This window comes from Solanum verrucosum, unplaced genomic scaffold, assembly GCF_900185275.1.
Source record: "Solanum verrucosum unplaced genomic scaffold, falcon-dt-bn FXZP01000103.1, whole genome shotgun sequence".
In the NCBI taxonomy this organism is placed as follows: domain Eukaryota; kingdom Viridiplantae; phylum Streptophyta; class Magnoliopsida; order Solanales; family Solanaceae; genus Solanum; species Solanum verrucosum.
The window spans coordinates 1,283,581-1,335,644 of record NW_026020048.1 but is presented as its reverse complement, the minus strand read 5'-3'; the positions used below and the strand labels follow the sequence as shown (position 1 = coordinate 1,335,644).

Genomic DNA, 52,064 nt, shown 5'->3' with positions numbered 1-52,064 from the left:
TGAATGTACTTCTCCTGTGACAATCACAATTTCTTGGCATAGCTATCACGGACAATCTACCTGCCAAGAATCTGCCTTGTTGGTCCTAAGTCTTTCATAGCAAAAGACTTATTCAATTCTTGCTTCAACTTTTTAATCCTGCAAGTATTATGACCAACAACAAGCATCATGCCATCAACATAAAGCAAAACAATAATAAAGTCATCATCAGAGAATTTTTGCACAAAAACACAATGGTCTGAAGAAGTCTTCTTGAAGTCCTGCTGACTCATAAAAGAACCAAGCTTACTGTACCATTGCCTCAGAGCTTGTTTTAGACCATACACGCTCTTTTTCAATCTGCAAACATAATTCTCTTTTCCCTTGACTTCAAAGCCTTCGGGTTGCTTCATATAAATTTCTTCATCCAAGTCACCATGGAGAAAAACAGTTTTAACATCCATCTGTTCAACCTCTAATCCAGACTTGCAGCCAAGCCTAGAACCACACGGATGGATGACATCTTCACAACTAGAGAGAATATCTCATCAAAATCAATTTTCCTTTTCTGGCTAAAACCCTTCATAACTAATTTAGGCTTGTACCGTGGAACTGGGTTACCATCTTCATGTTTTACCCTAAAAACCCATCTGTTTTTTAAAGCTTTTCGATCTTTAGGAAACATAACCAAATCAAAGGTATGATTATTATGTAGAGACTTCATTTCATCTTCCATAACATCAAACCATCTTTTTGTTTCTTCACTTTCCATGGCCTCATTAAGACTCTCTGGTTCACCCCTGTCAATCAAGAGTACATACTCATTGGGAGAATAACGAGATGAAGGTATTTTCTCTCTAGTAGATCTTCTAAGAGAACTCTGCATTAATAATAGTTGGTTGCTTACCAACTACATCGTCTTGTACTGGAGCATCAACGACATACTGGTCATTCTGAATATGATCACCATCTTCAATATCAACTTGAAGATTTTCACCTGGTGGAATAGTCAAAGACACTGGATCAACATCAACTAGGCTCTCACTGTTCTGAGAATCAACTTTCTTAACTTTGTCAAGATCTTCAATTGTTTGGTCTCTCAAAGAACACAACATCACGGCTTCTAACAAGTTTCTTCTCAACTGGATCAAAGAAACGATAGTTGAATTCATCTTGACCATAACCAACTAAGATACATTGACTAGTTTAACATCCAACTTTGATCTCTCATCTTTAGGAACATGCACAAATGTTTTATACCTAAAAACTTTAAGATGATCATAAGAAATATTCTTACCAGACCAAACTCTGTCAGGAACATCACCATTCAAAGCAACAGTGGGAGATAAATTGATAACATATGCAGCAGTATTAAGTGTTTCTGCCTAAAAGGAATCTGATAACTTAGCATCTGAAAGCATACATCTAACTCTCTCAACAAGAGTTCTATTCATCATTTCCACCAAACCATTTAGCTGACGAGTCTTTGGAGGAGTTTTGTTATGCTGAATATCCTGCTTTCTGCAATATCTATCAAAAGGGTCAACATACTCACCACCATTATCAGAACAAATGCATTTCAATTTCTTCCCTGTCTTTCTCTCAACCAAGGCCTGAAAACTCTTGAACACATCATGTACTTGATCCTTGAACTTCAAAGAGAATACCCAGAGTTTGCGAGAATAATCATCAATAAAAGTCATAAAAGAAAGTGCACCACCATGAGACCTTACCTAAAAGGACCACACAAATCAGAATGTACCAATTCCAGCAAATCAAGTTTTCTTGAAGGTGGATGACTCTGAAAAGAAACTCTTTTCTGTTTACCAGCTAAGCAATGAACACACTTGTTCAACTTTTCTTGTTTCACTCCAAAAATCAAATTCTTCTTAGCCAAATTATCCATCCCATTCTCGCTCATATGACTCAATCTTCTATGCCATAATAATGATGAAGTATCATTCTCCACCACATTTACTGAGCCTCTAAGAATGGAGCCCTGAAAAACGTACAAGTTAGACAACTTGTCACCACGGGCTACCACCATTGAACCTTTGGTAAGCTTCTACTGACCAACACCAAGGGTATTAACATAACCCTCATCATCAAGGTATCCAACATAAATTAAATTCAAGCGAACATCTGGAGTATGCTTGACATTATTGAGAACTAGTTTGGAACCATTATCACTTTCCAAATAAACAATCCCAATACCAAGAACCGCAACCTCATGATTATTGCCCATTTTCAACATCCCGAAATTACCTGGAGTATAAGAAGAAAATAATTCCTTCCTGGAGTGACATGAGAAGTAGCACCAAAATCCACAAACCAACTAGACTCATTGCAAACAAGATTGACGACATTTTCATCACAAGAAACAAGAATGTCATCGTTAGCAACAACAACAACACGATTTTCATTATCGCCTTCTTTTTTTTGTTGTTTCATATCTCTCTTGTACTTGAAACAATATTTCTTGATATGCCCATTCTTGTGGCAATAGTCACATGTAACATTCTTGAATCTAGACTTTGACTTTCCTCTACTTTTATCTCTGTCATTCTGACCTCTAAACTTGATTCTCCCCATGTCTTCAGTAACCACAACATCGGAGTGTGAAGTAGAATAAGATGAGCCTTGAATTCTTCTTCCTATCTCTTCATTCAAAACACCGCTCTTAGCATATTCCATGGTCACAACACCACTGGGAGCATAATTAGTCAAAGAACTCGAAGAGTTTCAAAAGAGTCTGACAGAGCATTAAGAAGCCATAGTCCTTGTATTTTTTCATCAAATTTTACACCCATTCCGGACAGCTAGTCACGAACACCCTGAAAATCATTAATATGATCAGAAATAAGCGTGCCCTTTTTATACCTGATGTTTATTAATTGTTTCAAAAGGAACAATTTATTGTTGCCAGTCTTCGAAGCATATAGTGTTTCGAGCTTGTCCCATAAACTTCTGCCATGTGTCTCATTCATAATGTGATTTCTAACATTATCTTCAACCCATTGTCTAATATAGCCACAAACCTGTAAATGCTCAAATTTCCAATCCTCATCATTCATAGATTCAGGTTTATTAGAAGCAAACACAGGTAGATGCATCTTCTTGACAAATAGAAGATCTTTCATCTTGCCTTTCCAAGTATGATAATTACTACCATTCAAACAAACCATCTTGCTCGTATTTGACTCCATCATTCAAATAGATAATCAACAACAAATCAATGCTCTGATACCACTTTGTTGGAAAAGACAAGACACTAATAAGAATGCCCGACAGGATAACAACGAAATAAACCCAAGTCTAACTTTCCCTTTCAATTTGAACCAAGAGAAGACAAACCAAATCAAGCAATATGAAGAATGAACAACAATTATATCAACCAAACAAAAACAACAAGATAAGAATAAGTCATTCACACAAGACACAACGATTTACGTGGAAAACCTCTTCGGTGTGAAGAGTAAAAACCACAAGACCAAAGCTCCACTATAATCAACAAAAGTTACAAAACTGTTCTCCAAAATGGCCACCAACAAAGTGCCAAACAATGAGCAACACAGCTACAAGATAACATATTTTCACCTAAATTAATTAACGTACATTATTTTTATTCAATTTAACATAGTTTATAAATATTTTTTTGATTATATTCTCATAAAAATAACTTTGCAAGTTTTGATGTGAAGTTAGATAAAACAACCTTTTATCATAGAAGTACTTTTTGTTTGTTAATTTAATCGTAACCTGCCTTACCACAAGCTCCCCACTCAGCCCAATTGAACCCAAAAAAGCATTTTAGAAAGAACAGAAAAACATATCAGCGAAGCGGAATTTTGGCTTTTTAACACTTAACAGTAGTAGTAATAGTACAATGAAAAGCAGAAAAAATTGGCACTAGCTGGAATCTCTTCACTTCACAGTTCACATTGCCCCCAATTCCTCCTCCCCACTCAAACCCTAACCCCACACAGTCACCATAGTGATTCCTGTCGCCTTCAACTGGCAAGACTTTTTCGGCCAACCACTTCTCTCTCTATCCCCCTCTGCCTTTCTCTCACTATATACGTATACACAAAATATATATAATTATTATATATTAGGGTTTTTGGACCTTTTTGGTTTTTTATTCAAATGAACAATCAACAACCACCTGTTGCTAAAGACACTGAAGTGGAGAAGGAGGAAGAGTCTTCTTCTGTTATTACCAATTCTCTAGAACCTTCTACTAAGGTTCACGAAAAAGCGGATATCATTATTGAAGACGACGACGATCATCCTGCTGCAATTGTGGCTATGGTGACCGAGAAGGAGGTCTCTTCTGTTGACGATGATCCCATGGATGAGGATACTGTCAATCCTGCTGTCGTCTTTTGTATCAGGCTCAAACAACCTAGGTCCAATTTGCTTCATAAAATGAGTGTTCCTGAACTTTGCCGCAATTTCAGGTGATTTTTTTCTTTTTTTTTATGATCATAGTAATAGAGCTACATCTCAATTCTGGCTACATGAACTAGAAAAGGATATCAATATTTTTTTTCTTATTTAGCGTATACCTAAGTAATGAAGCAAGGAAATGATCAAATTTGAGAAAAGCAGAAAAAAGTGAGATTAGTCTGTTATTGAGGATTATTTAGTTATGCTGAAAGTGGACTACTTGTTGGAACTTCGCAGTTTTAACTGTTGAAGTGGTGGAAGTCACTGAATTGAGTTCTAAAGTTGCAGTGGGTTGAACTCACTGCCTCAGGTGATAGCTAGGTGCTGATCGAAGTGTTGACTTATTAGTCCGGCCATTTGCCTCCCACCTAGACCAATACTATTACGGCATTATGCTCCCAATATAATCATCACTAAAGTTTAACTTCTAGATATATTATAAGATTTGGGCCCTATAATTTGTTCATACATGCAGTAATTCACCTATGGAAAATGAATTAGTCAAAAATATGTTATATTTTTAATGAAGTTTCAATGGAATATGTGAGAGAAGAAAAACAGAAACTGCAGTCTCATTATGGTCTTACAGAAATCAGAATGACAAAGGGAAAATTCAATTTTTCTTTTTAGTTTCAGTATTTTTGTTTCTAGAGTTATTTCATTTTCTGGACAGAGAGAGAATCATCCTGGTAAATGTAGTTGCATGCTAGTCTGGGAAATTTCAAATTTGCTATGCCATTGCGTCTTATGCCCTCAATGGGGTAAGCATCTTTTTTTTCTAAGCAGTTACGTAAGATGATAGGTTAAGTGCTTTTAACAAGAGACCTGAGGAGTTCTGTATGTCAGAGACTGAAGTACTTCCTTATTTGTTCCTAAATCCTAATAGAGGAGTTAGTTTTTATCCATCCAGTGAAGGGAACTTTTAGAGAATAAGAAAGAAGGTTCTCTCTTTATCTTGCTACATTGTAGAAAGTGGTGAAGATTCCTAGTATTACATTCCTGTGCACATCCACTGTATAAATGTTTAAAACATACTTTTTGTCAAGACAACCTTCCAGACATATCTGATTTTTCTTTTTGATAAAGATTCCAACCTGTCTAAAATTGTGTAGCAACCTATCAATTTCAAGAAAGAACTCTCATCTCCTGCATGTTCATTATGGAATGAGTGTTTTGGCTGCCCATAGAAGTTCTTTTTTGAAAGCACCCAAGGGTATGACCTAGTGGTCAATGAGGTGGTTCTTCCCATCTATCCTAGTCTTGGTGGACAGAGTTACGCGGTACTTGTTGTTGGTGGGAGGTGACAGGTATCCTATGGAATTAGTTGGGGTGCGCGAAAACTGGCCCGAACACCACGGTTATAAAAAAAAAAGTTGTTCTCTTTTGAAAATTTCCAACTCCTATGCTGTGACTATGCTTTGCTATGATGGTGTAGACTGTTCTTGACTCAGAGAACATGGAAAGAAAATCTTCTTTCTCTTGTATCAGTGCCTTAGTTTGTTATAAAAAAACAACAGGAAACCAAGACATAAAGGGTGACTGTGGCTAATCTTAGAGGTTCTTGTAAAAGAACATGAAAGTGTAAGACAATAATTCCTGGACGATTGGGGAAGTCAAGTGGTGAAAAAGCTGTTGCTGTCTCTATGCATAGCAAAAGAAGAGTTTACTGATCCTAAACTTACTAAAATTCTTGTATCTTCTTCAATCAGGGAGTTGTTTAGTAGACAGAGAATCAATTAAGTCAGTGTCTTAGGGTGCAACCAGGGAACATAGTGAAAGTTTATGTAGTAAGTGAACTAACTAGGGTTGCTTGATCAATCATAAACAATAACTCTTCTGCTCACTCATCATTTTTTTCTTTTTTGGTATTGGGTAGGCGGTGGGGTGGGATTGTTTGGTCTTCATTTGATTGACAATTCGATATGAGGATTATTAAAGAACTATTGGTTTTGCAATGCAAATTGACTTCAACCAGTCATTGGTAGCAGAAGAAAATGCATACAGCTGCTTAAGATTATCATCAAATCAATTAGGCAACAAAAAAAATTCGAAGAGAGGGGTTGTCTCCCCATGTGTGGAGTGTTGCACACTTGCACTTCAAATTCTTCTGTTGTTTCCAATTTGGGACTCCCCCTCAAACTCCTCAGATACAGTTGCTAAACCAATTAAATATGAAATTGAATTCTGCAAAATAGTCATTTTTCAATCATTCGTTAATCCAAAACTGAATTTTACATTTTGCATTTGAAGTTATCTTTCCATGACCTTGTTGAAACTAACTTTTTAATACTAGAAGCCGTGTTAACATTGTCACTAACATTGGATAAATGCTGAAATTAGTAAGTTCAATCAATTTGATATTCTAATTATATTTAATACTAGAAGTTGTGTTAGTATTGTTTCTATCACACATAGATGTTGAGATTAGTAAGTGCAATTCATATTGATCTTACAGGTGTTGAAGCCAGGTAATATATGTTTTTCTATAAACTAAGTGAAGTTTCACTTCGAAGAAGCATACACTTCACTTCTCACTTTTCACTTGTAGCTCCATAGATCTTTTTGCTCTTTTGCACTTTTCATCTCTAAAAACACTGATTTTGGAAGTATTTTGGGGCTTTGGATGAAGAATGCACAAGAGATTTCTAGACTCATAGGATAAGTATAGTCCTTCTAAAAGAAAAAATAAATTCCTTCTCAAAATAGGATGAGAATAAAGAATTTGATAATGGACGTACATCATTTGGCGCATCAGATCCAGTCTTCTCCCAAATGCCACATGATATCAAGGGTGACATATTAACGTAACTGTAAACGTGCTCAAGATTTACCTACAATGTAGCATCTAAGGTTTGTTTGTCCCACAGAAGTGCTTTTTTTGCAAGATAAAATCCCCCTAAACACTGTTCCCAATATAAGAGAAAGAAGCTTGACTATTATCTTGTGGAAGTTCCAGCAATCTGATGTCTGATATGTTTAATATCACTTGCCCCATCACTCTTATGAATGTTAGGAATAAAGCAATAAAGTAGGCATATATCTTATCTAACAGGAAAAATCAGATCTGGTCATAAGCCCATTACTATACTGTGCCAATATTGTAAAACACCATGTTCTTTTTTTTTCTCTTTTTTGTTAAATGCCATGTTCAAATCATCAGATCTGGGAGCTTCGTCTCAATGCTAGTAGTTATTCAATTTTTTTTTTTGAGAGGGTAACAATTTGTATTATAAACCAGTACTTATGTAGTCCTGTAAACCCCTTTACAAAAAAGTATGAAAATCTAGGAACAGAAACAGCAAGCCTTGCATGATTGTAATACTTCTAGGATTGCTTCTGCATCTGTAGGGGAACTCTTTGTACACCAAAAACATAATAACAGAATACAATCTGTTTTGATCATTTGTAGGGGTAGTTATTCAATTTTTGACATAACAGATGTTGCTTGTACTCATTATAATACACTTGCCCTCATAGTTATGAGAATATCTTTCCTTAGAATGCTGCTAGGATGGATGTGAGCCTGAAATTTTTCTTCAAAGTGTAACTCATGAAGTCTAGTTTGCTATTGAACTACTGATGCTTGATGTTTTCATGATCTATCACACATTTATTAGTATGTATATATCTTTGAAATCACTATCAAGCATGTATAAATCCTTGGTTTTGCAATCAAGAGCATGTTTTTGATGTTATTTCTCTCTCTCTCTCTCCTTGTTCCTCTGGCAGTTGCTTTCATTTCAAAGGGATAGATATATTGTCTTTTGTTTCTGAGTTGCTTTTTTGAATTGTTTTATAGTGCTGTTGCTTGGTGTGGAAAGCTAAATGCAATAGCTTGTGCGTCTGAAACATGTGCAAGGATTCCAAGGTTAGAGCTTCGATTTCCATCATTGTAAATTACTTCAGCACACTGTAATTTACTGCACATGGATATTATAACTGTCCAGTGTTTCCGCTAAAAGATGCGGAGTATGTGCAAATTTTCAATGTCAAATTCGATGTGGTCAAATTCTCTAGACATCACTTTATATCTTTGCATGTACTGTTTTATTCTTATTACTTCTACCTTTTTGTAGTTCAAATGCAAATCCACCTTTCTGGATCCCTATACATATCGTCATCCCAGAGCGACCAACTGAGTGCACTGTGTTCAATGTTATAGCAGGTATTGTAGAATGACTTGACGGTGGCCAGGGATTTATCTTCCTTTTGCAAACATGTTTAGAACCTAACAAATGAGGCCCTCTCCTTTAGGTCCATAAGTCGTTTATGCACGAGATTTTTTTTTCCTCCTTTGATTTTCTTGCAAATAGAAGGAAAATCAGAGATATTTGAGAAATGGTGAACAAATGAAAACTGAACAGATGGTGCAATGCAAAGCAGTGGATAAACAACTCTTCATGGAGGAGCAATTAATTAAGTTTTCAACTTTTTGAGTAATACGTGAAGGACCTTCAGAGTATTAAAGAATTCGTAATGTTTGTTATGAAATTTTATTTTCCGACCATCATCTATGGGAAAGTGTGCTAGATTGCTAATCAGTGTTCGTACTAAAATATCTTGGAGTTTCCATATTGAAGTGACAATTTGAATTGTCTAATTATAATAAATATTTGGTAAGATTGCATCTGGACAAAATGATCCTTTTAGTTTCCACGCAAAGCCCGAATCAAGCTTCGATCTTCTAGCATATTATAAAGAACTATTCATTGAAAATGAAGTTGATTAACTTTTACAAGATTGCAGTGGATTAGAAAATAGTTCGAGTAGCTTAAAAACACCCTTGAAGCCCACCTTTGGCTTTATAAACAGCCGAACATCTTTTCAAGAGGACTTAGGTTGTTTTAATTCCAAATGGGTAAGAGTGCTTTTTTACCTTTTTAGATAACTAAATGGGCCCTAAAAGCTCTGGTCCATTGTGTAGTTGCACTGAACTGAATTTTGTCCGAAGTGATGCTCACTTTAAACTCTTGTGCATGATTGATTACCGCCAGGTGGTTTATTTTGATATTTCATCTTTTACATTTTACGATCTACAGACTCCCCTCGTGATTCCGTCCAATTCATTGAATGGTCTCCTACTTCGTGTCCGCGTGCACTACTCATAGCTAACTTTCATGGGAGAATAACAATCTGGACTCAGCCTTCACAAGTATGCTGTTTTTTCTGGAGTTTATACTATAGTGCATTTTGTTGTCCTTTTCACGTTTTGTTTCGTGTATTTTTGGTTACATGCACGTTCTTGGTGAGGGGTTTCTAACCTTTTCCATGTCACATATGCTAGCCAATATCTTGATTGAGTGTTGGTTTTTCCCATATGCTACAAATTCAAGATTAGTTCTGCATTGTTGCTTCAAAAACTATTCTTACTTACTGCACTTAAGGGTGTGGTCTAGTGGTCAATGAAGTGGGTTGGTCTCAGATTCAAATTCCAACAAAGAACACTAGGTTATTTCTTCCCATCTGTCCAAGCCTTGGTGGATAGCTGGTGAGAGATAGGAGGTACCCCGTGGATAGAGTTATCCGGTATCTGGTCTTGACACCATGGTTTAAAAAAAGAAACTATTCTTACTTAACATGTATGCTTGGTTACACAGGGTTCAGCTAATCTGGTACGAGATGCTAGTTGTTGGCAGCGAGATTACGAATGGCGTCAAGATATTGCAGTTGTTACAAAGTGGTTGTCAGGAGTTTCTCCGGTATGCAATTGTTATGGTGTTGTGAAACTTGCATAATTCGATCCGTTCATTTCTTGATTCTTTTATACCTAAGTTTAGTATAGGTGGCTTTCAACAAGAACGGGCGGTTCCGCTAAGTCAACATTTGAGGAGAAATTCCTTTCTCAGCAACCACAATCTCCAGGCAGGTTCCTTGTTTTTCACTCTTTATTTTGAATATATGTTCCATCAAATGAGTAGTTACTTGGTATGTATGTTAAGTGATTCAAAATATATTTCTGGTGCATATCAAAGCAATATTGTCATAGGCGAAAAATGAAAAAGCGTCGAGATTTGTTGGGCTTAAGCACATAAAGAAAGTAAAGCACAGTCTTCAATGAAAAAAATGCGTAACTGAAGAAGAATAAAAGAAAATATATATGTAATCCAAGAATTATAACTATAATCACCAACAACATTCACGTGGATAAAGAATTAGTAAAATTATAATCATATGAAATAGTTATTTTCTAGTACTGCTCTCTTTAGTAGTCCATAGATGGTTGGACACATCCTTAGCATCTTAGTGCCTAAACATGTATTGTAGGCTTAAGATTCATTGATTGTATCAAAACTTAAAAGTGAGCCTGTTATAAACTTATACATGGCCTGTTATGATGTGGAGAGGAAGCGAAAAGGGATGTGGAAGATGGATTAGGAGAAAGATGATGTGAACCTGTTACTCCAGCATGAAAATTGGTTGATGGACTTGATTTTCAAGATGGTATGATCCTAATCATAAGAACTTGTTAATTCAAAAGGCTTGACTTAACTAGACTTGGTATTATCTGGGGACAAATTGACCCTAAAATGGAGAGCTCGAGCATGCTCAACTAGGTATGCCAAATTTCGTAAGAACAGATGCAGTGAAATAGTAATCCATCTTCTTTTAAAAAATAAATCAAAATAGAAACCTGGGTTTTTAACTAAATAAACACTTGAAGGAATAGGAAGCTTCAAAATAGACAACTAGTGAAATGCTGGTCTTAAATCTGGAAAAGAAGAAATGATGAGAACAAATGCTGCATAAGTTTAATGTAGACTGGTGTAGTTAATCCTTCTGATGAGACATACCATATTGATGAGCCGTCATCTTCTTTCGGTCGTAGATTTACCAAGTCCAAACACAACAAATTTCTTACCTATCCAAGTATAATTGCCAACCTCAACAAGGGGACTGACCTTAAAGAAGCGGAAAAATACTGGGATTTATGACCAAATATGCAGCAATCAAAACTGCACAACAAAGGTTTGCAGAAAAGATGAATAACTAAGTGAGCGATGGGGCCACCTGGAGAAAGGAATGGTAGTGAAGGTCAGCCAAGGGGTCAGAAGGTTGGTGACGGGAGGGGTCAGGGCTTCCTTAGTTTCCAATGTCACAGCATTAGGGGAATGCAGTGTTGAGAACAGAGGAGAAGTGAGCATTTTAAAGTTACAAGGTAGCGACCAACTAATGGAACATGTTTTTTTGCATCCTTGGTGTGTGCTGGGTAACTCCACAGACTACTATAGGGCTTCTAGACAGCTGGAAGGAGATAGGAAGGAGACACTCTACTGAAGACTGGTGGGAGCTAATTCCAGCTTGCATCTGGTGGACCTTATGGAAAGAAAGAAATGCTAGATGTTTTGAGGATAAGAGCAACAACATGGAGAAGATTAGAATGAATAGCCTTAGCCTTAGCCTTTTGTTTTTTTTGGTGTAAAAAGGATATGAGGGGGAAATAGAACTTTTTGTTGATTTCATAGGCAATTTGTAATCTCTCTAGGGGTAGGCTTTTGATGTGCTCTGATGAGATTGTAAGTGACCTATGCTCATCATTTTCTGATGATGATACTTTTATGAATACACAGTTACCCTTATCTCAAAAAAAAAAACCTTGGAATTTGTAGGGTAACATAAGAATTATGAAAAGCATTATTTAGGTTTGTTCTAGCCTCCATGTGCAATGTATAGGTACAAAAAACCTTGAACTTAGTTTGCTTTGCTGCACGAGGCATGAGCTTGCTTGAGTTCAAACTTAGGTGAGCCTTGCCAAGCCAAAAACAAAGTGAACTTGAATAGCTTGTGAACTGTCCCAGTTTACTTCTGCCGTTCCGCCCAAGTTTGTATCAAATTGCAGGTTGATGCTTTCTAAATCCGTCAAAAATGATAATTTTTTCGTTTCACCAACAATTGCATTAACTGCTGTTTTGCTGCTGATCCTGCTACTTTTGCCATCATGTGTCCACAGTGTTCTTTTCTCCTCTTCAAAACAATTGAAAAATTCCTTAATTAATTCTACTGTAATTTTGACTGCAGCTGGATGGCCAAATTTTCTGTGTGTATGCTCTGTCTTCTCATCAGGGTCTGTTCAGCTCCACTGGTCTCAATGGCCACCTAATCAGAATGGTTCACCATCAAAGTGGTTTTGCACAAGTAAAGGGCTATTGGGAGCGGGGCCTAGTGGCATCATGGCTGCTGATGCTATCATAACAGACTCTGGAGCAATGCATGTTGCTGGAGTTCCCATTGTCAATCCATCAACTGTTGTCGTCTGGGAGGTAGCACCTGGCCCTGGTAATGGATTTCAAGCAACTCCGAAGACAAGTGTAAGCAATGGGGTTCCAGCATCACTTAATCCACCTTCTTGGGATGGATATTCCCCTTTGGCTGCATATTTGCTTAGCTCGCAGGAGTATTTATTACAAGAGGCTAAGCAAGGCAAAAAGCTAACGGAACAACATTACAGTGACATGGTCACACTTCATTGCTCGCCCGTTTCCAACTTTTCTGCATATGTTAGTCCTGAAGCTGCTGCTCAATCCACAGCTACCACGACATGGGGTTCTGGTGTTACTGCAGTTGCTTTTGATCCAACTCGTGGTGGTTCTGTGATATCTGTTGTGATTGTTGAGGGTAGGGATATGGACCTAATGTCCCTTTTTGCCCTTCAAATTTGTCTAGTGAAGATGGGTTTCCCCTTCTCTGGTTTTCTTTCTGGCACCAACTTTTTACAAATTTATATTTGTTTTTGTAGGACAATACATGTCGCCTTATGATCCTGATGAAGGCCCTTCAATCACAGGTTGGAGGGTTCAACGCTGGGAATCATCTGTGGAGGATGTTGTCCTCCACCAGATATTTGGAAATCCCATGTCCAGCTTTGGTGGCCAGGCACCAAAACAGACAGTATGGGTGAGTAAAGTAATTAAATGTATCCCAGCAGGAAATGATTTTAAGAGACCCCAAACTGTGGGAGCCGGACCAGTTCCTTTTGGAAAAAACATGGCTGACTCTGGTGTTGAGATGGGAAAGAGGGTTAGTTTTGATCCCTTTGATCTCCCAAGTGATGTTAGAACCCTTGCTCGCATTGTGTATTCTGCTCATGGTGGTGAGATAGCTGTCGCTTTTCTACGAGGTGGAGTCCATGTATTCTCAGGTCCAAGCTTCACCCCTGTTGATAACTACCATATTGATGTTGGATCTGCCATTGCTTCTCCGGCCTTCTCTTCGACGAGTTGCTGCTCAGCTTCTGTTTGGCATGATACCACCAGAGATTGTACAATATTGAAGATTATTCGAGTTCTTCCTCCTGCTGTTCCTAGTAATCAGGTGAAAGCCAATTCTGCGAATTGGGAACGTGCAATTGCTGAGAGGTACATGAATATTTAAAGCAGTTTAGCATGCCCAGTAATGCATTTCAATATGACTGTTATTACATCTAGTTAGAATAGTATTGATTTATGATATTAAACCGTCTTCCCAGAGCTGACATGTTTTTCTTTTTATTGGAAGATTTTGGTGGAGTCTTTTGGTTGGAGTTGATTGGTGGGATGCTGTGGGATGCACACAAAGTGCTGCAGAGGATGGTATTGGTAAGAGCTTAATCTGTTGGCAGCTTTAGAATCGAACTGCTGGAATGGATTTGGAAAGTACTTCAAGCTTGATGTATGATCAAGAGTTAAAATAGATTTAGAGACCTCAATATCTAACCCGGAGTTGGTGGAGAGGATGAATAGGTTAACTATGGATATGATGCCGGAAACAGACGAATTTTATATCACCCTTCAATTTGAATTGGCAAAAGCGATGTCTCCTTCCATACTATGGATACCAAAAATTCATTATCTGGATGTGAATGAGTCTATGACAGGATTCATGATTGTTTGCTATTTGATGTGTTACTATGGAATCCTAAGTAAAGAGTTTTGAAATAAAAAATTTCATTCCTGTTCTACTTGTGAGGTAATAGGTAATCAGTCTCTGTACTGATCACCAGGTTCAAGTAGTGTGACCCCCACCTTTTGCAATATAGGGATTCTAAAAAATTGAAATGTCATATCTTCAATTTAGAGTTGCATACATGTTCCTATCATAGCACTAATTTTTTGTGTGTAACCCTTGGTCATTCTGCTGCAAGATCTTTTCTTGGGTTTCATGGACTGCAAAATAGAAATTACATAGCAGATTTACATAGCAGATTTAGTTTGGAGAGTATTACCGGTCCTTGGATGCTTGCTTTCCTTGTTTTTCGTCTCTTCTGCTTTGATTCTGAATAATTGAAGACAGCTATTCCTCTTCCATGACATCCTCAGCTGCTCCTTTTTTTTTTTTTTTTGTTTGCTCTTCCGAAAGTCCTCCATCTTCTCAAAGTTTATCAAATTGAGTGGCTTTATGGATGCTCATTAATTGGCTTCCAGCACAAATTTTGTGCTGATGATGCTTATGAATATAGTGGATATATTACCTTCTCAAAATAAGAGAGGAGGGGATGCTCATTGGTGTTTGAAGAGATTGTGCTTCAGTCTAATATAATGTCTCTCCTGTTCTGCTCAAGGCCTTTGTGTTCAAGTTTGAGCTTTCTTTTGGCTTGCTTTTTTTCTTGATTGAGAATTTGATATTAAAAATCAGTTGATCTCTGGCCTTTTTCTGTTTGAGTAATTTTGACTTCATGATGCTGGGTGGATCAGATCCGTGCATGAAGAATCTGGCAATCACTAATGATGTGTGTTTTTATTGCAGTTGCTTTGAACAGTGTCATTGCTGTACTGGATGCAGATTTCCATTCCCTCCCTTCAACTCAGCATAGACAGCAGTATGGACCGGTGTGTTTCTTTTATTTAATTCCAACTTCAAGCCTATCATTTGCATGTGAGGAAATTATCTTCCTGGTGTATCAAATTGGATGGAGACTGGTGACAATATAGCAATTACGTGAAGATATCGAATGTTGCATTTCACATTCTGCTTCATGCTTCTATATGCTTTGTTTTTCTCTGTATGAGCTTTGCTCTTGCATGATATCAGTCTGACTTCACTTGCTCAGGATGGAGAATTCATCTCTGTTGGGGTGGGGGTGGGGTGTGTATTAGTCTTTGGAGAAGATAATGGAGCAGTGTATGGATTACACTTCTAATTATTTTCTATCTTGAGAGCATGAGCATCATATTTGCTTAATTTAACATATGAATTATACAACACTTCGATTACAATATTATACTTATTAGGTTGGATTATACTCGTCTCTGAGGTAGAGGTAAGGTCTACGACTCTGCATACACTCTACCCTCCCTAGACCCCACTCTGTGGACACTGGGTATATTGTTGTTGTTGTAGGCTGGGATATACTAAAGACGTGATTCTTACTTATTGAATGAACAGTGTGATCAAGTTACTTATCCTTTTCTCGCTGCAGAAGCTTGTCATGACTAAGATGGAGACAATTTTTTGTAATGAAACCCATCGTTTAAAGTTACTAAATCAATCTGTGGAAGTCTTATTAATCAATAAAGATTAGGTTCGAAAGAGGGGGGTAGGGTTCTCTTCCTGAGCCCTCCCCTCCATAAAAGAAAACCTATAGATGGTAACTGAACTATAAACTTGGATAACAAAATCCAGAAATTTGAAGTAAGATCAAGATTATGATTGCTCAATTGAGAAGAGATGTTATTCTGAGTAGTCAAAACAACATAGAAATGAGAATGTGAAGTAAGGAAAAATGATTGCTTTTGCAACAAGGACACTGCCTGATGATGTCTAATTGTGAGAAAATAACTTATTCTTTCTGCGCTTTTGATCACCTAAATGAAAAATGAACATTTAATGTATAATGTTACATTTGAATAGGACGAATTGCATATTGCATCAAAGTTTATACAGTTCTTGTGGAAGGACATAGAAGCATTCAATTGTTACAAAATTTATGTGATAAAATGATCCATCAAGACTGGTCTTTCTTTTCTTCTTCCAATTTCTAGCCACAATTATTAATGTTTATCTTTTAGAGATGACACAATGAACGCCTGAACCTGATGCAATTGTAGTGAAGTCCTTCGGATAGATGTGCAATGTAACTATTTTTTGTTTCTCTCGATCATATACTAGTCTAATAGTCTGTTGTGTGGAAGATTGTGTTTGTGTGTGTGTGTGTGTCATTTTCTGTCAGATATTGGATCATGTTTTTCTATCATTCAATCTGTGCGCACATACATACAAGTAGTTCTTGAATTTTAAAACTGTTTGTTTATTTCATGATTTCATCAAAGTTCATTCTCAGGAATGTATGATGAGTTTTCCTGTTCTTGGATATCGTTGAGTGTTGATATATCTCATCCATATAATGCAGAGTCTAGACAGGATAAAATGCAGGCTTCTAGAAGGTACAAATGCTCAAGAAGTCCGGGCAATGGTGCTTGACATGCAAGCAAGATTGTTGCTAGATATGCTTGGCAAGGGAATCGAATCAGCTTTAACAAACCCGTCAGCATTGGTTCCAGAGCCATGGCAAGCTTCTAGTGAGACACTGTTTGGTATTGATCCTGAGGCGATGGCTGTTGAACCATCACTTGTGCCAAGTATCCAGGTATTTTCTTACACTTGTCCGATGTACCTTCTCCACCCACTGGTTTCCCGCAAATGGATAGATGTCTTGGTGATCATCACCTTTCTGTATGTGTAACCAAAGACGTCTATTTCTGCGTTCAGTGTTTGAGTTTCTCAAGTATTGGGATGATTTAATTCAGGCATATGTAGATGCAATACTGGATCTGGCCTCTCATTTCATCACGCGCTTGCGGCGCTATGCAAGTTTCTGCCGTACATTGGCTAGTCATGCTGTTACTGCAGGTACAGGTGGGAGTAGGAGTATGGTGACTAGTCCTACTCAAAGTGCTTCATCTCCTGCCACTTCCCAGGGTTAGTTTGTTTGCTTCTCTCTGTTATGTGCTGTTAAGGGATATCCCTTCCTGGATCCAAGAATCCACTTTCCCTCTCTGAGCTAAACCAGGGGCCTCTTCTTTTCAGGTGCTCAGGGTGGTACTGCAAGTTCCGCTGGGAGCACTCAGATGCAAGCTTGGGTACAAGGAGCTATAGCAAAAATTAGCAGTACAGCCGACAGTGTTCCTAGTTCAGCCCCAAACCCCATCACTGGTCCTTCTACATTTATGCCCATAAGTATCAACACAGGCACTTTCCCTGGAACTCCTGCTGTTAGACTTATAGGGGACTGCCATTTTCTTCATCGGCTATGTCAACTTCTGCATTTCTGTTTTTTCTTCCGTGGAACACAGTTACCGCGTTTTATGGGGGCTGCTCAAAGGAATGCTGATTCTTCAATGCAAAAACCTCAGCCCAGTATTCCAGGAAAAGCAGAAGATTCCAACTCTGGTGCAAAACCAATGCTAGGTGGTCAGGTTGGGACAGGAGCAAAGGGGTCTGAAGAAGGTCCATCTAAACGGTCTAGGATTGGTTCTGGAAATGCTGGTCAAGGATACACATATGAGGAGGTAAACTTTGTAATCTATTACTTAACCAGTTGCTCTTGTTTTTCCTGGAACTGTTCTTTGTTTTGGATTGCTATACTTTTATCACTCCATTTTAGAATAATTCTCAATTTCCATGTAGCACCAAATTGGTGGTTTCGGAATAGCAGGAGACTCCTAGTGGTATCCGAGTCTCAGAATTTGGTGCATTATGAGGGGCAGCAGACTAATGAAACTAAGATATATTCCTCACTGTTGAAAACAAAAGAATTGTTAAGATATATTCCTCACTGTTAAGATACATTTCTCAAAAAAAGTATGGCAAAAACACCCTTCTCGCCCAGCTGCCTGGATACTTCCAGGAGCTATTTTTTTTTCTTTGGCTGCGTGGGTGAGGCCAACTACATGGGTGAGCTATGCGGCCTACTCAGATTTTTCCCTTTGCTCTTTTAGCCAATTTTTCTTCAACTTTTGGTCTTCATGTCCAATTTTCTCAAGTATTCAAAGCTATTCTAATCCTTATTCTCTTCAAAGGCTCCCAAAAACATGGAATTATGTCATCCAAACCATTATTAGTCCATTAATCTTGCAAATGGGAATGAATTTATCATTAAAAAGTAGCATAAGTTGGCAAAATGGCCAACTTATCACTGTCCAATTAATTGCACCAAGGAGTAGAAGAAATTTCAATCAATGAATAGCAGATTCAAACATTAAACGCCATGATATGCTGTGTAATGAGATTGCAAAGTTCACTTTCAAATCAGATTAGGAACATGCAGGGGAAATAAATTCTTGAAGTCATGGAAAGGTGTAACATGACAATTTCAAGAGACATAGTTGGTTGGTTACTTGTTATGAGACAGCCAGGCTGTCCAGATGGGGAAGTCTCTGTCAAACAGGATTTTTTATATTCTCTAGATGGATTGTTCCACTGTTCTGTCAAGCTGGTTGGAAACTTATTCTTGTTATGATACTGCCAAGCAGGCTGGTTATTCAGGTGAGGAGGTCCATGTTACCTCTAAATGTATCATTCAATTGTCCTGTCTGAGAGATAAATGGACAGGAATAAAGAACCACTATGGTTCAGCAGCAGATACGAATTATCAGAATGAGAATATTTGAGAAACTTTTAGTGATTATATCAGTTCATGAAGAGGAAAAAGCTAGTTCTGGATATTGAGGTAAGAAGCCAAAAGGAACTGGCTAAGAATCTGAACAAGAAATCTTGAGCTATCTAAGTCATGAAAGCAACAACTATGGGCAAGCTAGAAAATGATGAGAGCTCAAGAATGAATTTAATTTTTTTGTCCCTTTACTTTATCTCTTCCTCTGATTTTTGAATGGTTATGGTAGTGAAGGAGAAACTTTTTATCAGTTTGGTTGATCACTCTGACAACTCAATTTTTTAATTGCTAATGTAAGCATCTCTTTGAGAGTTTTGAATCAACAAAAAATTGAGCTCCTCCTTGTAGTCTTGTACTGCTATCTAATAATTGATATTTAGGCATTTTTTTCTAGATTGTTGGTTGTTGTCGAGGAATTATGAAATGGCTCATCAGTATGCATACTTATCTTCGAAGTTGTTGATTAGTTAAGGCCATACGTTTTGTGGATGTAAAGTTTCATATTGATGAAAGGAAGCCCTTGTAAGAAAGTTTTAAAAAAAAATTGTTGCAGAAGGTAATGAAGTAGTGAAACATGGATTTGGATGGCTATTGATATCTGGGAAGATGGGTTATTATGTTTTTAGTGTACAAAGAGTTCCCCTGTAGATGCAGAAGCAATCCTAGAAATATTAGAATCATGCTAGGCTTGCTGTTTTGTTCCTAGATTTTCATATGTTTTTTGTAAAGGGGCTTTCAGTACTACATAAGTACTGGTTTATAATACAATTCGTTACCTTCTCAAAAAAAAAAAAAAAAGGTGGATAGAATATTGATTAATTTGATATTATATTGCAGGTGAAGGTCCTTTTTCTTATTCTGATGGATCTTTGTCGCCGGACTGCTGGTTTGGTACATCCGCTGCCAGTTTCTCAGGTTGGGAGCAACAACATTCAGGTCCGCCTTCATTATATTGATGGGAACTATACTGTATTGCCGGAAGTAGTTGAAGCTTCCCTCGGACCTCACATGCAGGTAGTTCTACTGTTGTTAGTTCTATCTGTAGAGTTATGTGTGCAATGCATGTAAGAGTGAATATTTCTTGAGATCTTTTCATCTAACTTAAAAGTTTATAGCTGTAATGCTAAATATATCATTTGGAGCTCCTTCCTAACATTCATAAACCCCATATCGGTCATCCTTTTTTAATTATGTGCACTACAAGAAAATAAGACATGAAAGAAAAATGTTTGTTGGGTGGGCTGAGTTCAGCTGTTTATATTTGTTGAGCTCATTGGGCCACTTTTGGTACTTCAAACCTCCTTAACAGGAAAAAGAATAGCAAACAAATTGAAAAAGACAACTCATGTAGGGATGGGTAGAAATCCCCATAATTCTTAGACACTTATCTCATTCCCCTTTCTTGCAGAATATGCCTAGGCCTAGAGGTGCAGATGCTGCAGGGCTGCTATTGCGTGAGTTAGAACTCCATCCACCTGCTGAGGAATGGCACAGGAGAAATATGTTTGGTGGACCTTGGTCTGATTCAGAAGATATGGATGACAATTCTAAGCTTAGCCCATCAAGGGATTTGACACAGCACAGCTCATTAGAAAATTGTGATGTATATTATGGAGCTCATGGTTTGTGGCCTAGGAAACGCAGGATGTCTGAAAGAGATGCTGCTTTTGGGCTGAACACTTCAGTGGGGCTGGGTGCATATCTTGGTATAATGGGATCTCGACGAGATGTTGTGACAGCTGTTTGGAAGACTGGTCTTGAAGGGGTTTGGTACAAGGTTTGCCTAACTTTTGAATCTCTATTTATTCTCCTAGATTCATTTTTTTGCTTTTATTCATTTTCTATGGCATCTCTTTGCATGAAGGCATAATGTTATAATTAAGCAAGTTGGATTGTATTGGAGAGAGATAGCTAGGTTAGTGTCCCTAACCCGTGAACAACAGAAGTCAATCCTAATGTTATTATGCACAAATTAACTTGGATAAAGTCGACATACTTTTCTTGTTGTAATTATAAGAAGATATTATTTGAAATTGCTTTAATTCCTTCCTCTGAAAGCCTCATTGATTAATGTTTTGGTGTTGTGGTATTTTAGTTTCCCATATGTCTACGTATCACATGACTTTCATTTCATTTCCAGAAAATGTCTAGGGAAATTTGCTCTCTTCATTGTGCATTTGAGTTGGGAGGTATTTTTATGTCCTAAATGTTTTATTTGCTACCAGTGTTGCATAAAAGTTTATTTGTGATTTCCAAATGTTAAATCTTTTTATGGTGAGTGATTTTAAAAAGTTAGGTTTATTAAGATCAAAAGGTTTTATTGTTCATTAACAAATGATAATTGTTATATTTCAGTTTTTTACCCTCCATGTACGACACTCACATGTATACAATCTAGTATTAGATTTTCATAGGTGCATATATTTAATGCTGCAGAGATCAACTTGTATGTTGGTGTTGAATCTACTTAATGTTGATCAGTTAATGGAAGTTAGTCTGTAGGCCACATTACGTGTTATTTTGCTGATCGGTCCTTGGCTTTTCCGATGAAATAGTCATTAGTCAATCACTGTGTTGTAACATCCACCCAATGATATATTTTGGGTAAAGCAAAACAAAGAAAGCTTCACTCGAACCCTATTCTTTGTCCAGATTTAGTTTTAATTGCACTTGGCATTACTTTCAATATATTTAGTTTTTTTCTATTTAAGAGCAGATGGTTTGTAAACATAGTCTTATTCCTATAATTTTCATTGCTGCAATGTCAAGACCTCATTGATATGGAGTAGCTCAACAGGAAATTTTGATCATAGTCTCGGTTTAGTTCTCAACTTACAGTGTTGACTTTTCTTGCAGTGCATAAGATGTTTGAGACAGACTTCAGCTTTTGCTTCACCAGGTGGCAACCCTTCTGCCAATCAACATGAGAAGGAAGTATGGTGGATCAGCCGGTGGGCATGTGGCTGTCCCATGTGTGGTGGGACTTGGGTTAGAGTTGTATAGAGCATTGGGAGTAGTTCACTAACAGTGGTTCTTCCAACTTTTGTGAACAGCAATGGTTCAGCACATGGAGACAAACACCTTGGACTCTGCCAGCTTATTGTGGATTTGTCACTCTGGTCATGTACTATATCTTAAAGATCCAGTGTGACTAGTGAGGCTGGTCCTGAAGTTGGGTAATTGGTATGTGGTTTGATCTTACTATCTCTGTTATACCGAGAAAAGTTTCGGAAAGAAGTCAAGATGATCGAAACCCAGTTTCTGGAAATGGGCATACTCCATAGCTACTATATACATCAAATTTAGGAAACTAAGAAAGAATCCTCACTTGGATATATTAGGTTCTCTTCCCAAACCAGAGCTTTTCTGGGGTTGTAGTTGTGTATAATATTGGCACATTTGTTGTTTATATGAGGGCAATCCGTTTGCTCCAAGTAGTCGTCAAGTAATCAGATTTGCTCAACTGAAATGCCTATCTCTCTCTCTCTCCCCCCCCCCCCCCCCGTTATTTCTGGTGACTATGGTTGCTGCGGTAGTTGTTATTACATGGGCTTAATAAATGAGTGGGAAGGTTTGGGGGGTTGCCTTGGCTTGCTTTGCGTTCAAAGTCCTATACAAGTGTTTCACTGTCCTGCTGGTTATACTTGTGCCATATTGTATTGAGTCTCTACTAGCTCAGATATTGCAATAGTTTCTGGTTGAGTTTCTTAGACTGCGTCTTGTTTATGCTCGATTTCTTTGTGCGGTCTTCTCTTCAGTTTTTCTCGTTGATTAAAACCGATTCCATCTATTTATAAGTAAAATCTTAAGTGCCATGGGGTGGAATTTTTGCAAGCCAAAGGTGGGGAAGGGTTTTATTTATCTTTTTGAAATTTTATTGATGCATGAATTGTGAATAACCCAGATGGTATGAATGATGACTGAAATTGTAAATCATGTGCTTTGCTTAACTATCTTCAGTTACATAAACAAAGAAGCTTGGAAGGGAAAATAAAAAATTTGAACTAATTAAGATGGCCTCTGGTTCTAATCGTAGTTTTCTGTCCCGTTTATTCAATCTTTTAACAGTACGTAGATATTTCTGTTTCCTTAATTAAAAACCATGATTTATAATGGGGAAGGATAAAGGGGTGTTACAGTTTAAGTTGACCTCCTAAATAAAACAATTAGGGGTCGTTTGGTTTGAAAATGAGTTATGATGGGATAAGTTATGTTGGGATAAGTTATGTTGGGATTAGTTATGATGGGATAAGTTGTGTTGGGATTATTTTTTATTGAGTGTTTGGTTTGTTGTATTCAAAATAATAAATTTTAAGAACAATTTATTTGTTTACAAAAATGCCCTTCATTAATGTAAAAAGTGATATAACAAAAGGGTTGAAAGAGACATTTTTGTCATTTACCTATTTTATCCCGGGATAATTTATCCCGGGATTACTATACCACCCAAGGAGAGGGATAACTTATCCCGGTACTAATTATTAATCCCGGGATAAGTTATCCCGAACTTGCCAACCAAACAACAAAATAAGCGGTACTATAATTTAATCCCGGGACTATTTGTTATTATACCTCACACCAAACGAGCCCTAAATTTGTAGCATAAGCTACATAACCAAAATTTAAAGATTGCTTGAACTCCTATATAGATACACCCACTGTTGCTGACGCTACAACTAGTTATAAAAGATGTTCACAGATGCAAGAACGGATCGTTCATAAGGAATAAGAAATAGGAGCATCTGGCGAGTAGCAGTCGGTGGAGTTCGAAGACGATGAATGGAATGGTCCGGAAGTCACTATAGAAGATCGAATGAGTTTTATCGAAGTTCTTACAGTAAATTGATAGCTTTTGGAAAACGAGGAAGACACTATTTCCATATGTAGAGGAACATCTAAATTGGGGATCATTGAATTAAAAAACAATGTAGTATTATTAGCCACAGCTGTGATATTTATATCACTAGTCAAAACAGTCTCAATGTCAACTTGGAATGAAATTATATATAAAACTTCCTGTTGGTACTTAAAGAATGAGATGGAAGTGCATCAAATGATATAATCTAAAGTATTTATGAAGTCAACCTTCTTGTACAATTATTGATCCTATTAATTTAAACATACTCATCTTGACCCGCTTAACAATTACTTTTACAACACGAGAGAATGCATAGATCATACAAGTCATGTAATATAATTATTAACCGTTACTATCTTCCTTCCACATTATACTGCAGGAATTTAAACCTTAAGACTTACAAACTAGTACTTTCGAAGGACCTGACCTGTGCTCACAGAAATGGTGTTATCGACGATTATTTCACAAAAGATCATCAAGCCCTCCTCTCCCACCCCTGCTTCACGTATACGTCACAATCTTCTCTCTCAGTGATCACATGGCTACTCCTGCATACGCTCCAATGGCCGTCTTATACTCCAAACCTGCAGCAAACAATGTAAAGCCAGATTCTTGAAAACTCCCATTCAAAGTATTAGCCTTTTATTATCCCTTTGCCGGAAGATTAATCATGGATGATAAATGCTCCTATGTTGATTGCAATGTCATAGGTGCGGAGTATTTAAATGTCTGAGTCAGTCGTCCAATGTCTGAACTTCTCAACCATGCTACAGATTTAGTACTCACAAGACTTGCCTTGGAGGACTCCTAGTTCATTCAACGACAGAAGGCTACTAGTGGTCCAATTAAGCCATTTCGATTGTGGTGGAACAGCAGTCAGTGTATGCATATCACATAAGATTGTTGAGTATCTCTAAGTTCCTGAATGATTGGGCTGCTATAACTCGAGAGTCAGATTTCAAACCATCTCCTCAGTTTGATGCGAATTTTTTCTTCCTACTAATGGATGATCCTCCAGTATATGTTGTACCCGATGTTCTACGTGATCAACATCAACCATGTGTGTCAAGAATGTACCATTTCTCATCCTCTAGTTGGGGCAGACTCAAGGACACACTTTCAACGAATCCAGGAGTGCAGAATCCAACTCGATTTGAAGTTGCCACAGCACTTGTTCATAAATGTGGAAGGCAGCATCAGAGGCAAATAATTCCGGCTTGTTCAAACAATCTCTATCGTGCCATCTAATGAATTTACACCCACCATTGCCTCTAAACACCATCGGAAATGGTGTTCATTTCTTTAACACAGTAGCAGCGACAGAAGATGAGATACAAGTGCCCCACTTCGTTGCTCAGCTACGCAAGGCAAAACAACATCTTCGAGATTAGCTAGCCTCACGTTCACTTATGGAAATCATATTAGAGCCAGCGGGTAAGAACACATAAGACATGGAATATGATTTTTATCTATGTGCCAGCTTGTGCCATTTAGGGCTATATAAGGTTGATTTTGGATGGGGTAGCCCTACAAGGGTGACCCCACCAAAAAATCCAATGAAGAACAACTTAACTTTAATGGATGACCCAAGTGGAGACGGGATAAATGCACTACTCACTTTGACAGAAGTTGATATGTCAGTATTTCAGAGTAACAAAGAGCTCCTAGAGTTTGCTACTCCTCTTGTTTAAAAGATACTTTGCCAAGCTAACCATTATGTGATCTTCATATCCTTTTTATAGTTTTTTTTAGTTTTATTTTTTATGTGGAGGTTAGGGGGTTGTACAATTATTTAAGTTATATCTTCGATCGATCAGTTGCATATCTATATGAACGTTTACTTGGCGTTGTACTTTGCTTTTGCTTGAATGATGGAATTACATTTGACCTTCTAACTTAGAACATAGGGTAAATGAAATCATGTACCATGTAAAATACAACACTGACATTCTCCATAACATTGACAGATCTAGCAATACTAAAAGACTTAATTAACAGTTCAAAACAGAGTGCAAGAAAAAAAAAACAGTATCAGAGTAAGTAGGAGCATCCAAGAGCAGTTTATACAAATGTGAAAAATATTTAAAAGAAATATCTGAAACACCAGAGTTTTTGATGGAACAAGTGTGAGACTCACCAGTATGCTCTATTCAGACTAATTCTCCCCTCAAGCTCGAAGCTCAGACCCAACCTCAGCTTCTGGATCTGTCACCAAAAGAGTTAGAAGAGCTTGCTGAGAAGTATTTAGATTGATGATATACCTACTTTGAAGCTTCTTGAGCTGTATGGATATGTGGATTATCAGCTAATGATTTTTAAAAAAGAGTTTACCGAGAACAACAGCAGTATATGGCAAATAATGGAATCATTGTACAGATTCACAAAACTCTGACATAATTAAAATACAAGAGTGGCTTGAAAATAGCCTATTTGGGAATGAGCATAGGCCTATATTTGTTGAACCATTTTAAGTCTTACTTATTCAACATTCATTGATAACAAATGAGTTTCTATTTTGCAGCACGCACCCCCCACACCTACACACATACAAATGGTGACATACTCAAAAAAAACATAGAACATGAATATTTGGTTGGTCTAGCTGTTATGATTTCTTTTCTTCCTTTCTCGTTCACCTGAAACCACCATCTAAGTGATTGAAGAATACGAGGTTTCAAAATAGAACCAAGAATACTAAATCTGAAAGTTTGTTCAAGATTAGGATTATGAGAAATGAAATAAGATATGCAGCCTGAATCATGGTCCATAAAGCACTATTTAGATCCACATTGCAGATTCCATTACTAAATGTTATATAACAAATGAGAATAAACCCAAGTGTATATCTAGCACATGATTAATATTACACCATCTTGGTTCCTTATCCAGTAGTTACAGTTGAACCAGCAGTTCTTTAAGTCAAATGAGGGTGAGATTTTCATTAAAAACTTGGGATGTAAAAGGTATCTTAGTTTAAGATAATGATACACATTCGAAATACAGAAGATAAAAATTATCTATTTCTGCTACATTCAGTTGCAAATACATATATGAAAGGTTTCTTTGCATTTTTATCTTGAACTGGGTCTTCCCAAAGACTACCAAGTAGCTATCATTGTGTCTAGGAATGAGAGGACTTGGTAACAGTTCAGTACTAGGAATGGAGAATTTCTAAGAGGGAGCACTTCACTCTCTTAGTAGGCCTACCAGCACGAATCCAGGTAAGTCAGGCTAGCAGGTTTCGGATACAGATTTCTATCAAAAGGTAACAAATCAAAAGAGATCTAGACATGATCACAGCTTAACTTTTTGGTGTAGAAAGTATATTGTTTATGATGCTGAAATAGATCTCTTCAAGTCCTAGCAAGAATAGTTAAGGAGTATGAGTTTCTTGTAATGCTATATTGTACATATCCAGCACTATTTAGTGCTGTTCTGTATAGAATTTTATTAACTGATAAGAAAAAATGAATGAATTTTCCTAACATGCCAAGAAAATATAAAAGAACAGAAAAAGCTCAGATGTAGCCAAACAGGTGAAGGAAGACTGCTAAAATGGGCACAAAAAGTGCCAAGCTCATGCCAGGATTTGCCATGACAAAATCTTTGGTAATCTTGAGAACTTGTATTCCTGTTTGAATCCTTGCTGCCCATCTCACCATTCTTTCCAACTCATCTGATGACATAGATGAGATGACCTGTTCAGCTTTCTGTGCATCCTCCTTTGTAAGCTTCAAATTCAAATTGTTCACTCATGTTAGTGAGTAGCCAACCATCTATCTCTGGATAATTTCATAGTGGTTGAAATAAATTATTTTAGGGATGAGGGATGGGGCTCAATATTTACAGAAACTTAAAGGGGTTTAGCACAAATTTTGTGAAGAAAACAACTACATGGTCATTGCATCTTAATTGTCATTACAAATAACTATAGATTGTTCTAATTGCTCATTACTTTTTCAACACTTAGGAACTAAACAAACAAACAAAAAGGGAAACTCAACAATCTTCTCATGTTGGAACCTCATGTGAAATTTACAAAGCTGAGGCCCTTATGGAAGATGCAGGAGGCTTATTGAAATACAACAGGGAAACAGAAAATAACAACAAGAATGAAGACAAAGATAAAGTACTTTTTTCTTTTCTTCTTTATATTGTAGTTAGTTAAAATGAGGTCCAAATGAACCTAAGCCTGCTGGCCCCAATTAGCCCAGTTGGCAGAACTTCCAACTCTTGGCATGCTATTCACCTTGGAGTAGACATCAACTTTGAAGCAAGCTCCACACATGGCTCCTTCACTATCCACTCTTGGCATTGCTTTCATCTTGTAACTTGGATGCTCAAAGCTCTTCAATCCACTTTCACTGTGGTACATGCACCCTGCCAAGATATCCATCTCATCAAAAATCAATTTTTTTTTTCAATGCGTTTTTCTCATTAAAAGGAGAAGTTGTATCCCATCAACCTCCTGTCAAGTGTAACTGGAAAAGATAAAGACAATTTGCGTTAAGCATTGGTCCAATTTGAGCTACATACCACTTGGGAAGGGAGCAAATGATTTGAGACAGCTTCCTTTGATATGATCCACACTATCAGAGATCATGACAGATCCATCAGATGCTATTCCCCAGAACATCTTTGCAGTTTCATCAGCACCCTATACATAGACACCATTCATGACATTCAATGAAAGAGAAAAAAAGTAAATTATGTCTTAATAGAATATAATAAATAATCTATTGTATATGTTTCCTTTCAAGATTGATATCACCATCATTCCATCTCCAATTAGAGTAAGAAAGTGTTGTTTATATACATTTGTAGAGAAAATGCACTTTCTTTTGGTGATTGTATCTGCAAGAAAGAGTTAAAATCTGCCAAAGTCATTTCTTTCTATCTGCCTAAACCGTAGTTTGGTAGGAGGTAACATGTACCTAATGAATAGTTGAGGTGCTCAGCACTAACGGGCTCGAAAACTACCATTATTAAAAATTGCATATTGATGGGGATAAACTTTAGAACTAGGAAAGAACTTACAAGGGCAACAAAGACATTACCAGCCTTATGATCATAGATCACAAAGCCAAAGCTACCCTCAAGTCCCTTGAGGACCTCATGAGCTGGGAATGGGCCTCTGTCACGGAGGGTGCGATATGCTTCACTCACAAGCATGGCCTCATTGGTACCCTTTGACAGACCATACTGCTTGTTTAGTGCCCATAAGTTGTTCAAGCTTCCCAAGAAAATGCAGTATATGTCATTCAACCCACAGAACAACCTGGAAAAGAGAAAAAAGTTATACATTTGTCTCATTATTACCACACATAAGAAGCAGCAAAATGACAAAAAATAATAATGAAGAATTCAAGAAATAATCATTAACATTTAGCATCCCACTTTATCTTTTTGTTCATTTACTAGTGAAAAATTGAATCTTTATGATCATTTCATAAATAATATAGCCAAATCTCAAGATAGCAGAGGCATGGGTTCTTTCTTTCTTCTTTTGGTGGGGGGTTTAAAAGATTCACCTTTGTTGAGCATTTGATGAGGATGGAGGTTTGGAATAGGCCAAGAATGCCTTGTCCATGAATCCAATGGAAAACCCATTGTTGGAATTTGAAGCTAAGAAATTCTTCATAGTCTCTTCAGGGGAAACAGCCTTGTTTGATGATTGCAAAGAGGCTGGGCTCTGCAGCTCCTTTGGTGGATCAACCACACTTTTCTTGAAAATTGCCAACATTTTCTTTCTTCTCAAACAAAATCAATGAAAAAGTAAATTGGGGTAGTGAGAAAGCACAAACAAGGTGATAAACTTTGTTAAAAAATATAAGAGATGATATGTGATTTGACGAGTATTTATAGCTAAGAGGGTTGGAGGAGACAAAAAGTGTCAACATTATCCATTAATAATCTTGAGATGGAGAGAAAGTTAAGTTAATTTTATAAAAATGGGCAAGTGGGGCCATTGATTGTTTTTGAGGATTTTAGTGGGGCCATAGAATAAAAAAAAACTCATTTCCCCCCTCTTTTAACCTGAGGTGGATGACATGGAACCTAATCAAATGGACAAGTGAGGCCATTGGTTATTTTTCAGGATTTTTAGTGCATAAAGATTTCTTGGATTAAAAAATATTTTTTTGTTTTTCACTTTAAACTTGAGGTGGATAATATAAAGAATATGTTAATCTTATAATATGGTCAAGAGTTAGACCATTGGTTGTGTTTGAGGATTGTAGTTCCCAACAATTCTTGGATTAAATAAATATTTTCTTTTTCACTTTAAAACTTGAGATGGATAACAAAAAGAATATGTTAATCTTATGAAATGGCCAAGTTAGATTAGACCATTGGTTGCTTGAGGATTTTAGTTCCCAACAAATCTTGGATTAAAATTGATTATTCATGACAAATGTAGTAAATTTAATTCTTGGTTAATTGGGAAATTGGAGGATAGGTCAAAGTTTATCTATAACTATAAAACTATGAATTGACAGTGACGCAAATCCTAATCAGCAAACCATACTTTTTGGATAAAACTTTACTATATACTCCCTTTTGGCATTTCTTCACGTTCTTGAATCTCTACTTTTAATTTTATATTTTTTTCCTTTTGTAGTTTTAACTTTTATGTTGTCTTAAATAGAAAATGAGAAAGAGATCTGATTATTCATTCACTCTCTTGCTCTTCGTGTTATGTTAACATTAGTACTTAGATTGAAATGAATATTGACACATTTAAACCTCAACTAATTAATAAATGACTTATCATTGAAATGTGAATGTTTAGATAAATGTGTAATCGAATAAAATTGAAAAGTATTAGTAGTACTAGAAGTGATTGTATCCAACATAAGGTATAAGTAACCCAAAAGAGAATAAAAATTAGATTAAAGTGTCTAAAAAGGCGATATGATTATGTCATATTAAACATCTACATGCACCAATCTATAGGTGAGTTATATGATAATTGAATACGCTAAAATCAGATAGATTTAAAATCACATGAAGAAATCTATAAGTTGGTATCAACTAGTAGTTGAACAAGGCTTATATGTTAGTAGTATTGAGAATTATATTGATATTAAATCTGGTACCATCTAAAATCTGGTCATTACAGTAGTTTGAAACATGAAAAACTTCTCCTAATAGAGAGACTATATCAAAGAGCTCAAACAACCCACCATGGGTAGGTTAGCATTTCAATTGTGATAGAAGAAAAAATTATCAAACAGCCTTGACCGTAGCTAAATGGATGATTACAAGCACTAAAACTATACAAGACTATATAAACATGGAAGATATTCAGAAACCTAAGAGGCATAATCCTTCTTGTAGTATTTGTCTTCAGGATAAAAAATGGCAACAGCAGTATTCCCTCCAAATTTCCTGCCACCAAGTGCTGCCTTTGCTTTAGTGCAACCGATAGTGTCAGAGTACTCAAGAAATACCTGCAATTTGAAACACAAAACCATCTGAAAGGAGAGGGGAATCAAGATCGAAAAAGACTCCTATAATTGTTGCGTATTATCCTGACTATTGATTTATGGCTATATATAACACCCATGCAGGGGGAACTATCAAGATGTACATTACTAGCAAAATGATCATTTGATAGTCATGCTACATTTTGTGTGCATTTTTAATGAGGATTAAATAATGAGTCGTTTCAATTCTCTGTGCAGCAAAATGTTGAGGATTAAAACATATAAGAGACAGATGAGGAAAGAAAAACCTAAAAATGCTTATGCATCACATCTTCATTCAAAAATTGCCTAAACTGGTAATTCTATGATGATCTCAAAATCTAGAATCAAACAGTAAAAAGGAAAATAAGCGATAACTTTTAGTAACAGAGCACTTTATTTTTACCAATGTCAACCAGCAAGTGACCATGGGCTATCTATGGCAGCAAAGTTGTACAGGTTTCATTGCTCAATTGAACAATAAAAAGTATTTGCAGAACACACAGCACGGATACAACAAATGCTCAGCATAACAAAATTGAATTAATTCCTAAAGGTTAGACACGTAAAAATGACAACATTATTACCTTCCCAAAACCATCCACCATTTTTTGATCAGGTTCTGGCCGAGGAATAACAACATCAATCAAGTCACCTATAATTCAGCCAAAGGAAATACGATACTGACTTATCAAATACTTAATTGTACAGATTGAGTAGCACACATAAAAGGAAAACCCAAAACAAAAAAGGATGCACAATATATTAGGAAATTTTAACAAATTGAAAGATAAGAATCCACATAAATGGGGGAACACGTCAAAGGCCCATGTTATGTAAGTAGCAGAGACTTATGAGGGAAAAAACAGTGGGTAGTCCTGTGAGTGAAATCGACTTTATAGAGCAGCTTGCAAGACAAAATTCATGGCTGAAAGTTCAAACACGAACAGTTGAAGCATATTGTTCTACAAAGGTACCCAATCTTTTATCATCTATTCAAAAATGTTTTGCCCATAGAACCAAAAACTATTATAAATCCAGTTACCTTTTTTCCCTTAATCTCTTCTTCATTTAAGTCTTAAATCATTGGTTCATCCAATTATGGAGGTGAGAAATCAAACATCATACTAGAGCTTTTGGTCGTTTTTACGAGTTATCAAAGAGAAGATAACCCTCCCTGGTACTACTGCGGTTATTTAAAGCGGCCTCATAATAAATCAATTTAAAAGTGTCTCATGTTCAATCATCTTTTTTTGAATAGAAACAATTTCAATGTGAACACGGGAAACAGATTGAAATGAGAAGCTGCAGTTACCAAATTTTTGGCCTTCTTCTTTCATGTCTTCCAAAATTTCTCCATACTCTACATCGTCAAATAATTCTTGAGGGGTGATCACCTTCAAATATTCAGAGGAAGATAACTCATTAGCATTACTACAGTATTTTACCATTGTCTTTAAATATAAGTTCTATAACCTTTCCCAGACTAGCAAATACCTCAGTTAAGCATAAGACCTTGGTTGGAATTTCAGCAGTCACAACAGGCCCTATCTCGGTACCAGGAATAGTCATACCACTAGCTTCAAAAGCCATTTTCTGCAAGCAAGCACCGTAATCTTCAGCATTCAAAATTAAGGGAAAATGCACACTGCGTCCCAGTCACCTTTAGCTTATTGAGGTCAATTTGACCAATTTTAGGAGTTAGATCAGATCAATTTTATTTATTATATTGAATTAAAATTAGACATTAGAAGTTTCACAAAAAGTACTACAAATTGCAATTCGCACATATCAAACTGCACATGAACATTATTCTAAAATGTTAGTCAAAGTTCACTTAGCTCAAAACTCAGGAAGTGAAAAATGTCGAAACTTTTGGGACAAAGGGAGTATTTAGAATAATAAGTTAATACAGTAGAAAGTATTCAACCTGCATAGCTATGTGCTGCCTTGCCTGAGCTAATATACACTCCTGTTCAGATTTCACCTGCCCACTACTGTAAACATGATCGGAAATAAGTCATAAAAGAGCACAGTAAATTACCATGGAGGGTTAAATACAGAATAGCCCTTTCCAAAATCCAAACAAGAAGTGTGGTTCCCAGAAACCAAACACCCCTTCAGCAGCATATGGACGATATAGTCGGTATAGGGAAAGAAGTTAATCATCATTCAAAAGTTTACTTGGCTGCTGAACATTGTTAAGTTCAAAGCAGTTTACAAATTCTACTTTTTGAGATGGACGAAGAGAGCATGCAAGGCATTTGTTTCTAAAAGCACAAGAATCTTTACTGAAAAAATAAACAAAATTTGATTCTGAATTATCAGTTGGTACGCTCTTCCCAAAGATTGACAAAATTGACATAACAACATCTCAGACTATCCAAATACGTTGAAGACACATGTTTCTTTGGTAGCATAATGTACTTCCATATTTCATCTCACAGGAAGGTCAACACTTAAACATGAACCTCAAAAACATAATAATCTGGCAATGTACACAGTGTAGATCCGGATGATGTTTGAACACAAAAGTAAGCAATCAGACGAGTTCAGTTTAGAAAAATTGATTTGTTACTATAAATGATTGCTTCAGATGCTACGCAGGAATAAATGTACGACAAAGAAGCCATTACAAATTCATTCAACTAAGACACAAACAAAGAGGTAATGCAAGACTTGCAGAAAATTTCAAAAGCAATATTTCATAGAAAAAAAAAGTTTAGGAGATGAAATCCGGATTACATTACTGCAGGCCAAAATTTTGCATAGCCTCACATATTGCCAGTCTTCAATCATTAGATTTCCTACAAACTAGATGAGAACATACCTAGAGGTAGCGCGTCGAACCGTCAGTGTCTTGTCACCCATTTTTAAGCCATTTAAAGAAGCACAAGCCATGTCTGTATCCAATGGATTCTGAAGCAAGTAAGAGTTGGTCAGCTACCCATTATAACGTAGAACCTTCTTCAGCATTATCAAGAAGCAATAGCATTTTATTTAAAGGAGGTGAAAAATCGAGATCTATAATAAACAGAGGACAATTCAGTGTTGACTCAGCGAAACCTCTGCAGATTTGAAAAACTTTTGAGCATTTTACTCAACTGGCATGAAGATGAGACCATATCCTATTAATCAATGTAGAAAGAGGCTGGACGGAGAAATGTGCTGGCAAGGAGAACAAAATTCTATCTATTCTCGGAAATCTAAAAAAATTGGAGGCCTCATTTGTAAATTTTAACTAAACAGATTGACATCTTCAGTGAACTTTTTCTTATCAGCAACATCTTCAGTAAACTATGACGGGAGGAATAATGAGAATATCAAGAATAGGAAGAATGGAGAGAGATAAAGCAAATTATCTGCAAATGGCTGATATGCTGCAGTAAGGAAGCAGAGTTGGGCTGTAGGATCAGCCCAGGTATCTATGAGATCCCATAATGTGGAACTGAAGTGGAGGCTGCAGGGGAAGTAGATGATTGAGAGTCTGAGGTACCACATTAACTGATAAGTGGAGTAATACGGAAGAAGTGAAAAACCATAGAGAAACACAATGTTTGATGCATTTTAAAAAAAAGTTTTAAGTATCAACAAAAACAAAAAGAAGCAATAAAAGAAAAATATTTGAGCCTGAAAGGCAAAATTATAAACCAGACATCTGAAGTACCAACAAAAAAGTGAAGTATATGACAATGCTTGATGCAGTATTAAAAAATAAATTTGAAGTATCAACGAAATAAAAGGAAGCAATACAACAAAAATATTTGAGCCTAAAAGGCAAAACTATAAACCCTAGACATCAATCAGCAAGCTCTCAATCTCAAACCATAGGATCAACTCAATCAAGTAATTGAGAGGAAGAGTATGTGATCTTGCTTTTACAAGAATATAAATGATGCACATAAACTATAAAGCCAACACTTTCAAAAATAGCAGATTTTCAGCCTGAAAAGCATGGGATCAAATTAGTAATAACAAGTAAATAATCAAATTATGGAACGATATTTACGGTTCAAAAATGAAGATCAAAAGAAGAAACACGTCTAATTAATTAGCTTTCAAAAATCAATCTTGATATGGAAAGAGTTGGAACATTTTCTACATCTAAAAAGTCTAAGGCAAGAATAAACTTAGATATCAACTTAATCACCTGATATGTGCAGAAACCATAACCTTTAGAGTTTCCTGTGTCTCTATCCTTCACCACCTCAAATCTACGCAAAGGTCTGCACTAGACAACATTCAGTACATTAGAGCTCCAGTAAAATTCTGAAACTTAGTGATAATGGCCATCTAATAAAGATTTGTGTACCCGAAAGACTCCAGTAATTCTTTTATCTGCACCTCAGTAAAAAGGTATGGCAATCCACCAATAAAAATACGATCTTGGTCCTCCGCATCCCCAGTTGCTCTGATGAGAAAAATATGCACATGAAGACAAAAACAAAAAAGGAAACAGCTTGGCAGGGTAAGAAAGAACTTAAGAGGAAAAGAATAACATTATTTGTTAGAACAAAAACCATACACAAAATAGTCTCCCAAAATAGAAGACAACAAAGCACTGCAATTGTAAGAATCATAATTTCTCAGTGTAAGGGTGCTTGGTGTGCATCTGTACTAAGTTGCTCGGACTCGGTGCGGGAGTCCAACACGGGTGTGGATCCGCATGTCGGATCCTTCATGATCTAATTTTTAAGATTCAGGATATGAATCTAGATACGAATATGGGTGCGGGGACTCGGCAAAAAAAAAACTAAAAATCTAAAAATATACATAAATATGAGACACTATGGAAAACTTATAATGTACCGTCGAAGGGACCTGGTCTAATTATGATTAAATAATACTCTAATTTAAATCGAAAATTATTTTTCATTTAAATAATACTCTAATTTTGATTTTATTTTTGATAAGAAGACTCCAAGGGACCTGGTCTCACTCATGTTATGGACCATCTTCCATGTCCAAATATTCAGCCAAATTTAGCCCAATGTTCAAAACCAAATCTGGCCCAAACCATGACCGACCCGACCCACATCCTATTTCTCCAAACCCCCACGTTCCCCTCTTCTCCAATCATGCATAAAATGAAGCAGCCAGAGAAACAAAACAATGAAGAACCCTAGTTCAGTTCCAAAACGGGACACATCTCCTCTCTCACAAATTCATACACCAATGTGTGCTTAGCACGAGAGCTTTGGTACGGTACATCACTCTAATTTATCAAGAAAAAACCTTCGAAGGACACAAAGGACTAGTATAAATCACTATACAACAGAAAAATTGAAGGTATTTATTTCCGATCTATCCAAATATTTGCTTTGAGATATCAAAATTTTCAATTTTCTTCTCTGAATTGTTGGTCGACACACCCGATCTAGTTTGACCGGATCCGATACAGATCCCACACCCTTACCCGTGTCAGTGTCATGTCAACACGGGTGCGGCACCGATTTTGCTGAGTCCAAGTAACTTAGCATATGTATGCTCCCATCTTCGATCCACTTCCCCTCCCAAGAAAAATCCTAATGTGAGGCCAAAAATATATATTTTAATCATTATTTGTCTCACATTTAGTATTTTTATTTGTCTTTTTTTAGCATGAATTTTATGGATTGTGCTAAATAGTGCATTTTATTTGTAGGAGTAAATTGGTGTAAAGATGAAGAAGTTTGGAGCTAAAACGAATTAAAGATAGAAGATTATACAACGAAATCAAGCAGGCAGCTTAATGGATTAAATTGAATATTATATTCATATTTATACAAATTGTACAGATAACCAAAGAAAGCAAATTGATATTGGCCTTACTGCCACGTGGCTTCATGTGAAGGCATTTCCAAATAGTTGAAGGCGGCGGAAGTGGCGGCGGAATAATACACAACTAGGAAACTGAATCCTTTTTGGGTTTGGTTTCCCAATTTGTTTTGGACTCAGTTATTTTATTTAGGGTTTCTATTTCTATAAATAGTCCATGAGAATAATTATTATGGGGACATCAAGTATAAAGTTGTCAATACTTTTTAGGGTTTTTTTCTTCTTCTTTTCTTAGACATTAGTAGCTAAAGACCCTTGTTCTGGGGTTGTGGCTACGGGTAATTGTTGAACATCAATTGTTTTGAATTAATGTTGGTTATCACTTTAAATTACTTTTGTATTCTTGTTTTAGTATTTCGTGCTTGATCACCGTAGAGATACAAAATGCTTGATCTTTCATTAAATTGATTAGATTTGTGTTTAGGAGAGACGCCCGGACGAACACCTAGCTTGGTTACAAAACATGATGAAATATAAATGCTCGCCAATTAGGATTGCTTATCCCTGCTCAACGATGTAGTTAGACAGCTAATTGGAGTAGGCAATTAGAGGTCGGGAGACCATGATCATAAAATCAACCATGTAAATCAGTAATTTGATAACCGTAGCTAATTCATACATGAGATGTGATACATGAAACCCTATGCATGCTGCAGCCCTGGAATTTTCCAATCACTGTAAGTAATTTTATTATTTCATTCATGCATTCTTTTCTTTACAAATAAAAATCAAACACTTTTGGCACTCTTAAATAAATAATTAGACTAGTATAATTTAGTAAATAGTTAATTGACAAGTCCTTTGGGTTCAATAATCCGGTTCTTTTAAGAGTCACTATATTACTTGCGCGACCACGTACACTTGCGTGTGCAATTGGGAGCAACAAATCCCAAAATAGGGCATAGTCCCAACTAAAAGGTATTGTCTAAATAAATCTTTTCCTTCCATAGTACTTTTTCTCTAGGTTTGCATGACATTGAAAGGAATGCTGACATTGTCGAGTATCATAAGTGAGGGAGGTTATAGGAGTTCATTTTAAAAGGTTATAGGGATTTCAAGACAACTTCCGTTCATGTGATTTTAGGTCTATCTCGTCCCCTTTATAACAAATTCACTCGACATGGTTTTGCATCTATAGACCAGTGCATCTGAAGGTTGACACAAGATACGACCAAACCATCTCAAGCAACTATCTCTAACTTTATTCTCGATGCAAGCTACTTACTTGCACCCTCTGCCTAATGTGGTCGTTTCCAATCTTGTACAACGGCAAATTAGCATGTGTATCTCAGTGACACTCATTTTGTGGTTATATTGGACTTTAGCGGCCAATCATTCACTCCAATATATTTCCGGCCTTAAAATTAGCTATAGAACTTACCTTTCTAATACCAATCAAGCAAAAATTAGGCCACCATGAAACAGGGGCACGATTTCAGCAGCAACAACAATGAAGGAAAATAGACAACTTCCACTTACCCAGGCATGAGTCCAGCAGCAGCTAAGTTAAGGTGAGGGCTTGGATGGCCAGGACCAAGTGCAGCAGCCAAAGAAGGATTGTAATCAGTGGGCCTTCGAATTCTGACGGAAACACCCTGTTTACAGTAAACAATAGAGAATAACAAATAGTTAGACTAACAAATGCACATGGCGAAACAAAGAACTAGAGACACGAGCTCCCAGCTTAGCAAACAACAAAGAATACTCATTTATATATGTCATTGCCAATGGGGAAGAATATTTGAGGATTTTCATCTGTCTGCAGAAAACATCTTCATAGGAACAAGTACTACTATTATGGAGAATTAATGCTGACAAGAAATTATAAAATTCCTTTAAAGCCTAAAGGTGTCTTCCAAACTATTCCTCTTGAAACATCCATGCCGAACACATAAATTTCATTTCAAGTCAAAAGTTATTTCCCAAACTCTTGCCCCTCAAACAAGTATACAGAAAAAGGTGTCAGAAAGTTCTCAGCATTAGTGCTTTCGTTTGAATAAAAAAATAAAAAGGATTGGAAGTGCTTTCTATTACTCACAACATGATGAGAGTTGCATCATCTATCAAAACATATCAGCATCTTCAGCTAACCTCAATGAGATGATTCATGAAGATACCCGAATTATTGAGTACTATAGAACATAGATGGATCTCATTACCTGGAGCCACGGATACAGTTCTATTCATGAAGAATCAGGACTGTTTTTCCATCTCATGTATTATAACGGAAATTCTCACAAACAAAACAAAAGAATAAAGGGGAACATTAGAAGTGAATCATTTTTTTTCAATTAGTAAGTTGTTAAATATCATTCTAGCCATAGATATAAAAATTATCTTAAGTCCCTTGGGTTTCCCTTGCTCTTTCCTTCACACTCCCAAACCACCACCTTACCCCCTTCCACCCAAATTGAAAAAAGATAAGTGTTAGAACTTTAAGTCACTTCTCATTGAGCCAAAAGAGAGAAACTAGATGAATCCCAAAACCTAGAGAGAGAGAGAGAGAGAGAGAAGGCTGTAGTTTGACATGCCTCAAAAACAACTCCATCTAATGCCATTGCATTACTGGCTTCTTCAACCGTTCTCATCTCCACAAATGCAAACTTCTTTTCATGATTAATGTACACATTGACAACTGCATCACCTGAGATTCAGAAAAAGGTTAAACTCACAAGGGGTGTACAGTGGAAATATATGAAAGTATCACTTTGGAAACTTGAATGCACCTGGGCCAGCAGAATTTCCACCAACTGCAATCATAACACGACTAAAAAATGCGGAGATTGTCTGTTTCAGATGCAGCAAAAGAAGGAGAAATAAGGAATCCTAAGAGAGACAAAATTTGATATGACGAAGTCCTGCAATAAGATACTACCATACAGCATATTTTTCTTATATGGCATACGACGCTTGAGAATTGAGCACTCTCAATGTCGACTCACTCTTACGAGAATGAAAAAGGGACACATTTGTCCTTGATAGTCTTATAGTTGAGTTAAAATGTCAGCTTGTTTTAATGGGACAATTTCAGCACAAGGAGAGAATTTTTATGGACATACCCCTTTGTTTGGGAGGGGGCAAATTTTTCAATTTTCATAAAGCAAAAAGAGAACATCTTTCAAATTGATGCATTCATGCTCATAAATAAACCAACTACACCTCAATCCCAAATTAGAAAGAATGCAAGGCTATGGCCTAATTTATAAATATAGATCAACATCGTAAGTTATATGCCTATGGCTAGGGAGCTGTTTCCAAAACATTTCCTCCTCAAGTTAAAATTTATACCTGTCTCCGACCCTACAATGAACCTCTGTTTTCACCATTTTCTCACCCTTTTACCATAAAACCATTTCTAACAGTCATCACCATTCTTTTTTCTAATATGCACAGTTCGAATCTCTCCATGGATAGCGGGCATGCTCCCTCACCCTTCTAAATAACAGATTTTTTGTCCGTGGCAAGGATCAAACTCATGACTTGAAGAACCATTACCAATCTTAGAATACATGTAATACAATTCAGCCTCTACAATGTGCAAGCTTAAAAAAAAGATAATAAAGTATAACATGTGCCATTAAGTCATGACAACCATTTCAGAGAGAAGTCAGGACCCCAGGTACAATGTGGATGAAAGATGATGGAAATGGACCATTATACCAATATCGCCATACCTGTTCATTAGCCAGTGGTGGAAGGCCACCAACATAGACTCGTCGTGCATGCCTTGTAGCCTATGAGCAAAACAGAAAAAAATGTGAAATACTTGTTGTAAATACAGAAGAGAATTGAGCTTCAGAAGAATATAGTTACTTGCTGACTCATGGCTTGGACTGGCAAGAAAGGGAATGAACCTAATGGATTAACCTGTTGAAGACACCTTAATCAGAGAAATAATTAAATGGATCCATATGGAAAAGCTACATTTGAGGATGCAAAAAATAAATATAAGAAACAATCATATGAATTAAAATAGTCATACCTGAGTTGCATCAGTTGGAAAAACATTCTGTAACATTCCAGTAATCGATGGATGACCGTTGGAAGAACCCAGAAATTGTTCTACATAATGAGGAATAAGTAAAGAGGGAATCGATAGTGATGAAGCAAAATGTAAGAACTGAGAAATTATAATGTGTTACAACTGACAAATGACAGATTTAAATGCTAAAATTGAACAGATTACCTCATAAAAAATTTTGAAAAATTTATTCTTCGACACAAAGGGATTAAATTAGCAACTTTTTACCAGAAGAGAGAGCATAAAAGGGGAAAAACTACTATTCCTTACCAAGATATTGTATACCATTCAGATAATAAAACAAGAATTATATTCCACCACTGCAGGTTCCTGGATAACAATTGTGAGTCTACCAAATTACAACAGTTGCTGTTGATGATGGAAAAGTTCCAGCTAACCGAAGCACTGATTCCTCGTTGAATTAAATCTACAGTCCTCACGCCCACGAGTAGCATGGTGGGACATAAAGTCCAATATTGCCTTCTTAGCCATATGTAACAAAATCACAAAAAAGGAACCAACACAACAGCAAACAACACAACAACGATCTCTCAGTTCAAGTAGAAATTATCAGCATGAAACCAAATTAAAGCTTATCATATTGAACATAACCATTAATCTCTAAATAAAGGACTGACATCATTTTAGGTAAGAGAGAGCAATAATTATATGTGCTGTTCAGGTTTTAAATGCTAACCTGCCCCACTAGAAAAAGATGCTGCAACTGGTGGAGCCATATCAAAGCCACTTGTCCGCTTGCTGTCGAAAAGAAAAACAGCCTATGACAAATCAATTTTGTGGATGCCTCGAAGAGTTGAATGAATCAAGAATTTTTTCTATGATTTGAGTAAAATAGATTCATGTATTACAAGAACGAAAACAAACGAATCCCTTGCAGGAAAATGAAATAGTGCATTGAGAAAAAGACATGAATCCTCTTAATATAATAAAAAAATTGCAAACATTTGGAGTGTGTTTGTATGGAGGAAAATGATTTCCATGGAAAATATTTTCCTAGAAAATGTTTTCTTGAAAAATAAGTGGGTTTCTTACTTATTTTCTAAGGTTTGGTAGGTAAGCATAAAAATATTATCTCAAGAGTATTTTATGTTATCTAGCAAACCACTATAGGAGTGGGATGTGGTGGGGAGTGGTGGTTTAGGGGTGGCAGGGGTGGGGATGGTCAAGAGGAGGGGATGGGGGATGTTGGGTGGGTGAGTAAGAGATAATGAACTTACAATGTCACTTATGTGACTTATTTTTTCAACTTCAATTAAGGAAGTCATTTTCTTCATTTTAAAGGAACTTCTTTTCCTAGAGAGTAATTTTATTTTTTGTGATAAAGGTAACATTTGTATATCAATCATCAGCTCAAAGCTGGTATCCAAAAATTTACAGCATATCCTCCCTCCACACTTGTGCGTCGGGCATAAACAAAAGATAAAGAAAAGAAGAAAAAAGAAAACTATCCCTAGATCCTCCTTCATCTTTATAAGGACCTTAGAATGTCTACAGTAGCCACAGGGTCATCTATATACTCTAGAGAGTAATTTGACTAACCAAACATGGGAAAATTGGATTTTCCTACATACCAAACACACCCTTAAAATAAAACCACATGATAATGTGACTAATTGAGATCTTGCCATAATTTGTGAAAAGAAAACTTGTGAGTACAACGTATTAAGGAATAACGAGTTATCAACTTGGAAATTCATATTGTTAAAAAAATTATAAGGAAACCTCTTTGGTGGTAAAGGAGAACTTGATCTTGATCTAGCTTTGTCATGAGACCAATCCTTTGACCTAGAACGGGATCTACGTGTCTCACCCTTCTCTCTACCTCCACGATCCTGGCGCCTATAAAATCACAATAATAACCAAATGGCCAAAAAAATGATAATCATTTTAATGTTACCATTCTCAAAAAAAAATGATAATCATTTATCCAGTGTGTTACTTGTACTCGTAAAAATCATGTAAGCTATATATACAATCCATCATCAGACTAAAGGTTTATATGTATAATTTGGCTTTGTGTTTTTCTTTAATTCTTTAATATATAATAAGCTGCCAAGAATCTGTTGCTGTGAGAAGTACAAAGAGAGATATGAAATGATAAGTATCTTCTTTGTTTCTTTCTATTCGCACTTTTCCCACCTTCCCAGTTGTGTAACCTTATTTTGAACATATTTTGGGGTTAAGATATGTGATGCCAAAGAATGTCGAGGAACTCCTTGGGTGCTGAGCAGATTATGGAGAACCATTCCTGCATCTGTCTGTTGGGTGGTGCAGAAAGAAAGGAATCGAAGATGTTTCAACAGAAGAACTGCGCTGTTTGTCTTCAAACATAGGTGCTTAGTTAGTTAGCTTCTCGGTGAATTTACAATATGCATATGAAGAGGACTCTATGATAGATTCCGGTTAGTTTGTTACAAAGTTGAACAAATTTTGTACTTGGGACATCCTACTGTAGTGTCCAGAACAGCCTTAGTGCTAGTGTTGCTCATTGATTTTACTTTAAAAGCTTTACTTAACAAAAAAAAATTGTGTAAAAGTGAAGGAAACCCATCGAAGAAATATTCTTTTTATTGGTGAAACAACAAAGAATTGTCTTGTGTTGGCCAAAATTACAACTGTACAAAGACTTCCAGCTAAGAGCCCATTGGATTGCCTTGATTTTCCTCATCGAACCGTTTGTCTGATTCCAGAAGCACTATCAAGATTAATTATGTGTTTCCAAAAATAGCAAATCCTATAAATTAACTAATCCTCTAATTATTTATTTCTTCCCATTGAATGTAGCGATAACTTTTGGAAATTGGACAAAACAAAATGAACCACGAGGGAAGTATGACCTATCAATTCAAAATGAACTCACCCCCTACCCCACAAAAGAACCATCATAACATATGGAAAGATCTAAAGCTTATGCATACAAACACTTTTCCTAAAATGACCTGTCAAATTTATGGTTCCTGGAACGGCTGTAATCCTCATTGTCGTCATTTCTTCTGTAGCTCCTAGTGTTTTTATCCTTGTACTCCTCACGGTGACTGTGATGGTCTTGATCTCCAGAACCATTAGCCTTCACTCTGTAGTGCTGTGATCCATTAGACTGGCTCTGGAGAAGTCCAATTAGACAATATTCTGAAATTAGGCCAAAGCAGCAAGCAAAGAAATATGTGCTTACGAGTTCAGGAGATGACATACAAACTAAAATTGGCCTAACTAATCAACATTCCCAATCAAAAGCTTCTTCTATGGAGTTGACAATGCAAGGAAACAAAAAAGAGCCAGGTTATTTTAAATATGAGTGCTTGAAATTAAATCGAATTGAATGAATACAACATGCATATTTTAATTATTAAACATCAAATACTGAAGTTCCATAATATATCCAACACCATTCTACATGGTTCCAGGATATGTTTAGCAACATTAAATTGGCATACTAGATAACAAGTATGGAATTGCTACATCGGGTACATAATTTTTAAGTACTTCTTTTACCTTTTAATATGGTGATGTCCGGGTCAACTTACGCGTAGCTCAACTAATCCACCGAGTACCTTCTATTTCTCACCGGAACATATACCGGGCAGCTCTTTTTCCACCAAAGCTTAAGAAGTATTGCAATAAACCACCTACTTCTTTTTGTCAACATTTTCTCCCATGATAGACACCAAGGTCCATTACTACTCCAAGGTAACACCCTTAGCTAATACTTTCTACATTCTCTAGAAACAGGAAAAAGTAAAGTTGACAGGGCTAATACATTTTAATTTTCATTCTTGAAGGTCTTAGAAATGAGAATTTCAATCAATTTGGGATTGCATTTTCTCTGCAGCCACAACCATGTGGCAATGTAACATAAAAGTTCCATTCGCACACAACCACTTCTCATCCTACAAATTTGGTAGCTCAATAACCTGATATCCATAAACCACCAACACTTATTCCATTCAGGTTATTGGTTTTGCCCGCGAGTTATGTACCCCTAATCTCTACACAACACAAATAATTGGCCTAGTGGAGCTTCAAGTCGTAATCTTTATGCAACTAACTGTTCCTTGAAATAAAAACTTAGGCACTCTTTCTCAGATTAAATTGCTTTAGATCACGTCGAAGATTACCAGTATTTTAGTAATTTGTTTATACACATAATATCACTTCCTTCATTAGGTCAAGTTTCTAGATTTTGTAATGATTATATTAAATTATTCAAGCAAATTATGAGCAATTTAAATCAACTTATCATATGGCCAGAAATTTTTCAGAGAAAAATTAACCTGGTGATGATGCGACTTCCGATCTTCGTAAGAATACGGAGACGATCTTCTGCGATCGTCATTTTTACTTTCATATCGAGGCATATCAGTAGTTTTGAATCTCTGATCACCAAGTCCAAAACCTATCCCTAGTTCTCTGATTTTGATGGAACCAGAATTGGGGAAAAGATTCGAATTCGATTTTGAATATCGGGTATCAACTAAGTGGGCTGAATATCTCTCACAAAATAGGTTTATGGGCTAAATGAGGCCCATATTTAAGTGATTTGGGCTGAATTTCTGTCACCATTCTTGTTGTTAGAATTCACAGTGTTTACAAAAAAAAAAATTAATGTATATATAACATTTTTAGTATTTAAATCTTAGTTAGTCAACCTTTATTCACATCTCAATTTATATATCCTTAATAACAATAAATAATTTGAAATTGAATATTTTGTTCTACTTCAAAATCACTTATGTTTTGCTCTCTCTTTCACTTTGTTATAGCTTCAGAAAGGCAAAGAGGGCAAAAAAGAAGATAGAAAGGAAGAGAACATTATATATGTCATATATACCTTGAAAATTATCTAATTCATACTTCATGTTTAGATAGTTTGGTTAAATTCCTTATGAATCATTTGTTAGTTGGTATAAACTCCAACGCACCGAATACGATAGATTCGGTATGTAATTTAAAAACATGTATAACTAATATATATATATATATATATATATTTGACGAAATTTATGTGTTATTTTATGCCGAATATATAATATGAAATAACTTAACCCTACTTAACTAATTCATATATCTTATATATATATAATTCTACTAATAATATTTGCATAACTCTAACCAGTTACTAAACATGACCCTTACTACTCAATCAGCCACCTAACCCCACCCAAACAGGTCATTTTGTATTCAGTCTGTAACCCAATCTAAATTCTAAAGGGATAGGTTTTGGACTTGGTGATCAAAGATAATTATCTCCATGCTAATAATATATATATTTGTGTCAAAATAGACTATTTACGTCATACTTCTTCGGATACAATTAATTTCAAACCCAAACAAATATTTCATCACACCGAACAACTTTTTCTATTTTATTTTCACAACCCAAGTTGGCGCCAACGAAGAAAACTCAAAATAGAAACAGAGAACTATCAAACCCCAAATATATATATAGTAGAGAAAGAAATGATATGTAATGAAACGTGGCTTCTGTTACAACAACCATGATTAATAATATCGTACATTCAAATGTACTGATAAAGCATATTTTTTATATTTTAGTATAAAAAAACAATCATAGCAAATTGTAATTATTGTCAAATTTTTCAACATATTTTTTTAGTCTTATCCGGCGACGCCTCCAAGCAGCATGGCCCATAAAGCCACCTTTCAAGATTCCACAAATCCAATACGTGTATATGTGTCAAACTCGATAAGACCAAAACGCGGAGTTCACACGGGGTCATGGCCTTATTTATATTTCAACTTGAAATCTTTTTCTTATCGGCATGTGTTTGGAAGTATATTCTTTTCTATCTATTCTCACATTATAATTGTGGCATATTTTTCTTTTCATACAATATTGAAAATATCTTTAAATTGGGTCCAAATTATTAGTTTCATTCCTTAATTATTGATGATCTTAAAAATATTCTTTTATTTTATTAACTGAATTTAAATGCACTCTCAATCTTTGCAATATGACTGAGATACATCATTAAGTTCTCGTCAAGTTTAAGCATGTTTTCAACACTTTTTTTAATTTCTTTTTTTACTGAGAGTCTCATGATCCTACAAGAGTTTGAAACCACTTGTTATGTCATGTGGCATATCAGATGTGTATTAAGTTTAATTAGTCAAGTAGAGAGGTATTTCTGAGGCTATCAATACTTCGGAAAGTTAGGGGTGTTATTAATATTTCTCCTTTTTTAGTCCATTTTAATAATCAGAAAGATTTTAACTCTCAAATTTCTTTTCTACCCTTTAAATTGGTTTTTTTGAGAGTTCTATGAATTATTTTTAAAAAAAAAAATCAATTTTTTAAATCTTGTGTCAATTTTATTTTTATTTTTTAAATAAGGGTGAAAAGAGAATTACAATATAAAAAGTCGAATTATCATCAAGAAAGTAAAAGTTCAGTTAACCAACCAACTAAATATCAAGTTAGATGATATCACATAAATTAAAGAAGAACGAATTCAATGCTACGGGGTCCTCAATTGCCCCTTTAATACGTCCCTTGGAGAAATTAAGGACCAGTTATTAGAAACCCCTACAACTTACAATCATACGCCACCCATTACGTACGTAGCATAATTTTAGTCCCTCCCTGTCATCGTGGCTATTATTCATCCAGACAAACTATTTTATCATAATGGAAATTTGAAAACAATAGATCGAACAAAACAATCTATTTTTATTCTTTTGAATTATTATTTGGATTTAAAAGTCATTGATTCAATTAATTAAAATATATATCATATAAAATATACATAATCAGAATATTTTTTTTCATTTTCTAAATTCAAACTCAAACATTTATGATTATGAGCGAAAGAATTTCGTCATTCATTTCATCGATCACAATCTTAATAGACAAACAATTACCACTACACTTGGAAACATTTTTTTGTCTTTCTCTATCTTCATTTTAGTCAAATGAGCACGTTTTATCTCTCATTTTCTTTAATCAAATACATATTTTTCATGGAAGTGAATTATTATTAATTATACCTGCATGTTTATTTCAATAATTTATGATAATGGGCAAAATATAAAAGATTACGAACTAGAAAGTGATATAACATTACGAGATACTTATTAAAGTGAAATATTATTAATTTTCTTATAAGATGTAATTTCTATGTCGTCTGAATTTTTTTTAATCTTGTTTACATAGTAAGGGTAGATCTATATATAGTATATATTGTGGGTTATAGATTCATGTGAGTTTGGGGACTCTCTCTGTCATAGTATTAATTTTAGGTTGATATAACCTGTAGAAATCATAAACTTTAAGTATTGAATTCGTATCTAGTATATAGAACTGAACATTAAAAAAATTTGAAGAGGTATAAATAAAAAATTGACGATCTGATAAAATAATTAATAGGACTATATTAACAATATCTTCTCATCCCTTGCTCTGTTGCTCCTCAATAAAATATTCTCACCTAGGTGTCCATCGGTGATTATAAGAAAAATGATTAATCATTGATCACAATTCATAAACAATTTAGTGTACGGTCTTAATTATGTTTAATTATTCTGTGGCATATATATGTATTATTTTTTGTATGATTAAACATAAAAAAATTTATGTTATCATGTGTACCAACAAGTTTAAGAACATAGTTACATGACCAAATTCAACGTCCTATTTTAATTTATTTATTCTTTTGTCTTTTGTTAAACTGTCTTTTTAAAGTAGGCTAATAATAGATATTATTAAGCTCCGACCATAGATTTAGATAATGCTTGTGGCAACTAGTTGATTAGCATTCAGATATGTTTAACGTATTTCCAGTGTACCCAAAAAAAATAAAATTAAGATATGTTTAAAAACCATTTGAATAATCACTTATTTAACAAGTTATCAATTCTTAATTAAAATTTCAAATATCAAGTAGTCCCACCTAGCTAGTAGGTACCGTCTTATTTCGAAAAATTCACATTAAACATTATAATTTATAAGTACTAGTTTTGTGGGGAAAAAATAATGACTTTAATTTCTATCGTTCGTCCTCGAATGATTGACATCCTTAAAAAAACTCTTTACTTGACTAACTAAACTTAAATTCACTTCCGAGCTGTAACATAACATAGCAGATGGTCTCAAACTTTTATAGGAGCATGATACTCTTAATAAAATGTTGAGAGAAGTGTTGAAAACACTCCTAAATTTGGCGAAAATTCAAGGGTGTATTTTACTCATGTTGCAAATAAAGGGGTGTTTTTAAAACTCACACAAGTTCGGGGAGCAAAATTCACACCAAGGTTAAAGATATTTTCGATAAAAACAACTTCCATCATACACATTTCATTTACATATTTTCCAAATTAGGAAACAACAAAGTGTAATAGCTTGATGGTTCTATGGTGTAGTGGTTAGCACTCTGGACTTTGAATCCAGCGACCTGGGTTCGACTCCCGGTAGGACCTCCTTTTATTTCAGTTTTATTTATTTCCCTTTTGCCTTCTTAATATAATGTATAATAAAAATCTAAAATTATAAAATCCAGCACTAACAAAACAGTTGGCTATTGATGATTACATTATATATTAATAAAACTTTCTATTGTTTTTCAATTTACATAGATGTATGATATAACTAACAGTTAAAACCATTAAGTTGGCAGGGTGATATACGCAACTTTATTCCTACCTTGTAAGATAGAGAGGTTGTTCTAATAGACTTCGGTTCAAGTAATGCGTAAATGTATTACTCTAAAATTGTGATGACGTGAAATTTTGGGAAGAAATTGTTTTGTGATTGGTTAGGTAAAGTGTATGGAAGAATTTGTGTGTCAAGTCTCATTCTCCATTTATTAGCTCCTTTCTATTCATTTTATTTATACCTAAGTTGACACATGAATGACAAAACCACAACAAGAAGAAAAGAAATAAAAGGACACGGCAATAAATAAATTTTTTTCTATAGTTCACAAAAATTTTAAAAATACAATTTGTTTAAAGAAGTAACATTGGGGTCACTCTCTCCTTTTGTTTCTATAATTAGATATGTTTGGGAAATTAACAAAAATAATAAATAAAAAGAATGTCAGATCGTTTTCAAAAATTCGAAAGATACAATTTATGACTAATGAGGTTAACAAAAAAATACTCTGTAATTTTATACTCTTTTTTTTAATCTAATACTCAAAAGTAGTTTTTAACAAAAATTAACCATACACAAATTACTTTATTTAAAAGTAGTTATTGATCTGAGATTTTTTTTTAAAACGAAAATACTTTCTCATTTTTCTTTAATATATTTTTTTGGTCACACAGGCACTTAGCCTAAAGTTCAGGAGCTTTTAAGTATAAATATTATATATAGATGTGCGGCATATTCTAAAATATTCTTTAGTTCTGTTCTAAAGTCGTAATAATTAATTAAATCAATTTTGTCTTGTTCTTGAGATGATTCCACAAATTGAATATTTATCTTCATCCACTAAAAATGAGATCTAAGATTCTTACGGATGGTTTGGTTAAAAATAAGTTATTATTATGAGATTAATTATTTCGGAATAAGTTATTTCAATATATATAAAATAATTTATTATATCATTATAATATAAATAGGAGAATAAACAGTCTCAAGACTATCTAATACCTCCAACCAAATACATGATAAAATAATCATACATTTTATCCTAAAATTATTATATTTTATATCTCACATCAAACGACTCCTAACAATAAAATTCTATCATTAAAAGGCCAACTTGCTATACCCTATAGAATTAAATGGACAAAGTTCCTACTCAATGGAAATTGTTACTTCTTCGTTTTTTTTTTTTTTTGCTCCACACATTTGGAAGATTATAAAGTGCACTAGTCTCCTATCAATTTGTCCATTTAATTCTCTCTTCTTAGCTACGACAAAAGAATATAGACAAAGATTTTGTCTCATTGATAATTATTACGCGATTAAAATTGTGATGGAGTTAGAAATTTTATGTTTGTTCTTTTAATAATTGTAAATAATTTAATCAAATATTACTGTTTTAAACTTTTGGCACATAGAAGAATATTCAAAACTTTGATGTTTAATCAAATATTATTGTCTTCTATGATGTTTATTGTTTAGTTATATTATTCTATATTTAAATGCATCGTTGAATTTCATTTGCCAAGTTGAACAAAAAGTTGTATTAATGTGGATTAGAAAAAACAAAATTCATTTGTATAATAGGAAAATTCAATAAAAGGAGCAACTTAAAAGTTCAAAGACTTTAATTTTTGTGCCGTAGTTCAATTCTTTAAATATTTAAACTTATCATTCAGGATTTTAATTAAAATTTAAAAGTCACAATTCTAACTTAAACATGATTAGTGCTTTTCTTGTCTCCAATGTTTAGTTAGACCTTAATCTCCAATTTTCTATTAAATATATCTTCTTTTAAATAAGTACCTTGATTGGTAATCAATGGTAAATTATTTCCTATAGAAAATTTTAATAAATCGTTTATACTTTATTGTTAGTTGAAATAGAAATATCTATTAATTTCATTTCAATTCCCACAGATTCAATCAAGTGATTGTGTTAAAATATAAATATATATAGATAAATAAATTATAAGATCTTTTATTCTAAAATTACGAGATATTCATTGAAGTTCGAAAATTTTGTATAAATTTTCCTTTATCTTTTCTAAAATGCATTTTTGGGTATCTAGAGAGTTCTTCTGATTAATATATTTTGTATGTTATTATAAGGACGTGTGGGAGAGGAACTTTAGATACAAGTTGATGGCATTTTTAGTACTTTACCGTATCATCATTTTGACAATAATAATAATACAGCACATATATAGGCCCCGTTTATGACTAATTATTAATGACTTTATTTTGTTTCTGTTTGGTGAATGC

The 52,064-nt window shown here is 35.4% G+C and overlaps 4 protein-coding genes and 1 non-coding gene across 9 annotated transcripts; 2 read left to right on the top strand and 3 right to left on the bottom strand.

The window, feature by feature from the left end:
• The first annotated feature begins 4,087 nt into the window (after positions 1 to 4,087).
• LOC125822445 (mediator of RNA polymerase II transcription subunit 16) lies at positions 4,088 to 22,481 on the top strand. 3 transcript variants are annotated; one of them, XM_049501841.1, is made up of 16 exons: positions 4,088 to 4,439; positions 8,228 to 8,296; positions 8,505 to 8,593; positions 9,468 to 9,580; positions 10,026 to 10,127; positions 10,206 to 10,290; positions 12,445 to 13,041; positions 13,163 to 13,781; positions 13,921 to 14,000; positions 15,148 to 15,230; positions 16,751 to 16,987; positions 17,148 to 17,319; positions 17,428 to 17,909; positions 19,850 to 20,026; positions 20,421 to 20,789; positions 21,869 to 22,481. In XM_049501841.1, the coding sequence occupies exons 1-16, from the start codon at positions 4,126 to 4,128 to the stop codon at positions 22,013 to 22,015; spliced, it is 3,735 nt and encodes a 1,244-aa protein (XP_049357798.1). In that variant the 5' UTR covers positions 4,088 to 4,125; the 3' UTR covers positions 22,016 to 22,481. The 3 variants fall into 3 exon arrangements, with proteins under 3 accessions (XP_049357798.1, XP_049357800.1, XP_049357799.1); XM_049501842.1 differs by lacking the exon at positions 4,088 to 4,439 and having other exon boundaries at positions 8,278 to 8,296; positions 10,211 to 10,290; XM_049501843.1 differs by lacking the exons at positions 19,850 to 20,026; positions 20,421 to 20,789; positions 21,869 to 22,481 and adding an exon at positions 19,407 to 19,544.
• A 4,776-nt stretch (positions 22,482 to 27,257) lies between these two features.
• Positions 27,258 to 29,687, bottom strand: LOC125822455 (uncharacterized). 2 transcript variants are annotated; one of them, XM_049501855.1, is made up of 5 exons: positions 29,402 to 29,687; positions 28,908 to 29,148; positions 28,407 to 28,527; positions 28,120 to 28,250; positions 27,258 to 27,601 (listed from the first exon to the last, which is right to left on the bottom strand). In XM_049501855.1, the coding sequence occupies exons 1-5, from the start codon at positions 29,611 to 29,613 to the stop codon at positions 27,389 to 27,391; spliced, it is 918 nt and encodes a 305-aa protein (XP_049357812.1). In that variant the 5' UTR covers positions 29,614 to 29,687; the 3' UTR covers positions 27,258 to 27,388. The 2 variants fall into 2 exon arrangements, 1 of the variants encoding a protein (XP_049357812.1); XR_007442648.1 differs by having other exon boundaries at positions 27,361 to 27,601; positions 28,004 to 28,250.
• A 1,240-nt stretch (positions 29,688 to 30,927) lies between these two features.
• Positions 30,928 to 41,215, bottom strand: LOC125822451 (splicing factor U2af large subunit B-like). 2 transcript variants are annotated; one of them, XM_049501848.1, is made up of 14 exons: positions 41,136 to 41,215; positions 40,967 to 41,020; positions 40,828 to 40,887; positions 39,880 to 39,940; positions 39,685 to 39,797; positions 38,633 to 38,748; positions 35,649 to 35,747; positions 35,487 to 35,562; positions 34,167 to 34,255; positions 33,267 to 33,333; positions 32,834 to 32,932; positions 32,652 to 32,733; positions 31,924 to 31,991; positions 30,928 to 31,321 (listed from the first exon to the last, which is right to left on the bottom strand). In XM_049501848.1, exons 1-14 carry the CDS (start codon positions 41,169 to 41,171, stop codon positions 31,184 to 31,186), a joined length of 1,158 nt encoding a protein of 385 aa, XP_049357805.1. In that variant the 5' UTR covers positions 41,172 to 41,215; the 3' UTR covers positions 30,928 to 31,183. The 2 variants fall into 2 exon arrangements, with proteins under 2 accessions (XP_049357805.1, XP_049357806.1); XM_049501849.1 differs by having other exon boundaries at positions 33,267 to 33,330.
• On the bottom strand, positions 41,192 to 45,611 carry LOC125822457 (splicing factor U2af large subunit A-like). The gene is made up of 6 exons (XM_049501857.1): positions 45,467 to 45,611; positions 44,135 to 44,298; positions 42,918 to 43,034; positions 41,872 to 41,933; positions 41,445 to 41,657; positions 41,192 to 41,215 (listed from the first exon to the last, which is right to left on the bottom strand). Exons 1-5 carry the CDS (start codon positions 45,548 to 45,550, stop codon positions 41,611 to 41,613), a joined length of 474 nt encoding a protein of 157 aa, XP_049357814.1. The 5' UTR covers positions 45,551 to 45,611; the 3' UTR covers positions 41,192 to 41,215; positions 41,445 to 41,610.
• Positions 45,612 to 49,556: 3,945 nt separating this feature from the next.
• On the top strand, positions 49,557 to 49,628 carry TRNAQ-UUG (transfer RNA glutamine (anticodon UUG)). The gene has a single exon. It is a non-coding gene; the product is annotated as a tRNA-Gln (tRNA).
• The last annotated feature ends 2,436 nt before the right edge of the window (positions 49,629 to 52,064 follow it).

Bases quoted from the DNA above. Each gene is read 5' to 3' on its own strand.
- LOC125822445 (XM_049501841.1), top strand. From the start codon at position 4,126: ATGAACAATCAACAACCACCTGTTGCTAAAGACACTGAAGTGGAGAAG. The intron at 16,988-17,147 runs GTATTTTCTTAC...GATTTAATTCAG, and splicing joins CACTTGTGCCAAGTATCCAG to GCATATGTAGATGCAATACT. The intron at 20,790-21,868 runs GTTTGCCTAACT...CTTTTCTTGCAG, and splicing joins TTGAAGGGGTTTGGTACAAG to TGCATAAGATGTTTGAGACA.
- LOC125822455 (XM_049501855.1), bottom strand. From the start codon at position 29,613: ATGTTGGCAATTTTCAAGAAAAGTGTGGTTGATCCACCAAAGGAGCTG. The intron at 29,149-29,401 runs GTGAATCTTTTA...TCTCTTTTCCAG, and splicing joins TCATCAAATGCTCAACAAAG to GTTGTTCTGTGGGTTGAATG. The intron at 27,602-28,119 runs GTGAATAGCATG...TTGAATTTGAAG, and splicing joins AAGTTGATGTCTACTCCAAG to CTTACAAAGGAGGATGCACA.
- LOC125822451 (XM_049501848.1), bottom strand. From the start codon at position 41,171: ATGTTACAGAATGTTTTTCCAACTGATGCAACTCAG. The intron at 35,563-35,648 runs GTACACAAATCT...TGTCTAGTGCAG, and splicing joins GAATTACTGGAGTCTTTCGG to ACCTTTGCGTAGATTTGAGG. The intron at 32,933-33,266 runs GTTGAATACTTT...GCTTGCTTGCAG, and splicing joins GGCAGCACATAGCTATGCAG to AAAATGGCTTTTGAAGCTAG.
- LOC125822457 (XM_049501857.1), bottom strand. From the start codon at position 45,550: ATGCCTCGATATGAAAGTAAAAATGACGATCGCAGAAGATCGTCTCCG. The intron at 43,035-44,134 runs GTCATTTTAGGA...GTGATTTTATAG, and splicing joins AGGAACCATAAATTTGACAG to GCGCCAGGATCGTGGAGGTA. The intron at 41,934-42,917 runs GTTTCCTTATAA...TCTTTTCGACAG, and splicing joins TCTCCTTTACCACCAAAGAG to CAAGCGGACAAGTGGCTTTG.